Here is a 72,089-nt window from a genome sequence, read left to right as displayed (position 1 = left end):
TGGAAAGTGCTCACGTGAGACTGCACATAGAAATATTTCTACATTACATAACACCATTAATGCCATGAAGGACTAGTGAGCTTGTGTGATTTATTGTCTGATCGAGGACCTTTTGAGGGATGCCTGAGTGGCTCAGTTGGTTAAGCATCAGCTTTTGGCTCAGGTCATGATCCCAGGGTCCAGGGATCAAGCCCTGCATCAGGATTCCCGCTCAACAAGAAGCCTGCTTCTCCCTCTGCCTCTGCCTCTGCCTGCTGCTCCCCCTGCTTGTGCTCTCTCTCCATCTCTCTCTGTGTCAAATAAATAAAATTAATTTTTTTAAAAAGGACACTTCTGAGAGTAAAAGGAGGCATCTTTGATAATTTTATTGGGATAATAGACATAAACTGGGACTGTCCCAGACATGGATGGTTACCCTCATGACGACAATTTCTATGATTTCAAGTGATTTCTTCTGATATTATATATATAATATTATTGACATATGGAATAGCCAGCATAAAACTATCACTTCAGGGCAGAAATTAGAATGATTTTTAATGTTAAGGCTAAGCTATCAATATTTCTTTAAAAGACCGAATTATGGTATAAATGATTTGATTGCTGAGTTTTTTAATATTTTCCACTCCTAGATGATTGTCTTCACTCACTGGAGAAATAAACTGATCCTGCATAATGAACATATTTTTAAATTTTAAGAATGTGCTAAATAAAAAGAAGAAGAAGAAGAAATACTTTCTGAAGCTGAACTTACACAGATTGGATTTAATAATCCATCCATCACTATCTCCCAAGGTGAAACCCCCAACCTTGGATTTCTAGTTCATTGCTGATGGAGTGGAGAAAGTACTTAGTGAGAAGTCTCACCATAAATCTCCCACAAGCCCTTGCAAGCTACCCCAAACACTTGCTGACTATCTCCCAAACCTTTCATTGTAGGGTTGGAATGTTGTAATTCCATAGAACAAAGAGAAATATAAACTAGATGCAAAATCTGGTCAACGGCTCAAAGGATCTGCAGATCTCTTAGTGAAAGATAGTAAACATGTACCATCGTTCTTACTGATAGAAACTATTATTAGTAATAATAAGAGTAAGTTAACATTAGGCTTTAGTTTCATTTCTTTTATTATGATGCGTCTTATGAAAATGTTTATATTTGTGTGATTCGTCGACAAAGTAAATGGTCCACAAATGCTGAAAGTTTTAGAAACTTTTTAAAATAATAGTTTCTTGCCAAAGTGAAGGCTCGCAGCTTTAATCACCGTGCCTAAGACTGAACCAGGACTGCAAAGGGTTGAGAAAATGGGTATCATTAAGGCCTGCATTGCTCCAATTTACCACAAGAATCAACTCAGGTGTCATCCTTTACAAACATTTGAATCCTTTCTGTTGGCCAGAGTTACAACCGTGTGCAAAAGCAGCCCCCTTGTCTTCAAGGAACTTCAGAGAATCTGTGAAACCTCATTTAAGTGCCTCAGTAGGGGAAACTTAAGAGGCTTTAAAGATGTACAAGAGAGCACCCACTAAGACTCGGGGGCATTAAATCCGGCAGCTGAGACCAGAAGCCTAAAGGGGTGGTGAAGGAAAACCTTCCTGGCATAGGCAACAGGATTCACACAAAGCTGGGAGGTGAAAAAGAGCATACCACGCTCATAAACCGCAGATCACTCCATGTGGCACAGCACGTAATGTGAAGGGAAGAGAGAGACACCCTGATGCACACGGATTTTATGAGCTGTGTTACAGAGCTTCATCCTGGGCACTGTGGGTAGCCAGTGAAGGATATTAGCAAAAGAGGGACGTGACTAGATTAGTGCCTTAGAAGTATTCTGTCGTGTGGCAAATAAAGTCGAGGGAGCAAGAAGAGGCAGGGAAACTTGTCAGGAGGCTGTAACGGCAATGGGATGATTTTAGAGCAATGACAGCAATAACTAGGGAAATGCAAATGAAGGGGAAATTAAAGGAAGGGAGTGCATTTTGACATTTGATTTGGGTCTTGAAGGATGTGTAGGAGTTTACCAGTCAGGCAAGTAGGTTCGAGACACAGCAAAGACAAAGGAACTGAAAAGAAAAAGATGTTCTTGAGCACTCATGCATAAAATAAATGAGATCTGCGGAGAAAGATGGCTTGGAAACGGGCTGGAATGCCACTTGGTGGTTTGAGCTTTGACATGCTTAGGTCTATGTTTTAGAAAAACGAAAATAGGGTGAAGAATTGGAGATGCCACCCTACCAACGCCTGTAGGATAGCACGTCTGGTCATCCCACAGCACCTCTGGGTCTCCATAGGAGTTCCTTTAATCCCCGTTGAGTAAGGGACAGGCAGGGCTAGGTAGGGAGGGATGGATAGAGGGCTATGGGATCAGGCTCACAAAATCAAAAACTGCCGGAGATGAAAGGAAACCAGAGATAAGGGAACAAACCAGACCATGCTGTCCCAGGTGTTAGAGGTGGTGTCTTATAACAGCTGCTTGTGAGGAACCAAGAATTACTGACCCTAAGAAGGAAGTAAGCCATTAAAGGTGTTGTCACTAGTCCTTACTCAATGGTGCTATCAACAGAGATGTTAAAAGGATTTAAGTTCCTTGGTTAGCTTTCTACAGAAGACCAACCCTAAAGGCCCTCAGTGGCAGCCCTGTTGGGACCCCTCTCACTCCTGAGAGCCTTTTCTGTATCCTCACTTAATAAAACTCCCTTGCTTTACTCACTCTCCTTTGTTTGCGAGATTCATTCTTCGACTCTGTGATGCTCTCCAGCCTCACCAAGAGATTTGACCAGAAGAAGGACAGGCCAGAATTTCCATAATGAAGTACTTCAACAGAAACTTTCAGGACCCAGACCAGTTCCCTAAGTTTCAGGGGTCATGTTGGCTGCAGAGCACTGTAGCTGATGCGGGGGGTTGGTAACCAGTAGTTCCCCTTCTCGTGCCTCTCTGTTGTTCGAGTCACCCCCTCTCCTCAAGTGATTGCATACATCCTGACGGATCTAAGAAGTCTCCATTCCTCCTAGAGTGACTGCTTCACTGGTAACTCATGTGATCCACTTCCACAAATGAGATGAGGGAGGGTCCTCCAGAAGGGTGGGATTCTAGAACACATTTCTCAGCTCTTTGAAAGGGACACAGGAAAAGATGATTCCCTTTTCTGTTTCCATCACGATGTGATGCCTACTGATCCTGCAGCTTTCTAGGGAGAGAGGGGGAGAACTGAAATGCTGAAGACGGCTGAGGAGAAAGATGGAAGCAGTCCCTGTGCTTGGTGTCATCGGTGAGCCTTGGAATTAACCAAGTCCAGAACCACCCTACCTTGGAAATTCCTGTTATGCAAGTTGAGTTTCTCCTTCATCTTGGCTGTTTTGAATTGTACCTTCTGTTACTTGGACCGGATAAAATCCCCTAACCATTCAGAAGTCCTTTGGAAGCAGAGAAAATAAATGGAAGGTTTAGGAGTAGGGAGAGAATGTACTACAACGTTGAGTACATCTCCTCAAGTTCTCCCTCCCCCTCCTCCCCTTCTCCTGATGACTAATAGGAATCAATCCCCTGTTCTAGAGGCTGCTCGCTGGAGTTACACGGAGTGAAAGGGAGAAGCTAAGGAACATTCAGTGACTATGCCAACTCTGCTTCCCACCCCAGAGCGCTCGATTGATTGACACAATGGAAATATCTCTCCTGGCTTTTTAGAGGAGCCCTGTGAGCACCTGTTCTTTGTATGAGATGTGGAAAAGAGTCATCATCTTAACACACGGCCAATTTCTTCAGCAGGAGTGGGGCGAAAATGACACAAAGGGCCCCTGTGAGCAAAGTTTCCCTTAATTGGGTGACATCGCTAATTTCTAGCATCCTACCGGCAAGCAAACTGCACTCCCTCACAAAAAATAAGACAGGAGAGGCTGTGAGTTTCTGACACAGGCTGAGTTATGATTGGGAACAGAGAGAAAAGATGCCACAGAAAATAGTCCCCGGTCTCTGGTACAGCACAGCAGGGACGCCAACAAAGAAAAATGTTTGTCAACTTTTGATTTCTATGACTCATCTTCTTTCACATTTTAATTTTCTGAAATTGGGATGCATCTCACAACTGCGATCTAACACTTAGTGTGGTGTGATTTCTTCTCTCATAAGATGTTCTTAAATAGATGGGTGTCGCCTGATGTGCTAGGAAGGCATGGGCAGATCTGAGGTCCTGGGGGATGACAAAATGCGGGCCAGCCAGGGATCCCTGTAAGAAGAGGCTCATTACATCACAAGCACTTATGGAGCACTTCTCCGTGGGGAAGGGTGCTGCTGAGCTGGGCGGCCTGGGAGGTCTTGATGCCCTTTTTTTAAAATGTTTTTCATGAGGTTTGGTGGCGTCTGGAGCCAACGGCCAAGAAAGAATTCTTGAGATGTCTTGGGCGCAAAATGTGGTTTTATTAAAGCATGGGGACAGGTGGGGGGGGGCAGAAGGAGCTGCTGCCCCCGGATTGTGAGGAGCAACTGAATGTGTACTTTGGGGTTGGGGGAAGTAAAGATAAAGGAAATTCCAAAAGGATTTTCATATGCTAAAGAAGACCCTGAGGAGACCAGAGGTCTGGCTACTGTCAAACCAAGGTTGTTTTTTTCCCACTAGCAAGACATTAACATTAAGACCTTTGCGAGCTTCCTGAAGGAACGTAATTGTCTGCATGCCTCAAGTATTTGTCAGTGTGCTGCAGGTTGTAAGGACATTTAATTTTATCTACATTTCCTTCTGCCGTTGTTTCCCACTCCAGTCTGACATCTGGGTGGGCAGCAGAAGTGCCCCAGTGGCGTGATTGTAAGGTCCCTTACGTGGGAGGGGACCTCCCCTGCATCCTGTTCAACCTGAAATTCCTGCATTATAAAGTCATTATACAGTCTACACTTCTGATAGGACAGTGGGGGGCGGTTTCCAGGAGAGGGGAGGTCAGAGGTGCACATCCTGAGTCACTCTGCCGCGCGGTGTTGGTTCTGGGCCCTCAGAGGAAGCGCCTGCCCCTCGCAGCGTTGGAGCCACCCCAGCCGTCTCCTGGTTCTCCCGCCTCGCCTCTTCCCTGCCCCAGCCGCTGTCATCAGGAGCACGGCCATCTCCTACAGAAGCAACTTCATCTAAATAGAACAAGCAGTCTCCCATGAAGCAAGGTTGTGGGCAAGTTCTAGAAAAGGCAGAATGTTTCCCTGTTTTTCTCTCAGAAACTGTCCTGGGACTGTCTCCCCAGAAACACCTGGTGGGTTCGTTGGATCACGCATTCTTTCTTCCCAAGAACCTGCTCTAAGGTCTTGTGGAATCTGAAAGCCTGGTTGGAATCCATGCCTTTCTGACTCTGTGAGGGGAGCACATTACTTCGCGTGGCGCCAGTGGCCTTTGTTATAAAATGGGATGATACCAGTACTGGCTTACGGCTCTGGGGTGAGGACTCCACAGCTGGAGCACTGAGTGTGTAGTGAGAACTCAGTCGTACACGTACCTCTTGTTACAATACTAGTCACTATCTAGTTTGACCTGTTGAGTCGTTGTTTTTGTGTGTCTCTTAAGAACCTTAACCCTGTTTCTTAATAACCAAAAATATTTTTAAAGACTACGTCTTCCACATTAGATTGGAGAGTAGGGGGTAATCAGGTTGGACTCGACTGCAGACCACTTGTCACAGTAAGGAAGATTTAGCTAAGATCATTCCTTACAGATGTTTTGCTCTAATCCCTGCTGATAGAATCAGCCCAATTCCTGGACACTGTGATCAACCAACTCTCTTCTGTAAATGCACGCTTAGGCAAGGACTTGGTCAGCACAGAGGTCCTTCAGATAATAGAACTACGATAGAACTTCATCATTTTAAGGTTTCGGTCTTCTATTATTCTTGTGCCAGATGCTTCCATTCTTTTTGTTTTTCTCCTCTTACTCTGTTTGTCTTGTTTCCTACCTCCCGAATGTGATAGGACTTCCTTGCCATCTAGAGAAAAAAAGACCAAGACTGCCATATACTTCTCTGCCTTGTTCCAGAACGGTGAGGCTATTCCTGAAAGCTCCCTGCTAAGAGAAAAGCTATTAAATGAATAAAATATTTCTACTACTTCTAATGTGAAGAGGTATAATACATAGGTAACTGAGGTTACCTAAGTAAGTTTGAGAAAAAATATTTCAACTAGACAATGAAAACAGGTTTACAAAAATAATAAGCAACATTTTGAAACAAAGTCAGTTGAGCTTGTTGGTGAGATGTAATGCAATGGCAAGAGAAGACTTGATAGTGGGTGATGGGGGAAGGGGGTCTTTGGAAGGTGCTAGAAAGTCAGATGATTTACTTTCAAGCAAGCAGCCTGTAATATTGTGATGCATGATAAGAAATACATATTTGATCTTCCTTTCATTCCTAGCACAGAGCTCCTAAAACCTTGAATTTCCCAAGCGGTAAGAACAATAAAGCTGTTTTTCCTAATAAGGCCCTTTCAACCACACCTGAGTTTATGTTAATGAAGTGACTTTTGCAAAGCCCCTAAAGATAGGGCTGGTTGTCAGGGGAACAACCCCTGTGATTAGAGGGTTGGAACTTTCAGCCCCACCTCCTCACCTCCCCACCTCCAGGGAGGGGAGAAGGGCTGGAGATGGAGTTCAATCACAATGGCCAATGAGTTCATCAGTCATGCCTATGTAATGAAACCTCCATAGAAATCTCTTAAATTCTGAGAGCCTCAGGTTGGTGAACTTGAGGGGTTGCTGGGAATGTGGCTGAAGAGGGTATGGACCTCCTTGCCCCTTCCCCTATAGCTTGTCCTATGCATCTCTTCTATTTGGCCGTGCCTGAGTTATATCTTTTATAATAAACCAATAATCTAGTAAGTAAAACTTTCCTGAGTTCCATGAACTATTCTACTTATGATTTATAGCCCAAATGACCACTTGTACTTGGGATTGGTGTCTGAAGTTGGGGTGCAGTCTTGTGGGGATGAGCCCTTAAACCGTGGGATCTGCTGCTCTCAAGGTAAATAGTGTCAGAATCAAGTTAAATTTGTAGGACACCCAATTGCTTGGTGTGGGGAAATGTAGCCCCCACCCCCAACACACACACATTTGGTGGCCAGAAAAACCATGTGAGTAGAAGAGAAACAAAGAGTTTTTCCTTTACGCCGTGTCTTTGAGGCTCATGGCTATATTGCATTCAAACTGCACTTAAAGTTATAGACAGAAAAAAGCTAAACATGAGAGCACTCAGAAAACATGGTTTACAGTCACCTCGGTCATACATCTAATTTTCACATATTCATAAGTCTGTTCCTTGACTCCTTATTCTGTTCCTCTGGTCTGTTTACATAGTCATCAATACCACCCATCTGCATTACCGAAGATTTTTAATAAAGTATGTAGTAAAGTGAGCCCCTGAACTTTTATTTTGCCAAAATTTTCTTGGCTCTTCTTGGTCTTTTATGCTTCCAATTACATTTTAGAATTAACCTTTCGGTAAAAGACCGGGGGAATATATTCAATTTTTATTGGAGTCACATAGATTTATTCTACTAGTTTAGGGACGTTTGATAGCTTTAAGATACTGAGTATTCTCTTTCAAAAACATGATGTACGTTTCTACTTAGATTGGCTTTAATTTTTACATTTATAATTATCTCTAAAAGTCCTCTTGCACAATGTTTGAAAGACAGAATCTTAAGTACCGCAGTATTTTTGTTTCTATTTAAAATAGTGTCTTTCAGAGCACCTGGGTGGCTCAGTCAGTTAAGTGTCTGCCTTCAGCTCAGGTCATGATCCCAGGGTCCTGGGATGGAGCCCTCTGTTGGGCTCCTTACTCAGCAGGGGGCCTGCCTCTCCCTCTCCTCCCCACTCATGCCCTCTCTTGCTATCTCTGTCTTTCTCTCTCAAATAAATAAAATCTCTAAAAAAAAATAATAAAATAAAGTAGTATCTTTCTTGGGGTGCCTGGTCATCAGTCAGTTAAGCACCCTACTCTTGGTTTCGGCTCATGTCATGATCTCAGGGTCATGAGATCAATTCCCACATTGGGCTCTGCACTCACAGCAGAGTCCGCTTGAGATTCTCTTTCTCCCTCTGCCCCTCCCCTCCTGCTTGCATATGCACACTCTTTCTCTCTCAAATAAATAAATAAAATCTTTAAAACAGTATCTTCCTTAATTACATCTTTTATGTTTGTTGCTAGTGTGTAGAAACATAACTGATTTTGTATGCACTCATATCCAGTAACCTTGCCAAACTCATTCGTCAGTTCTAATAATCACACTGTAGGTCCCCCTAGACTTGGTGTGGGGTTCTAATAATCACACTGTAGGTCCCCCTAGACTTTCTATGTAGACTATCATATAATTTGAGAACAGTGGCAGTTTTGCTTCTTCCTTGGCAACCTATATATTTTTCACCTTTTTTTAACTTACTGTATTCATGGGATCTCTAATTTATTATAAATTAATATTACATATGTCATATTATATATATTTATATAATATGTATAAATTATATATAAAGTAATATAAAACTGTATTATAAAATAGATATAATGATAGTGGGTATTTTATTTTGTTCTTGATTTGTAATGAAATGCTTTTTATTTTTCATGATTATATATGATGTTATTGGTGAGTTTTGGTAGAAGCTCTTTATCAGGTTAAGCAAGTTTCTTATTTCTTCTTTTATTAGTTTTCTTTCTTTTTGTTAAAAGATTTTATTTATTTATTTGACAGACAGAGAGAGCACAACACAAGCAGAGGGAGAGGGAGAAGCAGGCTCCCCACTGAGCAAGGACCCCGATGTGGGGCTCGATTCCAGGACTCTGTGATCATGACCTGAGCTGAAGGCAGACGTTTAATTGACTAAGCCACCCAGGCGCCCCTTTTTATTAGTTTTCTTAATGATTTTTGTTAGGAAAATTTTTGTTCAATTTTATCTAATGCTTTTTAGATTAGATATTGAAATGATTGTGTGGTTTTTCTTTTATGATATGTTCATGTGGGGATTAAAGCAATAGATATTTATCAAAGTTATACACGAACAGGGTTTAAAGAGTGGAACAGCTCTCTGACAGGCCCCTGATATGCCCACCAGCAACATGTGAGTGTTCCAGTTGCTCCCCATCCTCATCCACACCTGGTATTATCATCAGTGTATTTCACTTGAGCCATTCCACTGGGGTGAAGTGGTATCTCGTCATTTACAAGATTACAAGCTCTGTAGTTCCTGTGGGGAGTAAAGCTAACAAAAATCAAGTGTAGGGTGAGCCACACCAATGTGTTTGTAGGTTGGTAGGTGAACAATTTGCATCACAATAGCTCAATCCCAAATCAACATCCTAACAAGAGATTCCAAAACTAAGTGAATGGCTGCTCCTAAGGCCTTGTGAATCCATTGTCTGGAAACTCTGTCCGTAATAACTTGTGACTTTGTTGTTTGTCAACTAAATTAATAAAATAACTTTATGTGGGTTTGTTTTTTTGGTTTTTTTTTACTTTATAACTGGTATGCTGTGATGGCTAAGAGCTCAGGCCACAGCCTGGGTTTGACTCCTGGCTCTGACCACTCTTGCGTGCGACCGTGGGTAAACCTGAACCTCGGTCTTCGCATTTGTAAGGTGAAAACAGCAGCAGGATCTACAGCATGGAATCAGATAATCCACAAGGAGAGTCCAGCCCAGCGTCGGGCCTGGCATATGTGCTCATTAAAAGACTCGTTCTCAGCAAGTTTGGGTACCAGCTGCTTCACTTGCTGAGAAGGAGTAAAGCTGTCAGGCAAATCCTTAGCAGACACCTGTGAAAACTGGTCGAAATTGAAAACAAAATTTAAAACATCTGAAAAGTATCCCAGAGTAGACAGAAAGCAAAGGAAAGTTTAGGCTCAAGAAGTTGAAGGGGCAGAAACTGTAGAGACCACACTTCTTGACCCCGGGAAGCCGTCCAACACCCATGGCTATGTCTGTGGAAAGTTTTTTTTTAAATTAAGGAAAGCTGTCCCATAACTGAGGGCCTTGGGACCTGTCTAATGACGTTACAATGGTGGTCTTTAGATATATAGAAAAGGGGAGACGGAAAGAAAAATTGCTTGACCAGAATTACCTAAGGACTTCACCCAGAAGACACTACTATAAAGGAATTAGCAAAAAGTATGTCATGCTTGGGCAGTGACCATTCATTCACTCATGTGTTCATTCACCTCCTTGTTTACTTATTCAAAAATTTGTATCAAGCATCTATGATTTTATTACTAAGTGTTAGTAATTTAAAGTGAATTTCTGGATTTCCACCCTTTATTCTCTAGAAACAGTGTTGACCAACTCCGGAAATGATCTTGACGTCTGGCCTCAAAATCCTGTGCCATCTTGGCTTCTACCTGCCTCATATCACCAGCTGCAACAGGAAGAGCATAGCAGCACTTGTCTTTATCTTGAATTTCTACCCACTTCCATACACCTGAGAGGGTCTCTATCCATGATGCTCAACCCTGGCTGCACACCAGAGTCTCCTGGGGAGCTCTAGAAACACTAATGTCCCAGCCGTTTCCCAGATCCATCACATCAGAATTTCTGAGGGAGGAGCCCAGCATCAGAATCCGTAAGTCTTCCTAGGGGGTTCTGGATGCAGCCAGAATAGAAAACTGTGTGTGTGTCTGCGTGAACATCAGCCTGGCTCTGTTGTATCAGAACTTGGGGGAGCTATGGGAAGATCTTCCAGGGACCAGCGGGGGGAACGAGTCCTGCTGCTCCTGATGACCAGACAGGGCAGGACAGGAGCAGGAGGAAGGTTTTATGGTGACTCCCACACCTGCTGCACACTAGTGGGGATTAATACCTACTGGTCTCCCCAAATTCATAGGTTGACATCCTAACCCCCAGCTCCTCAGAAGGTGACTGTGTTTGGTGATAAGGGTCTTTAAAGAGGTGATTAGGGTGAGCCCTTATCCAATATATTGTTGTGCTTGTAAGAAGAGATTAGAGCACAGACGCATAGAGAGGGAAGAACATGTGAAAACACATGGAGGAGACAGCCATCGCCAAGCCAAGGAGAGGGGCCTCAGGAAACCAGCCCTGCTGACTCTGATCTCAGACTCCCAGCTGCCAGAACTGTGAGAAAATACATTTCTGTGGTTTATAGCCACCCAGTATTTGTTATGGCAGCCCTAGCAAACTAATATAGGAAATACAGACACCGTGTTGATGACATGGTTGTCCGAATGTCTTATTATTACTGTTATTATTCATTAAAACATATTTATGGTAAAAAAAAATCATCCTGGGGCACCTGGGTGGCTCAATCAGTTAAGCATCCAACTCTTGATTTTGGCTCAGGTCATGATCTCAAGGTCGTGAGATCAAGCTCCATGTTGGGCTCTGCACTTTGTTTCTCTCTCTCTCTTCCTCCCCTCTCCCTCAGCCCCTCCTCCCAATTGCGTGCATGCGCGCTCTCTCTCTCAGATAAATAAATAGTTTTAAAAAATCATCCAAGGGCACCTGGGTGGCTCAGTCGGTTGGGCATCTGCCTTCGGCTCGGGTCGTGATCCTGGGGTCCTGGGATTGAGTCCTGTGTCAGGCTGCCTGCTCAGTGGGGAGTTTGCATCTCCCTTTGCCCATCCCCCTGCTTGTGCTCCCTCCCTCTCTCTCTCTTTCAAAAAATCAATCAATAAATCATCCGAATAGTAGAAAATTTTTCATTCTGTAGAATGAAATTAATTTCTCTCTTCTCCCCTGAACCCTCTATAATCACTCCCCTGAGGTAAGTACTATTAACAGAGTTTTGTGTTAACGGATATCATGTGAGAGTGTCAGGGTTTACTTATTCACTATTCAGTGAACAGTGACTCCCTCCTGTGTGGCAGACGTCCTGCCGAGGCCCGCATACAAAGAAAGTTATGGTGCTCTCCTATACCTCAGGGCTGACAGTGTGGTGGTGCCTGGCTTCTGTCTTTGGGCTCAGCCCCCCACCCCCAACAGAGGGGAAGCTGATACTGTGGCCAGATTGGAACGCACACAGTTGTTACCTGAAGAGCCAAAAACAATCACAACCAAAGGGCAAGTGCCAATGGGAACTCGAATGTGTGCTTAGTCCTGGAGGAAAGATGCCCAGCCACAGATTAAGGTGAAAGTACCAGGCCATGGAAGGAGGCCAAGGTGGGGAGTCAGGAGCCATGGAGGTCTCCAGCAGGACACTGAGTCAGCACGAACTGCAGAAGAGAAGATTCTTTAGGGCCTAGGCTGTGAACACAGCAGGGCACGGGGTTTGGCCAACTGGCTCCAGGTAAGCCAACAGGCTTTGAGTCTCAGAGCATCACGTGACAAACGCACACGTATGTGGGGAACCAGGCAGGTGCAGTAATGAATAATCATAGCTGTGGGAGAGTCACGCCCAGGGTGCCATGGAACACAGAGAAGGAATTAGGGAAAGGAAGTCAGGGAAGGTGTTGCAGAAGAAGAGAGATCTGAGCCGGGCCTTGAAGAAGAGGCATCTGCCAGATGACAGTGCAGAAGGACGTGACAGGGGATGGAAGCCTAACGCAAAGCCAGGACACCGTGAGGGAGCTGGGTGTGTCTGGGGAACAGAGAGCCGTCTGGTGTGGCAGATGCGTACTGTTTACAGGTGTAGAAGGGTCTGGAAAGGTTCCCAGAGTCAGGCTGGACAGCATGGATTAGAAGCAAGTTTGGGCCTTATCCTGAAGAATTCGGATCGGGGAAGAGATGTGCGGAGTCTGGTTGCAGACTACGTGGCGCTACTCAGGGCAGTGCGAAGAGGGAAGAACACACCAGCAGTGGGGAAACACGTTTCAGTGTCAGCCTTCCGCTCGTCTTCCCTGCAGCTGCAGCAATTTCCTTAGCTCTCTGCAGCTCTTCTTCTCCAAGCAGGTCGCTGCCTGTGACAAAGGCGGCCGTGCGAGCCACGCTCCAGGGCCCTGAGGAGGAATGCCCTGGCGCAGACTGCCCAGCACAAGTCACTCCCAGGCCCTGAAGGCAGGGACAGCTGCAGCCTGGCTCATGCCCGCGAGCACTGTGCCGCGACGGTGAGGCTAGTGTCCCCGGAGCCTCCAGCAGCTGCCCTCACACTCCGTGCACTTCAGACTCTTGTCCAGTGCGTGTGGGTGTGCCTGGAACCCCATGATGTCCTTGAGGTGGGAACCGAGACCCTCCTCTCTCAAGGATTCTGAGAATGGCCATGTGGCTCAGAATTCCCAGCATGTAGGCTAAGCCTCTCCAGGGTTATCTTGGGCCAAGGATCAAACAGCTGCTCCCCACTGTCTCAGCAGAATAAAATGCTTCTGAAGCAAAACTACCACAGTCACACAAAACAGATAAGCCTGCGATCTGGGCTGTGGGAGGCATGGTTATCTGGAATACTCTGCCTTACCCAAGAGAGAAGCCTTTATCTGAGGAGTACCATAACCATGTACTTTCAGAGAACAAAATTTCCCAGGGGATCCCCCATATCAGCAGCGACTCTCCATCCCCTGGACGTAAAAAGAAAAAAAAAATTCAATAGTATTCCTTTTCCTTATATGGCTAAGAGGAAGTGCGTGAGTGTCGGGGAGAGGAGGATTTGAAGGGAGCTTGTTTGCTGCGAGTGCTGGCAAGGGAAAAGCAGCAAAGAGACTGTGGATGAGAACTGCCTCACAGTGGGCAGGCAAACATGAGGTATGGCTTGAGGGCCTCAACAGGCCACTTCCCTGTCCCCTGCTCCCGAAAGGGATCCCTTCCCCAGCGATACTGCCTTCGGTTCCCACATCAGGGACTCTTTTGGGCTAAAGAGGTGGTTTTCAATCTTTCAATCTGGGCTGCACAGAGCTCTCGGGGACCGGGGCAAGCAAGACCAGGAGAGGGCGGTGTTCTACTCTTCCCTCACCCTTTAAATAGGGGTGCTCCCAATTCCTCTGTCGTTGTGTTTTTTAAAGATTTTATTTATTTGACAGAGAGTGAGAGAGAGGGAGAGAGAGAGTGCAAGCACAAGCAGGGGGAGTGAGAGAGGGAGAAGCAGGCTCCCTGCCAAGCAAGGAGCCCAATGTGGGACTCGATTCCAGGACCGCAAGATCATGACCCAAGCTGAAGGCAGAGGCTTAACCGACAGAGCCACTCAGGCGCACTCCAATTCCTCTGGTACATATCCAGCTGCCCTTTGAGACTTTTTTTGAAAAAGGTTTTCCTTTTCTTACAGTAAGTATGATGGTTAATTTTATGTGTCAACTTGCCTAGGCCACTGTACCCAGAGGTGTGGTCAACATCAGTCTAGATGTCACTGTGAAGGTGTTTTTTACATGAGATTAACATTTAAAATCAGTAGACTTGAGTACAGCAAATGAACTTCCCCTACTGTGGGTGGGCCTCACCCAATCAGCTGAAGGCCTTGAGAGAAAAAGACTGAAGTCCTCCAAAGAGGAAGGAATTCTGATTCAAGATGCAACATCAGCTCTTCCCCGAGTCTCTGGCCTGTTCACTTGCCCTGCATATAGTGAGTGTGCCAGTTTCCACAAGCTGTGTGCCAACTACTTTAAATAAGTCCCTCCCTCCTCCCCCCGCCACGTCTCCCCCACATCCTATTTGTTCTGTTTCTCTGGAGAATCCTGACTAATACAGTAGGTTCATTAAATTGAGTGGTATGGGTGAACCAATTTAGAAAATATTTTAGATGTAAAATAGGATTGAGCAAAAAAATAAATGTGCTGATTTTGGGGGGTCTCATGGTGTGAGAAGAGTCATACAAAAACAGAATGGCAAGGCAAAAAAGAACTCTGAGAGAATGGATGGGAATTGGAGGTACTGTGCACACTCTGGATTTCTAGAATGTTATGTGTGTACGTACATACACGTTTATATGCCACGTGTGCATTTTGTGTGTGTATGGGCATGAATAAGTTCACGTAAATACGTCAATGCTTCTGTGTCCTCGTTCTGCCTCCTAAAAGCACCAAGAAGCAAAGAAAGCCCAGCAGCAGCCATGAGGACAGTCAGCGGCCAGAGAATGTTCCCCACAAAGAGGGACCAGGACCACTCAGAAAAACGGCTGGTTCCAAGTCTAGGGCAGGGTGGGTGTAAGATGAGCCTGGAACACGGTAGTGAGCCAGAAAGTAAAGCAGTGCACGTGAAACACAACGGAGTGAGTGACAAGGACTGGGGAGACAGCCCCAAGGCACCCCACGGCCAACGGCGTGCAGCCAGAGCACCCAGTATCAAGTACAATAGTGAACTACTGAAAAATGGGACTATGTCAATCGTATCAATGATTTTTAAAGATATATAAGAGGAGGAAATAGAGGAGAAGCTTATTCTGCTTACAGTAGAAAACTAAGGACCAGCTGACGGGGGCTCAGGGCGTCCTGGGGAGGAAAACCCTCATTTTGCAGCCACAGAGTAAAAATTAGGTCAACAAGAAACACCAACAGACGCTGAATCCAGGGGGAGAGTTTGATGAGAAGACGGACACTCACGTGTCTTCAAGTGTCTCCCCGAAGGCTGCCGAGCAGTGCAGCGAGAAAACAAAAACCTAACAATTATTCAGCAGAGACCGGAATCACTTCTGCTAGTGAACACCGTGTGGCCCCCGACGTGGTGCCCGGCCGAGGACACAACTTCGCCTGTTCCGCGTTATGGCTGGAAAAGCATGAGCCCAATCTCGTCGTGAAGACATGTCAGACAAACACAAAATGAGGACTGTTCTATTTTTAAAAAGAAAGGTGCATGTGTGGGAGGGTGGGACTCTATTTTTCAAAACGTCAATGTCATACAAAAGGCTGTGGAAGGGTTTCAGATGAAAGGAAATTAAAGGAGCACGCAACTAAACGCAATACCCGACCCCAGACAGAATCCCGTGCGAACGAGGTGCCGAGGAGAACATTAGATCAGCTGACAAAGTTGGGAAATGGATGCCAGATTAGATAAAAATATTATATCAATGTAAAGTTATGAAGTTGATAACTGTACTGTGGTTATGTAAGAGAATATTCTATTCTTAGGAAATACACACTGAAGTGTTTAAAGGTAAAGTGCCATAATGTAATTTACCTTTGATTGGTTCAGAAAAAAGAATTCTGTATTCACACACACATATGTACGTGTCTGTACACACACAGATGATAGATAGATAGATGACAGAGAGAGAGAGACAAAGATGGAGATAGAGAGGGAAAGGCAGGTGGGGGGTGGAGGGCTGACAAAGTTCCTTGGGGGAAAAAAAGCACCCTGTGCAGAAGAGACATTTGTTCCCTCTGCCCGTAGAAGCATTCATTCTAGGGCCATGCCCACGTCAAGCTGGACAAACTAGTTCTCCGACCTGAAGAAATGACAAAAATGCATCGGTGAAGAATGAGGTCGTTAGGCCAAGTGAATCAGGTCACTGAGACCACGTGAATACACCTAATGCAGCAGCCCCCTTCGGCGTCCGTGTGTGTCTGTGCTGTGATGCACGTTACGCAATTCCAGCTTGTGCACTGTACCAGCTCGTTTTGCAGTAGGAAACAGATGGCACACCGAAACTCGAGACTGAGGCAGTGCAATAAAGGGCAAAGGCGAGGGACAGAGTTAGAGAAACCAACAAGGGGAGCCACTGTTGCCCATGGAAAGTAACAGTGGGAAGCCAGAACTGTCAGAAAAAATGAAGGGACGGGGCCGTTCCCAGAACCCGAAGCCCAGAGAAGAGCTGTAGGGATACCTGGTATGGCCATCTGATGGGATCTGCTGTCTTTGGTAAAGGGATGCACCCAGCTGTCCAGCCAAGCCCCAGCTACCCAGCACGGAGGGAGCCGGGCGGAGCACGCACCCTGACCGCACTTCCCGTGCACCCTCCGATCTCCTGCCACCATCTCCCAATGGCCAAGTCCACCCGGCAAGCAGGAGGCAAAGGGACCTGTCGGAAGCAGTCTACACAGGTCAGGCCCCCAGGGCACAGAGCAGGGCAGAGAAGAGCAGAAAGTGAATCTGGAAGGGAAAACAGGTTTAGCCACCAGTGAATGTTTAGTTTGTGGAAGCACAGAAGCAGACACTCAGCATCACCCAGCAGAGGAGTGCGGACTGGTGTGTAGATGATTCTTGGAACTGGCGTGGTCAAAGAGTTTGATAAGAAAATTAGAAAACAAAAGTGCTGCTTTCTTGATTATTGGCAATGGGATTTCTGAAAGTCCTTATTTTCTCTAAATAAGTTATTTTCCAAATTGTCCACGACAGCCAGTAGGAAGTAAGTATAGGAGAGTTTGTTAACAACACAGCAGACAGAGAAATTCTCCCATTAACTTTGCCTAGAAGTAGACTACCCGCCAGGTTTGACAAAAGCTGGTACGCTTCCGGAGTGCTCCACCAAACTGTGGTCCAGGATCTGAGGGGTGCTCAGCGGAGGCCTCTGCAGAGGGGCGGGGACAAGGCAGGACGGTGACAGGACAACTGGTTCACAAAGGAAAGTCAAGGGACAAGGTGAAGCTAGCAACTGGAAGATAAAGGACAAAATGAGAGGATGGGAGGTTTGGAGGAAGAGCAGAGGCTCGGTGTACGGCAGGGAGTGGCCGGTGATTCAGGGCCAAGGCTGCGAGAGGCCAGCACTGGCGTGCAGTTAGCTGTTTTGGAGGCAGGACTCACTATAGGGAAGGCGGGGAGGGGAGGGGAGGGGAGGGAAGAGACCTCACTGCAGACCTGTTAAGACCAAAGCTGACTGTACACCAACATTCCTCTGTTGTGAGAAACCACATCAGGCCACAATTTCCCAGAACATCACACCGCATTGATGTTCCAACCTTTCCATGTTTCTGCCTTTCCAACCTTCCCGGCCCCACCTACCACCACTCCCCAACTCATTTCTTGATGTTCCCGTTACAAGATTTCCCTGATCACATCCTGCCACTTCTTATCGCTGTATCTTTGAGCATTGTCTAAGACTCTGGGTGAGGTTGATGTAACAAAGAGAATAAAACAGAGGGCCTTAAGTTAGTTTTTCTCCTGAAGCAGTTCAGAGGTGAGTGGCACAGAGCTGGCAGGACAGCGCTGTCATTCTAGGACCCCGCATTCCCAACACCCTGTTACTTCACCATCCCCTGGGGTATTGCAGTCATCCGCAGGGCTGAAGTGGGCTTACCCTTGTGTCTGACAAAAAAAGAGCCCAGGGTAGTGGATTTGTCCGGAAGGAGATGGCTCAGCGGTTGCACACATAATTTTGCTCACATCCTATTGGCCGGGACCTAGTCACATGGCCGTGCCTGACTGCAAGGGAGCTGGGGAGCATAGTCTCTACCTGGTGGCCCTGTGCTCTACCCAAATATATGGTTTTCTTTCACAAAATGGGGCCCTAAATGGAGCATGTTACAAGAATTCGGGAGACAGCTCAAAAGAGTCCCACTGGCCAAATCAGGTATAATTAGAGTACCAAGATATTAAATATAATAATAAATTATTTAAAAATAATATATTGGGGCACCTGGGTGGCTCAGTGGGTTAAGTGTCTGACTCTTGATTTCAGCTCAGGTCATGATCTCAGGGTCATGAGATTAAGCCCTTCATGGGGCTCTGTGCTGGGCATGGAGTCTGCTTAAGATTCTCTCTCTCAGGGCGCCTGGTGGCTCAGTCGGTTAAGTGTCTGCCTTCAGCTCAGGCCATGATTCCAGAGTCCTGGTATTGAGCCCTGCATCAGGCTCCCTGCTGTGCGGAGAGCCTGCTTCTCCCTCTCCCCTGCTTATGCTCACTCGCTCTCTCTCTTGCTCTCTCACTCAAATAAATAAATAAAATCTTTAAAAAAAAAAGAAGATTCTCTCTCTCCCTCTCCCTCTGCCCCTCTACCCCCTGCTCATGCTCTCTCTCGCTCTTAAAAAAAATTAAAAAATAAAATAAAAAATATCAATCCATACTGATGATTTTCAAAAATAAATAAGTAAGTGGGGAAAGGGGGGGTTCTTGTTTACAGTACCTGTCTGCCACCCCTCTGCTACTTTCTGCACCTGGACCAGATTTGTTCACATTGATCACTTCCCTGAACTTCCCTTTCTGCCCTTTTGTGACTTAGTTAAAAACACACTTTCTCGGGGCACCTGGGTGGCACAGTCGTTAAGCGTCTGCCTTCAGCTCAGGGCATGATCCTGGCATTCTGGGATCGAGCCCCACATCAGGCTCCTCCGCTATGAGCCTGCTTCTTCCTCTCCCACTCCCCCTGTTTGTGTTCCCTCTCTCGCTGGCTGTCTCTATCTCTGTCAAATAAATAAATAAAATCTTAAAAAAAAAAAAAAACTTTCTCTGTTCCCCACTTCCAGAATTTTGCCAACTACTCTGTTATAATTATCTGCATATGACTTAAACTATGAACTGAAGAAGCCATTAGTAAGTTACCAGAATCACTCCTGAAATATAACAATTTTTATAGCATGTTATAAAACCTTCCAGTTAGGCGTGCCTGGGTGGCTCAGTTGGTAAAGCATCTGCCTTCTGCTCAGCTCCTGATCCTGGGGGCCTGGGATCAAGCCCCACATGGGTATCCTGCTCGGTGGGGAGCCTGCTTCTCCCTCTGACCTTCCTCTTCACTCATGCTCTCTCTCTCTCGAAATAAATAAATAAAAAAAATCTTTAAAAACCCCACAAACCTTCCAGTTATTGCAGTCTTCATTTGGTCCCCCTTCGGAACAGTAGGGCTGTGGAAGACAAACCATCTACAGCCCTGATCACACTCTTTTATACACTCCTGAAGTCAAAGATCTTCCCTGGCCTGGAAACGGTCTCTCTTAGGCACTGGCTTTACTATTGTTAGCTGTTGGCCCTTGCCGCAAGTTGAGCCTCACGCTACACTGTCCTACGGGCCCTGCTCAACTTTAGGGACCAGGCATCACCATAATCCTAAGACGCTCTCTCGTCTGTATCACAATAAAATGAAGGCATTGGCCAAAATCTGGCAGCTCATTTATAAACAGTTTGTGATGTAGAGAGCTGAGGTCCTTTGACTAAGGATCACTGACGTAGGCACTCACTGAGGGTTTATTGAATGAATGATTCATTTGTTGAACAAATGAACAAAGAAGTAAATGAAAGAATGAAGTTGGTCAATGTTTGATCAAAAGTTGATTACAAAGAACTTGCTTCTTTCAGTTGCCTTAGTCACCAAATGGCATCTGTGGGTTACGCATCTCCACACAAGCTCTCCATTGATCAAAGCAGATGGTCATATTACATAGACTCTAATCTTGATGAAAGGGTAGTACAGAGTTTTATGCTTCTAGAAATCTTGTAAATTAAAAGGAATAAATCTTGCTGGGCTGTGTGTGTGGAAGGAAATCTAGGTAGAATCTGCTTTGTCAAGCTTCCAGGACAGTCCTGCTCTGGCTCTCCCCCAACCCTTCTGATGGGGCCTCTATGGAAAATGGAGAGGTGACACAGGCCTCTTGTCACTTTGGCTCTCACGCAGGGTTCCTGCATGTGGTTGGAGCCATGAGAGCCATCACAGGTACAGGCTAGCTTCACCCAAAATAGGCTCGCTTGGGCCTGAATGTTTGGAGGACAAGGTAAGTAAGAAAAGTCACCTGATATCAAAGATTTTTATGTAAAAACAAAACAAGTCACTAGCTACACCCTGAGATCCATAAGCAATCAGCCCTGTCGGCATTAATATCCAAAAGATCCTAGAAAGATCACTGGTTCCACAAATGATGTCACTCAGGCTCTGTAAGACCCCAAATCATCCTACATCCCATCACGTTAAGATTCTTCTACTTCCCAAGCATTGGAATATGGGCTTATATTCGTATAAACAAAGGGTCTAATTGAAAAATTCACTTTTACTCTAACCCCTGAGTTTCCTGAGTTAATTCTATGATGAAAGTTGTTTCTTCCTAAACAAAATAGGGTTAAAACCCTACCAAGCTTCCAAACCCCTAATGTAGAGAAACTCCAAACTACTTGGCACCATCTCATTATCAAATCAGATATTTAGTGTTTGTTTTTATTTCCCTGAGAATAATAGGAAACATCCTAAAAAATGTTTTAAAATTTTAAGGCCATCCTAAAAACTGATCACAAAAAACTAAAACACTAATCACAATCGTTGAATACTCCAAAAGTTTCAATTAAATTATAATAATTTATGTCACACTTTGGAGCAGAAAACGTCTTTGCTGAATGTAGCTGGGGAGATTCACATAAATAGAAAGACACTAACATTTAGTCAAAAAGACACTAACATTTAGAGAAAAGTTGGTTGAGGGGAAGGCCTGATGCTCTTGTAATGAGATTTTCGAACAGGTAAAATATGAGGTACTATTACCAGGAACTACAACTCATGTCTGACTTAGGGCCCAAATAGGGTTCAAACACATCTGAATTTCACTGTGGGGTGGTAGGCAGGTCTTGGAGTTAACACAAGAAGGGCTGATTGTGGCTGAAGGCGTAAACAGGGTTTGGGGCACATGAGCCTAGGAGTACGGACCACGAATGGAGGGCCAGCATGATGTCAGTGCCCCGAACAGCTGGTGAGACATCTGTTATTTAGTGAAATGGACATGCTACAGGGAGAAAGCAAAGTTAATATGGAACATCGTGGCCTGGGAGCTGCAAGTCTGAGCTCTAGCCTATCTTCACCCCGACATCCCTTCTCTCGGCTTCTGTTTTCACACGCATTATATAATTGGTCTGGGCTAGATGATTTCTGTGGGCTTTCCAGTTATAACATTCTCTGATTCTAAGGAGAATCAAAGATGCTAAGGTGAGCAAAAAGGAAATTAACATGGTGTGGGATAATATCAAGATAGGTGAATGAATGGGGGAAGAAGGCCATCAAAAAGAAGTAGTGGGGTGTGTCCCCTTCATCGCATGGAAGCAGGACCTGAAGTCCATTTCTTTGGATACAGACAGAGGGCAGCAGAAACAGAAAAGTCATGGATTTCTGTCATGTCTGCATTTCCCAACAAATTTTTGTTTCCATGGGAATGAGGAAACAAGGCTGCTTCCTAACAGGTTCGTGGTTTTTAAATCTCATTCTTTTGAAACTTTCCTTCCATCTGCTTCTGTAGTGCTGAACTCCACTTTAGTAACATAAGATGGAAAGGCAAGTAGCAGCTGAAAGAAAAAGAAATGTCCCCTCCTATTCTGCTAGTCCATTTTATTCAAAAAGGCGAGCAATGGGGAAAAAGAAAACAAAATAAAATGTCGCTGAAAAATTTGAACCCCATTTTGCTTCATATGCCATATGAATTCATAAACCTGTTATAATTGGCTACCAAATCCTTCTTAACAATTTTATCTCTCTCTAATCTCTACTTAGTCCCTATATTTCAGTATACATTTCTTGTAATTCCCCTATCATGCTCTCATTCTCGAAATTCTCTCAATCCCCTACGGCCTGCCAAAAAAACTATGTAGCACGATGGTTATGGGAATGTTATAGATACACAATGAAGGAAAACATCCTCCAAAATATCCCAGTACTACTAAATTGTTATCTGCAGCTGTCTCTTGCTAATGAGAGTCAGGTTGAGAAGGGAGGTGGTGGAGAGAAAGCAAAACATGCTTGCTTCACCCTTCGCTAAGCTACTGTGTATCCCTTATTATGAGACCCAATTAAAAAAAAAAGTAGAGTGAGCAGTCTGTTCTCTGCCATTTCTAGATTGTTTTGCTCTAATGACTGACATGCCCTAAAAGTAAGTGGATGTGGAAGAAGGTTATTACTGTAACTTACTGGTAAGTTATTTGCAGAATTAAATGAAAATAATAGTGATAATCGAGGGTAATGTCATATATTGACTGCACTAATGGACCAATCTCTCAGCCTTCCTATATCCATGTTCCTTTGGTAGTCTCTTCCACACTGACTTTCTGCTTCATTATGTGACTTGCTTTGGTCAACGGGGTTGTAGCAACAAGGATGAAAGCAAGGGCTTCAAAAAGTCCTCACATGGGGGCACCTGGGTGGCTCAGTCGTTAAGCATCTGCCTTCGGCCCAGGGCGTGATCCCAGGGTCCTGGGATCGAGTCCCACATTGGGCTCCCAGCGGGGAGCCTAGACTGATTCTTCCTCTCCCACTCCCCCTGCATGTATTCCCTCTCTCACTGGCTGTGTCTCTCTCTGTCAAATAAATAAATCTTAAAAAAAAAAAATCCTCACATGTTTCCACCTCAACTCTTGCTCTATCATCATCATGAAAGCCAGTCTGCTAGTGGGTAAAATTCATATAGTAGACCCAACCACAGTCTACCATGAAAGCTGAGGCCATCATAATTACATCACAGCCAGGCGATCCTCGCACATGTGAGAGAGCCCAAATGAGCCCAGCTCTCATCAGAAACGCCGCCAGACAGCCCATAGCCTTGTGACACACAATTGTTGTTTTAAGCCACAATTAGTACTTGGGGTGGTTTGTTACAAAGCAATAGCTAACCTGATACAAGTAATAATTTATTCAGTATTCATGATATGCCAGGTGCTCTTTTATTTAGTCATTTGATCCTTGTAACAAATTTGATAAGTATTATTACAAACTCAATTTTTAAATTTAGCATATATAGTCTGAAATATAAATCTTCAAAATGATCTTTCACATACCTTTCAGCATCACAAACACCCTGTGTCATTGACGGGGAAGACATTATTTTCTCCATCTTACAAATGGAAACTAAGACGCAGAGACTAGCTCAAGCTCACAGCAACAGTAAGTGGCAAAACAGTGACGTGAACCAGGATCTTCTGATATAAAGCCTAGTTCTTCTACCCCACACGCTCTACTTCTCAGAGTAGAATGAGTTTGTAGAAGTTTATTTATGACAGAAGAAATATAAGAATTGCATGATTATGATTATGATTATTTACTTTTTGTGTGTGTGTGTGAAGGGTTTTTTTACATCACAGCTCACCTTGACAGAGATGACTGGGAAATTCCTGCTGCCTTCCTCCTCCACTTTGTTCAAAATATGGCAGAAAGAGGCTTCACACACCAAAGGAATCACCTATTCCTGTCACATAATTTCTTGCTCCTTCCAGAAAACTATGTATACCAGGTTTGTAAAGTTTTATTTATTTAAGTAATTTCTACACCCAACGTGGGGCTCAAACTCTTGACCCGAAGATCAAGAGTCACACACTCTTTTGACTGAGCCAGCCAGTGCCCCTGGATATTGATTTTAATAATAAACTTCAGTCCTACATAATCTGTTCATTCAATAATTAAAACAAGAGCATTTATTCTGCTTTTATTCTAGCATTGGATGACTTCTGTTTTTAGCCACGAGGGAATAACTGATATTAAACTTATCTTCCCCCTGTAAACAACCATAAAACTGGACAGAAGATATGAGGCAACTCTTCACAGGCAGGGGGAAGAGGCAGCGAAGAACTGAGATCCATGAGGTAAGGGAACACGTTAAAAGTTAGCATTATTTTCACCTCTATTTTTGTCTAGGGATACTTTCAAAGCAAAGTGTAAGATGATGGCAACCAAGAGAAGAGAAGTGGGCTTGCTGAGGTGAGGAGGCAGAGGTTAAGAGTGCAGAGCTGCCAGTGTGGCTGGAATTCATCAGGCAAGGTACCAGAGAGGGGGGTATGAAAGTCTACGTGGGCATTTGCCTTAGGTTCTTAATTGTGCATGGGCAGCATGAGACTTCTTGAGGCCTAGCAGGGAGTGGCTGCTGGCAATTAAGCTGAACAGGGTTACTATGGGCATAAAGTCCTAGAAGACATTGGAGTCCTGATCTAGCCTGAGAGGAGGGAAACGTACTAGCACCTTGGAAATTTCAGTGAGACCCCAGAAAGGCCACATATTGGGAATAATTACTGTGCGCTAGAGAAAGGGCTACACCTTAGAAATTAGGAAATATCAAAGTAGACACACCTTAACAAAGCCTGAAATCAAGTTTGAAAGGACTTAGAGGGTCTTCCAGTAATTCACCTACCTACCACAACAGAACTCAAATCTTTTCAAAAAGAAATAATTTAAACTTCCTACAAAGCAATATCCATAATGTTTAGCATAAAATATAAAAACTTTAGACATACAAAAAAAAGAAGAAAATATGACCTATAATAAAGAGAAAAGGTAGCCAATAAAAACAGATCTCAAGAAGACCCAATGTTGGACTTACCAGAGAAGTTAAAACAATCAAAATGTTTAAGAATTAAATGAAGAGATATACACAGTGAGTAAACAGATGGGAATCTCAGCAGAGCAATGAAAATACAAAAAAGAAAACAAATGGAAATCCTAGAACTTAGAAAATAAAGCACCTGATATGATAATTTCACTGGATGTGTTTATTTTTTTTTAAGATTTTATTTATTTATTTGAGAGAGAGAGTGAGACAGCCAGCGAGAAAGGGAACACAAGCAGGAGGAGTGGGAGAGGAAGAAGCAGGCTCCCAGCAGAAGAGCCTGACGTGGGGCTCAATCCCAGAACTCTGGGATCACACCCTGAGCCGAAGGCAGACGCTTAACGACTGAACCACCCAGGCGCCCCACTGATAGATGTTACAGAAAAAAGGGTCAGTGAAGTTGAAGACAAATCAATAGAAATGATCCCAACTGGATAACAGAGTGGAGAAAAACTTTTTTTTTTTTTTTAAGATTTTATGTATTTATTCGACAGAGATAGAGACAGCCAGCGAGAGAGGGAACACAAGCAGGGAGAGTGGGAGAGGAAGAAGCAGGCTCATAGCGGAGGAGCCTGATGTGGGGCTCGACCCCATAACGCCGGGATCACGCCCTGAGCCGAAGGCAGACGCTCAACCGCTGTGCCACCCAGGCGCCCCGAGAAAAACTTTTTTTTTTAAAGAATAAAGAGCATCTCAATGGTTTATAACACAATGTCAAGTGGTCTAACATACGTGTGGCTGAAGTCTCAAAGACGACAAAGAGCATACAGTAGAAAAAAAGAAGAAATAATGGCCAAATATTTCTTACATTTTATTTTTTAAAAAATCAACTTATGCAGCAAAGAAGGTCAGCAAATCAAAAGTAGAATAAATACAAAGAAAACCACTTGTTAGCCCACTATAATTAAACTGTCTGAAAATTAAACAAAAAATCTTTAAATCAACTAGAAAAATTAAAAATAAAGTTAAAGAGGAACAACTGTAAGAATGACATCTGACTTCTCATCGGAAACAATGGAGGCCAGGAGACAATAGAAAGACATCTTTAAAGTGCTGGGGGGGCTGGGGGATGTCAATCTTAAATTATATAGAGAGCTAAAATAAACCCCACAGGTGATTGGGTGGCTCAGTTGGTTAAGCATCCAACTCTTGATTTCAGCTCAGGTCATGATCTCAGGGTCATGAGATTGAGTCCCAAGTTGGGCTCCGCTCTAGGCATGGAGCATGCTTGGGATTCTCTCTCTCTGGTCCTCCCTGCCCTTGTACATGCACACACTCTTTCTCTCTCTCAAATGTATAAATAAAGACACATCCCCAAAATAAAGGTGAAATAGATATTGTGAAGTATATGAAAAGTGAATAAAGTTACCAAGAAAACCACTACATGATATGCTAGGGGGAATAGGCTAAATAGAAATGATATCAGATAGAAACTCAGATCTATAGGAAGTAATGAAGAGCACCAGAAACGTAAATAGGTTGATATATATAAAAGGCTATCCCTTTTCCATATTATTAATTACATTGAAAGATAAATGACTCCTTAAAATAAAAAGAATTTGTTTGGGGTTTATCTGTGTCTATGTAAAATATATAACAACAATAATACAAGTGTATAAGCATCTTAGAGGACTTAATTTCTGATTTCTAACATTTGTTTTCATAAAATGCCTATTTACCAAGCTTAAAGTTTGCCATGTGTTATGTCAGTAGCCAAACAGAGGAATAAAAGAAACAGAGGACATGGTCCTTGACCTCAACTTACAAGGATATGAGAAAGCAAAATGCACAACAGTGACACCCCTTAGCAATTATTGCAAAGTAACAAGTGGAAAGTCACAAGAACAGGCAAAATGCCTGTTTTCCTAGGGTTCATAGTACAAAGGAGTGACAGAACTCACTCTAGCTCAACTGTAGACATTTTGTGAAATAGGAAGGGGGGGAAACCAGGTTTCCCCTCATGGCTGATGCCTGCACATCTATGTGTGAGCTGAAATTTCAGCCCCACCAGCCCTCAATGTGCAACTCTGTGTGGTGAAACTGCGTAATTGAACCTCCACAGTGGCTCTATTTGAGTAGAGAGAGAGGTAGCTAGGAAAGACTTCTAGGATCCTGAGCTATGTGTTAAACAAGGAGTTTATGAACATGGATGTCCTCATATCCAAAGGGAAGAAAATAACTCTTGCCTTAATTTTCAGAAATAGCTTCAAAGGATCCCAAGCCTGGTATATTTTTGGAACTTTCCATCCAGCTTGATTAAACTTTGCTTTGCCTTTCTATTTCGAACAATCTTATGGGAATGGTTTATATTTCATCTTTACATTTCATCTTTTTAGGAGAAATTGTGGAGGCAGGTGTTCAAATAAGAGAGAAAATATAAAAGTTTGTACTTGTTAATTAGTATTCAATATTAAATAACCCAAAGAATATTTTTCTAAGCAATAACTCAAAGGAACGATCTTTAAAGGAGTCTTTCCTCCTTCTGCCATTGAACACACTCATGTATGCATGCACACATATTCCATCTGTGCTAGTACAAATATTAATTTAAAATTTGGCAATATGATTACCTTTTAATGAGATAAGTCATCAATTGCCAAATTAGAAGTTAACAGTTCCTGCCATTTAAAACTATCATTAGTTTTTTTGAAGGGTATAGAATTTTTAATTTTTTAAAGATTTTATTTATTTATTTGACAGAGAGAGACAGCCAGTGAGAGAGGGAACACAAGCAGAGGGAGTGGGAGAGGAAGAAGCAGGCTCATAGCGGAGGAGCCTGATGTGGGGCTCGATCCCATAACGCAGGGATCACGCCCTGAGCCGAAGGCAGAGACGCTTAACAACTGTGCCACCCAGGTGCCCCAGAATTTTTAATTTTTAAACCAAAGGGAAATATTGTTTGCATCCTAAAGAAAATAAACACAAATTTAAATTATTTTTTTTAAATATTTTATTTATTTATTTGACAGAGACAGCCAGTGAGAGAGGGAACACAAGCAGGGGGAGTGGGAGAGGAAGAAGCAGGCTCATAGCGGAAGAGCCTGATGTGGGGCTCGATCCCACAATGCCGGGATCACGCCCTGAGCCAAAGGCAGATGCTTAACCACTGTGCTACCCAGGTGCCCCTAAATTAATTTTTTAATTGTGACCTCAAATTTACTAAGTTTGTTAATTATAAAATTATTCACCTATAGTGTACTGTTGTATTTTGGAAATGAAAAGAATTTAAGAAAACTTTAAGATTCACGATCCTCTCACCTAGAAATAAGCAATGCTAACATTTTTGTTTTCCGTCTGGTCTATCTTTCTGCGTGAATGGACACACCTAGACAATAGCATAAAAAGTTATTTTTAACTTTTGGATAAACAGAATTAAGTAAAAGGTTTCAGTCTTTTCTTTCATCTATTATTAAAGACCTTTCAAACACATTATTCTAGGTATCTGCCATGATTATTTATTGTCATTATGGTAGCCAGCCTCCAAGATGGCCCCCAATGATTATTGCTTCCTAGTATTTATGACCTTGACCAGTTCCCTCTCACAATGAATAAAGCTGACCTTAGTTAACTAATGAGATACTCCAAAAATAGAGTGTGACTTCCAAAGATATGTGATAAAAGACATTATAACTTCTACCTTGCTTTTTTTTTTTTTATTATTCACTATAGGAAAAGCCAACTGACATGACATGAGGACTCCAGCATTCCTACAGGGAGGAATTGAGGCCCTCTACCAATAACCAGCACTAATTTGACAGGTATTTGAGTTTGCCACCATAGAAGTAGATCCTTCCACTCAGTCAAGTTCTCAGATGATTTCAACCCTGGCTGACATCTTGAGTGTAACCTCATGAGAGACTCTGAAACAGAACCACCAAACTAATCTGCTCCTGGGTTCCCGACCCACAAAATTGTGCGAGTTAGTAACTATTTACTGTTTGAAATTGGAGTAAGTTGTTGCACATGGATTCATAATGATAATGATGCTGGTGCCAGAAGCGGGGCACTACCATATCAAAAAATCTAAAACATGGGAGTGGCTTCACAACAGCAGGAAGGAAAGACTTTGAGAAGTGAAAGCATAAAATGCACTGAAGAGATTGTTAGCAGAAGCCTGGTGACCTTCGAGGATGTTGCTAGTGACGGCTTGGAGGAAAATCTGACTGGAAACTAGAAGATAAGAGATTCTTGTTAGATGTGACAGAAAATTTAGCAACACTGTCACATGCAAAAAATATCAAAAAAAAAAAAGAAAAGAAAAGAAAAAGAAAATACATCTAATGAACTAAGTGATCTAGCTAAGGAGATTTCCAGACAGAGTGTTGAAAGAGCACTTGATTTCTTCTTGCTGCTTGTAACAATACGCGAGAGAAGAGATAAGCCGAAGGAAAAACTATCAAACAAAAAGGAATTAAGACTTTCTGCTTCTGAAACTTTCCTGATGACAGAAAATGCTAACATTGTAAAATGGCTTCCAGGCAAAGATCAAATCCGGGGCTCTTCCAAGAAAACATGGTCTACAGATGAAGCTGAGGCTGTAACTTGTAACATCCTATTTTAATGCTTAAGAAAAATCGAAGGGAGTATTTCAGAGAACTCCAGGACTTCTAAGAGACTTAAGGGTACTGTCCCTCAGCAATTTCAACAAAAACCTGAGGTAGAAAACGGCTTACTTTGAAGAGATGTAACACTTTTGTCTAATGAAATGAATCCCACCTACCACTCTTTTGCAAATACCTACAAAGTCTTTTCTTTTTTAAGTAATATCAATAGAAATACTACCAGGTTGGACAGAGTGAATGGAAACCATTCAAAATGAAAAGACGACTTCAGACTCCCAAACTTTGATAGGCAGAAAGCAGGCTGAGACTATCTCTCAGCAGCCAAACATGGGTTACCTTTAACGGGACAGGAAGGACGCATCAGAGGGTAGAGCCAAGAGCCATGACAATCACTCCCAGGAGAGAGCAGGCCTGAGTCCGAACTGAGGAACTTCCCACATTTGCCTGACAGGATTTCAGAATTGCTAGGGAGCAGTGGCCCCTGTTGTCCCCGTTTTGAACAGGACTATGGACTGTATTGTCCTGTGCCTGTCCCACCAGTGTGTCAGGAGCGGGCAGGGGCAGGAACATTTTCTCTTTAGCTCACAGCCCGTCAGTTGGAGAGGAGCTACACCTGAACTGTACTTGCAACGATACACAGCAGGAACTGTGCCTAAGAGCTTCCTCCGTCCACCGACCTGGGTTAGGGGGTGAGATTCTAGCCTTGGAACAGAGGCTGTAAGAGGCTAAAACTTTGGCGATCTTGTGAAAGGGTGAGAGGATTTTGCCTCTGTGGGGGACATGAATCGTCGGGGGCCAGGCACGGACTGCGGTAACCTGCCTCCCTGACGACCCCCGATAGCTCTGGCCTCCTTCGTGTCCCTGCTTCGCCCCTACCACAATGAACAGAACCGATCTGTACCGCACAGGATCCTGTGAAGATAAGAGGGTGACTTCATAAAAGACAGTGCAGTTTCCACCTGGCTTTCTCTCGGATCTCTCACTGAGGGAGAAACCAGCTACCAGGCCACGAGGGGACACTCCAGTCCTTTGGGCAGGTCCACGTGCTGAGGACTTGACACCTCCTGCCAGCAATCGCCCTATCTTCTGGGGACTGTGCAGGGAGCCACCTCGGAAGCAGCCCCTGCAGCCCCAGGCAGGCCGCACACCACCACAGCCCAGGCCAAGCTCCTTTTTTTTTTATGTTATTTTTTTTAATGTTATTTATTTATGAGACAGAAAGAGAGCACGCGCCCCCACACACACACAAGGGGGGAGGGGCAGAGGGAGAAGCAGACTCCCCGCTGAGCAGGGAGCCTCATGCGGGGCTCCATCCTGGGACTCTGGGATCCTAACGTGAGCCGAAGGCAGACGCTCAACCCACTGAACCACCCAGGCCAACCTTGGGACTGAAACCTCATGACATATCCTAGGGTGGAACTATCCAGTTAAGCTTCTCCTGGGTTCCTGGCCCACAGAAATGGTGTAAGATAATAAGTATTGTTTGAAGCCACTAAGTTTTGGCGTGCTTTGTTGTGTATTATTAAGGAATGCAGCCTGATTTGATCCTATGGGCGGGTATACCATAATTTGTTCAGCCCTTCCTCAGTGTTGAACATTTAGAACTTCTAAGTTCTCATCATTACAAATACTACTACTATGAAGAAACGGATAACGAACTGTTATTTATTATTCTTAGTATGTTTCTAAATTCTTCCAAGTGGCGTTACTACGTGTGAACGATGTGTGTTTCCAGCTACATTATACAACAGTATGCATTTTTCTGCAGGCTCAGCCATGCTTTTATTTATTTTAAGAAACAACTTACATGCAGACAGAGAGTAAGTTTGCTGTACAGGGCCCGAGTATTACATGTCTAGTGTGTACACATGCACTCACGATCCCCAGCGATTGTGACGGGCGGCTGCTGCTGGTGTGCAAACTACAATTAGCAGGAGGGAAAGAAGGGAGCACATGGTGACCGGAGCAGTTTGTCAGCCTGAACGACCTCATTCCTTACCTCAGTGCCTGTAGCTTCTCGCACCCTTCAGAGAATGTTCTCTGAGACAACCAGCCAGGTCCTCACTGCTAGTATCTCACGTCCTGAGCCCCCGCTGAGTCACTCTCCCACTCTTGGCAAGCTCTTACTTGTGAGAGGTTCTGCTAAGGTGTCGGGTTCCGATCCCGAAGGCTATGGCCTAGAAGCCTAACTAGGTTTCTTCTTGAAGCCTAAATTCACAAGATTGCCTGTTGGCAACTTTCAACTACCCATAGTTTCGGGTCTCAGGAGCACGGGGATCTTGATGCCGAACCACAAACGAGAGTCCGCCTGTGAAATCGACCCTCCTTTACCAAATCAACCAGCAAGCGATAGATTTCATCAAGCCGTGTGGCCTTTGCTCCTTCTGTGCGCATTCCAGGAAGAAGACGTCAGTGATAAGGAAAAGGGATAAAAGTAGGGAAGGGACTAAGGAGAGGGGAAGGGTGGCAGGAGTGGACCGCCAACCTCTGGAGCAGGGGTGGGTCTGCAATCTCATCTGGCACTTCGGGGTCCCCCACCAGGCCAGAGCTCTTGCAGAAATGACCTTCCTGCCAAGCCTAACAAATATTCCTAAGGCTACCGTCTGTTAAAACGTAGGAAGATGTTGGGGTGTTCCTCCCTGCAGTCTTCTCAGACATCAGAGAGCCCAGGGCGCTGGCCCCTGAAAGAGCCTCCCGATGCCCCGCCGGGCCAGGGCGTGGGTGGAGGCCCTGGGTGAAGGAGGGCGAGTCTTGAAATGGCTTTTCCAGCACGCACACAAAGGAGGCAGTTCTCTGTAGGTAAAGACCACAAGTTGCCAGAAGCAAAAATGCAGACTGGCAGTAATCTGTGTGCTTTCTCTGAAGTCAACTACAGAGATCAGACCCTCCAACTTTCCGCCAACGAACGTGGGGCTTGTGAGAATGTCCCATTCTTAGCTTGGAGAAAAGCACATTGAGCACCAGCCATGTTTACTCCTAATAAACTGCACCCTCGGCCTATAGAGAGCAGAGCCACCGAGTTTTAAATGGTTAGAAAGCAAAGAAATACGAGAAAGTCATCCTCAGCATTCAGCCTTCTATGAGGCTATTAAAATATCACATCCTGGAATCTCCAGAGCATAAATTTTCCATCATGGCTTTACAACACCTTACCATCTTTCCATCTCTCCCATGAGATATTAAGTAATTCACGAAACAGATTTACAATTATTTTTATTTCATATGAATATATAGCATATCACATTTGGTGAGTCAGAGAGAGGAAATCTGAAATAAAAATAGGATCTTGTGAACTGAAAAAAAAAAAAGTTGAAAAGCACGGCTCTGTAGATAACTCTGGCATATTAAATGGATATAGAGCAGAAAAACGCATCAATGTCCTTTTTGAAAGTCAGAGATGTTTTAATTCTTTGGGGTTTTAACCGTGATCCATGTTGAATTTCAAAAGCACACATCTCAGACCATGATTCAGTCAGATTCGTCCTCTTCTACGTGCTTGGCACCGAGCTAGGCACCGGTGATCCAGAGAGTAATAACACGTGTGCCAGAGAAGGGACTAGAAGATGACATTCTTGCTATTTCGCTAGCAAGAAGAGACAGTGCAGCACGTTAGCTCAGCAAACATTCTGGAGAGCTCATTTTAAGGTCTTGGGCAAAGCCCCGCGAACCCCCCAAATAGTGCTGAGCAGCAAAGGGCGTTTTAAAGCCATTGTTACCTATTGCTTTGTCATTCATAATGTGTGTCCAGACACAGCAGATTTACTTCCTTAATGATGTTTTGCTTATGCAAATATTAAAATTAGCCTGGACTCCCTGACCACCTCCAGAGGAAGAAGTGGCTCTAGAAGCCTGCTGGGCAGCAAGACAGAAATGGATTCAAAATACCTAAGCCAAGAAAACGTGGCTTCTCCATCCCACCCTCTCTTCCTTCCTCTCCAGGCCTTTTTTTCTTTCATTCTTTCCTTTTCTTTCCCTTTTCTTTTTTCCTAGAAATTATATGTGGCTCCTTAGGAATATGGAAAAATGTTTGTTGCAATCTTTATAAAACCGCAGAAGGAGGAAAAAAAAAAACCACTTTTTAACTTACCGAGGCCCCTACGAAGGGCTAGATCTTGTACTGTTACGTAAAGTCTCTTTTACTCGTCCTGAAAGAGGACTCCCGCTACCTCCATTTTGACCTCAAACTTTCTAATTGATTAAAATCTTCTTTCCAGCTTATCAGGCAAACGACCATGCTGGCGAAGCATCCTGTGACCGGAACCGAAACTACCCCTCAAGCAATAAGGACCACCCTGAGCCAGCAAGACCCCCACCTCCCCCGATCCCGTCCCTGGCCTGCCACTGGCTGCAAGACAGTGACTGACTTGACCTGCACTGTCCACCTATATGTACCCACCAACCTTTGTTCCGCATTTCCTTATGTAAACTTGGAAGTATTTTTGGCACTTTGGAGACAGCCTTTGAAACTCGAGTCCACTGCCTTCGCGGTGTTGGCCTCACCGAGCTGCATTCCTTTCTTGTTTCGCCACCACTCCTCTCTCTGCCTTTGGATTTTGTCAGCAGCCAGTAGCCAAACCTGGTCTGTTTGGGACCCGGGGAGCCAGGGGCTCTTGTACCGCAGCGCCCCGGCTACGCTCCTGGAGCCCTGTGAAGGAGGCACCGGGATGCCCGGTTTAGAGATGAAGAAACCGAAGCCCAAAAGCATTTGCATAACCAGTGAAAGATGGAACCGGAATTTGAGTATTGATCCACCAACCTGAAGACCTATTTCTTTCCACTATCCAATACACTTCAATCTTTAATACCCCGATTTACCCACAGCCCAGGAGAGAAATGTGCAAAGGAGAGGAACCAACAGTGGGCAGAAAAGGCTGTTAAGCATATTTTTTAGGTGTTCATTTATACTCATAATGATGTAGGAAAGACATTAGAGTTCAGAGCCGATGGCCAAGAAAGAATTCTTGCGATGTCTTTGATGCAAAAAGGCGATTTTATTAAAGCACGGGGACAGGACCTGTGGCAGAAAGAGCGGCACTAGGGTCATGAGGAGCGGCAAGGGTCAAGTGTCTCTTGATTTCAGACTCAGACCATGCCCATTATATACTTTCAAGTTGGAAGGGGTTTAGGGTTAGCATAAGTCTCTGAGCAATTTTGGAAGCAAGGTTTCCAGGACCTTGAGGGGGCTAGCTATTGCTGGGAAAGGGTCATTTATTACCATCTAGTAAAACCTTAGTCACGAGACCCTTCAGATGTATATCGGTGGGCCATATGCTTGGGGGATGATGGCCCACATGTATCTTGGGGAGTTAAGAGATAAAGGAAGTTTCCAAAGGAATTTTCATATGCTAAAGTAGACTTACAGGATCCTGGTTGGGGGGGGGGGGCGGTGGTCAGGCTAGGACTGCGTTTTGCCCTTAGCAAAGTATTAACATCGAGGCAGTTGAGTCCCTAGAGGAATGTCACTGCCTGTTTCAAGGACTTGTCAGTCGGCTGTAGGGAGTAAGGAAATTCAATAATTTTTCTTCTGCCTTTGCTTCCCACATCAATAAGAGAAATACACGTTAAAACTTCACTTATCAATGTATCAGAGCAGAAGAACATTTGCTGTCCCCCTGTGGCAGTGACTGCGGGGACAACAGGCTTGCCCATGCACCGCGGACGACAGTGGGGACGGACGCCACTGCTGCAGGGGCCCTTTGAAAACTCCTACCAAATGACTCTTGTTTGACTTTACCCTTCAGGTATACTTGCATTTGTGAAAAATAATGTGTGCCCCAGATTATTCACTGCCACTGTGCTAGTGAAGGACTGAAACAAGCTGATGTTCATTAACAGGAGACTTATAAATTACGGCCCTTCACACAAAGCATTCTATACAACCATTAAAAAAGGATTATTGTTGACATAATTTGCTAAGTGAAAAAAGGAAGATGCAGAACAAGTCCTATGTGCTTCAATTTGTGTGAAAGAGAAAATATATACAAGTCTTTGATTTAACTAGACTATTAAGAAATTATTAACATTGAGGCGCCTGGGTGGCTCAGTTGGTTAAGTGTCTCTTGATTTCAGACTCAGACCATGCCCAACGTGGAGCCTGCTTAAGATTCTCTCTCTCCCTCTCCCTCTGCCCACCCCGCACCCTCTTTCAAAAAAAAAAAAAAGGAAAAGAAAAGAAATGATTAACCTTGGTTGCCTCCAAGAGGGAGCTGGTGGCAGGGAGAATGGCAGATTTATCACTGTACATCGTTTGTGCCATTTGAATTTTGAAATAAGTCAACGTATAACCTATTTTTTAATTTTATTTTTAAGATTTTTATTTATTTATTTGAGATAGAGAGCATGAGCAGGGGGAGGGGCAGAGGGAGAAGCAGACTCCCCACTGAGCAGGGAGCCCCAAAATGGGGCTTGATCCCAGGACCCTGAGATCATGACCTGAGCCGAAGGCAGACGCTTAACCAACTGAGCCACCCAGGCGTCCCATAACTATTTTTTTTAAGTAAAAATTAAAATGGATACAAATTAGTTGTTCTTCAGAACACCATATTTAACTTTGGATAATCGAGGGAAGGCACTGGTACTTAACCAGCTTAAACCTGAAAGTTGTGCAGATTGCTACCAGCTTGCCAGCAGCAGCCTGCTCTCTGGCGGTCTTGTCTTTTGGAGCTCCTCCCTTAAATCACTGTTAAGGCTCTGAGTTGAACACTTTACTTTTCTTTCTTCTCCTTAAAATAATAATGTTATAACAAGGATGAGAACAATTTATGGAAGGGCTGCTCTTTGTAAAACTCTGAGCTGAGAGCTGTGGTTACACCGTCTCATTCAACGTTCACGATATCCCTAGACAGTGGCCGTATCAGCCCCATTTTAAAGGTGACAAAATCCAGATTTGGACACATGAGTCTTCTCTATTTTAGTTGATTTCCAGATAGTATGAAGCAGCTCTTTTCCAATGTGCATGGCTTTAAGAGGAAAAAGGGCTTTAAAAAAAAAGGGCCTTTAAAAATCCACCACGCCACGCAGAAAATAAAGATGCTGCCACCCATTTGTTGCACAGAAATTATTCTAAAGGACTCTTCTCACATTCGAGTGCTACTCAGTAAAAATAGTCTGTGGATTATAGAAGAGATTCTAATGATTTAAAGCAGGAAAAACCCCATAAGCTCCAGCAGCCGGAGACTCTCTTGAGGTGCCCTGGAGTTCTCGGCTGCAATGTGCACAAAGCAAGTGCTCCTCTTTTAACACAAAAAGAATGAAATTCTTTCCTCACCGCACTGTGATAACAAGCACATCGCATTTCCCCTTCACCGTCCCACCATCCCCACTGGCCTCAAGCATCTTCTCACAAGCTCCGGGGTTCAGGATAAAAGCCTGACATACTAAAAGGCACATCAGAAACTTTCCACTAAAATACCCTTGATATTTTGTTATTGAAGTAAAGACAACAGAATCCATCATTCGGCCTTGGGCTTTTCCCCCGTCACTGCACAGGAGGCGTGAACTGAAGTTATGGTGCTTGCAAGCAATGCTTACAAAACCGTCCAGTTCCCTGTTGCCCCAGCTGACTCCTTAATCACCCCACGCTCTCCAACCTCCACACTCAGCCATGAATTGTGTCACACGTCGCCACACGGTCACAGGAGAAGGACTGTTCACACTCAAAGAGAAAGGAGAGTGGAAACAGCTTTCCCATCCAGTTGCTTTGGGGCTCTTGGTGGGTTTTCAGTGTGCTCTGAGGATTGCGTTGGAATCCTAAGGTCTTAATGATAAAAACTCCTAGTTACTGTTGGTGAAATGGAAGGACATGGTGTGTGGAGCACAGACTAAGGACGTCATAAAAACCCTTCTATTTTTCCTTTGGGTTTTGGTGGATATGGATCTTGTTTATTGCTTCCACATGATTCAGTCCGGGGGGACATATTATAAATCACCTATTTACAGCAGGGCATTGTCTTAGGCACGGAGGATGCAGGCAAGTGCAAAACCAAGTCTCTGCCGCCAACGAGGTCAATATTCTACCAGAAGATACAGAAATATACAAGGAATTACACAATAGTTTGTCAGGTAAATGATACATGACATGGACAAAAATTAAAGCAAATAAGGGAGTAGGAACTAACGAGGGGCACATTCTAGTTAGGTATCCAGGGAAGGTGTCTCAGAGGAGGGGCCACCTCCAAACAGATCCGAATGAAGCCTGTAGTTACCCCGGGAAGAGAGTCCAATGCAGAGCGAGCAGCAAGTTCAAGGTCCCAAGACAGGAGTGAGTTTGGCAGAAATAGTGGAGGTCTACATAGGAAGGATGAAGGAGGCAGAGAATGGAAGGAAAGAAAAGGGGTCAGAAAAATAGTTGAGATTCCTGAAGGAATCTATAGGTCATGATAAGGGCTTTGGACATTGGGAAGTCATTCAAAGGTTTTGAGCAGGTGATGTGATCTGATATATATATATATTTGTGTATATATATATATATATATATATATATATATATATATTTAAAGATTTATTTATTTTTATACAAGAGAGAGAAAGGGAGGAGGGGCAGAGGGAGAGAATCCCAAGCAGACTCCCCGCTGAGCACAGAGCCTGACACGGGGCTCAATCCCACAACCCTGAGATCATGACCTGAGCCAAAATCAAGAGTTGGACACTTAACCCACTGAGCCACCCAGGTGCCCCTGATCTATATTTTATTTATACTTTTTAAAGATTTACTTATCTGAGAGGGAGGGAGAGAGAGAGAGAAAGAGCATGAGTGACAGGGGCAGAGGAAGAAGGAGAGAATCTCAAGCAGACTCCGTGCTCAGTGGGGAGTCAGACATGGGACTCGATCTCACAACCCTGAGATCACGACCTGAGCTGAAACCAAGAGTCGCACACTTAACTGAATGCACCACCCAGGAGCCCCTGATTTATATTGTAAATCACACCCTCGGAATTTCTAATTATCTCAAAATAAAAAGTTTTTTTGCCTAGGGGGTACCTGGGTGGCACAGCTGGTTAAGCGTGCAGCTCTTGGTTTTGGCTCAGATTTGATCTCAGGGTCATGAGATCAAGCCTGGTGTCTGGCTCCATGCTGAGCATGGAGTCTGTTTGAGATTCTCTCCCTCTCCCTCTACCCCCCACCCTGCTGCACGTTCTTTCTCTCTCTAAAATAAATAAAACTTTTTAAAAATATATCTCTGTTTGTTGGGTGGAGAGTAGGTGACAGGGGATCTAATAGGCCAACCCCAGAATGGCCCCCACTAATTCCCACCCTTTAGTGGTCCTGCCCCTCTAGATCTTCTTGAATGTAGGCTGCACTTAGTCACTCACCGATAATGAATAAAATATGGTAGAAGTGACAGGTGTCACTTTTGAGATTAGGCTACAACAAGACTATGGTTTCCATCTCGAATATTCTCTCTTACATTTCCTCTCTCCCTGTCTCTCTCTCAGGTCACTTACTCTGGGGGAAGCTAGCTGCCACATTGTAAGCCACCTTATGGAGAGGTCCACAGAATGTGGCAAGGAACTAGGGCCTGCAGTCCAAAGCCCACGAGGAGCCGAAGCCTGTGATAGCCACATGATCTTGGAAGTAGGTCCTTCTGCCCCAGGCAGATCTTGAGATGACAAGTGGTCAGCAACTTTGCAAGAATCTTTGAGCCAGGGGCACCCAGTGAAGCTGCTCTTGGTTTCCTGAGTGTAATAATAACTGCTTATTGTTCTTCAGTCATTATGTTTTGGGATCATCTGTTAGTACAGCAATAGATAACTAAGACAGGGGAATAAGAATAGAAGCGGAAAGACCAGCTAACGGTCATTGCCGTAGTCAAGAACCATGCACAGAATAGGGTTGTAATGGTGGAAGTGGTGAGCAGTGGGCCTGGGAAAGGAAAGACAATGGAAATAAAGAAAGTAACATGCTCTTTGGTGACCGGGAGAAGGAAAGCAAAAGTCATAGCCCTGATTTGCTCTCAGTGGAGAATAACCATCAAGTCTCTCAGTGGAACAGCATGTGTGCAATGACAGATGGAGAGAATGGTTCTAGAAGGATTTTGACACTGGCTCCTACGGAAGGGTATGGGGACAAGAAATCTAAGGAAATGGGCTGAACCGAGCCTTGTCTAGGACTATGTGGCAAGGCTTACGAGCCAACTCAAGGAGCTGGGAAAGTGAAGGCAACAGGACCTGGCATCAGCCTGAATTTGCAGAGCAAACGACCATGGTGACAAATCAAGAACACCTTTGTTTGGTTAAAGTGATCAGAGAAACTCACCTGAATAAATATGTCAGTCCAAGTGGTTAGGATTAAAAATTATTACAAAGCCATAGTCTTAAGTGCTTCCCTATCTGGGACAGGTAAGAACTCACCCGAGCACTGTCCACCCAGCACACAGGGTCAAGCTGTCGCCAGAGGTGCAAACACTGGCCCTTGATGTGGTTTCACCAAGTACGTAAGACCATGGGTTTTGCTGTCCAAAAGTTGGGGTAGGAAGTCTAGCTCCTCTGTTGCTAACCATGTGACCTCAACAAACCTATTTAAATTCCTCATGCTTCCAGTTTTCTGACTACAAAGTAAGGATAATAAAGGTACCCGCTCTCAGGACCTTTAGCGCAACACTGGGTGAGCAGAAGGACTGATAAGATAGCATATGTGTTTTCCTTAGCACAGTGCCTGGAACAGAGCAAGTTCTCAGGAAATGAGCCTTGAGCTGCCACGATGGGAGCTGTCACCTGCCACTGCTATTCTGACACCCTGGAGAAACTTGCACAGCAATTGAAGGAGGAGGCAGCACCCTTTATCTCCAAGCAAAGCGGCACTTCCATGTCAGAGATTAAAAACAGCAAGGTACACACATCCCTGTGTAGTTATTCTTCTAGAAGAAGCTGTGACCAAAGCCCACTTTACCCCATCAGTGGACACACCTGCTGGTTCCCTCTACCTTCTTCTCATTCTTGACATGGGAGCTTTTAACATGCTTTAAAGAAAAGTCCTATGGCTGAGATGAAGGAGGCCCAAAGGGGACCATGGCAGATTCATTGGAAAAACAACAGTCTACTGAGTCACCCTTTCCAAGATTTTTCATGCACACTGGGTCACCATGTCTGCTTCCCTGGCATTCACGGTCTGCTTTATGACTCACTGATATACAATGAGAAAGGCCACAGAATAAGCAGGTCAAGATGTTGGTGGGTCACTGGAGGACAAAGTGCCTACTGAGGCACCCACAAGCTCACGGTCTGTCGTGCGGTAACTATGAGAAACACTCCTGCCTGGAAGGCACACGCCCACACCTCGGTATTTGAGGCCTTGTCAGCAAGAGCTAACGTATGACATTGAGAGGCATACTCAGCATCTGATAGGTTCAGCCCCGAAATATCAACACATAGAGCCACTAACATAACTGCCAAAAAGAGTGGTCACCTTCACGAATGACAATACCATCAGCCAACACCACCATGAATACATCGAACAATGTTACTGACGAGCCAAACCAATATATGCAAGTGTATACAAAAACACATTACATGTTATAATAAAAAATTCAACACAAATTTTTATAACAGGGAAGGACTAGAAAGAGCAAAATGTTTGTTTTATGTATACATCCAAATTCAAATATATCCACCTGACTCCAACAAGATGTTATCAGCTGGGCTTTCTGTGCTAAAACGAAAGACTTCAAAAATCCAAACCCACTTGTAAATCTAATTGCCTTTCTTTTAGGCCTATAATTAAGCCATAACCTCCTGCTAACACCCACAAACAATTTATATGTGGAAACAGAAGTATCAAAAGTTACACCATTTGCTAATTTTCTTAATATTCTTCCCCACTGTGGCTCTTTGCCAGCATTCTGTCATTTCGAATCTACAGCGTCAGTTTGACAGTGAAACCAAACACGAGCCAATGTTTGTGGCAGGAGAAAGTAATCAGCACATCCATTCATTAGTATCCTGCTCACACATTCATTGTCAATTATAAATATTTGCTTGCGCTAACCTCTGCCACCGTCAGCGGAGCCATTACCACCTGTAACTAAGTGATGTATTTGAAGAGTCAAGCTTCTGGCATTTTACAGCTGGGAACTCCAGAATAATCAAAATGTTCATAAACTAACACTTGAGTCCCAGCGGAGTGTCTGGCTCAAGATAACAAATGATTATCCTCGGCACTGCGACTACAAGTCAAACTGATTCACGAGTTTCACGATTATGTTTCTGGGCTCTATCCATTAGCTTTTGTTGAAAACTTCTTCACTTGCTATTTGGGAACATTTTGAGGGGACGTTCAAGTCCACCGTTGGAACTGTCCATTGGCAGATACTGCAGGATTCTTGGGGGAACTCCGGCTCCTACTAAACGCAAGGGAAGCTGTTGGTGCCCGCCCGGATCCCTCTTAGAGGCCGGCGCACCTGTCCCTCAGCTGCTCTAAGCGGTGGCAGCTAACAACCCCCAGCCGGTCCCTTGAGAGAACCACCAAACGGAAGCCTTCTTGACCTGGAAGCTGTGCTCTTCCCCGCCCACCCCCGGCGCGTCACTTACCGCACATGGAGCACGAACGGCGCGCTGCTCCTCTCTAGGAAGGCCGAGCATCTCTGTGACGTGGTTCACGCTCTGCGGCTTCCCCGTGGGGCCAGGCTGAAGCTCATCTCCCGAGGAGACCGCCTTCTTGCTTAGTTTTCCTCCTTTAACCTGTGCTGGTTCTCGGGCTTGTCTGCTCCTGCGAGACTCTGAAAAAAATCCCTTGAAAAGGAACTCCCACCTCAGAGTCTGCTTTTAGGGAGCCCAACCGAAGACACTAAGAACTTCTCTTTGCCCGAAATGGCACTATGCTCTGGCCCAAGCACACCATGAACCGTAAGCCCCACCGCTTAACTCGTCGTGGCCATTTCCCAAACACTTGAAACAGGTGAGTCTTTCCACGTGCGCTATCTAGGGAGAGACTCTCCATCCGGGGACTGCATCCCGCCCACCCCTAGCCCCTGGCACAGTTCTGGCGGAATTCCTCACCTCAACCCTGACCAACAAAATCCTTCTCAGCCTTTCCTAGAAATCATTAGCAAAAGACCCAAAACCCAATAGAAAAATAGGCATAGAGTATTAATAAAAACAGCCCAATAAAATGGAAATGGGGACACAAAACTTAAGAGATGCTCATCCCCACTCATAATAAGTGAAATAGGAAAACTACAAGGAGATACTATTTTCAACCAGTAGACTGGGGAAAATTCAAAATTTAATTTTCACTCTGTCCATATATCCAATTCAGTGATAGCGGGTTCTTCTCCCCTTGTTAAAAATGAATTGTTAGTCCAAGAGACAGCCCCGTGGAGTTCTGCTGTTGGGAAATGAATCTGGTAAAGCTCTGCAAAGCCCTGCACGGCTGTGGGTGAAAGGAGAGTGCAAACCATAATTATGAACCCAAACATCTGCCTCCTCAGAAACGCTCCATGTTGTATTATGTTCCTTCTCCAGGTCTTAAGGACCGTGCTGTTGTCCTTACTTCCCCTGTTTGTCTTACCCAGGCAAGAATCCTTATTGTCACTTTTACCTATTTCTCGCTTTCACTGAGATCCTTCTTTAAGACCACAAAATGGACCACACCCTTCGGTTGGTCATATTTTTCCTACCCGTCTTACTGCGAAGCAGGATTAAGTGGACTCCGCATCTTCCTCTCTCACACCGTGCCTGCTAGTCAGGTGTATACGGTCTGTTTTTTCACAGCTCTAGGCGGTTCAATGCATTATTTTCCCCAGTCAACTTCCTCTCTCTTAAAAGGATTGTGCCTCTTCACTCCAATCATGTCAAGTTTGGTCTCGCAACTCGCATCGGCCAGTGAAATATGAGCACACGTGACACGGCTACTTCCGCTCAGAAGCTGTGAGACCCAGGACGCCCCAGACGGGACGTCCACTCATTTGCATGTGGCTCACACACCGCCATCTTCTTCCTGCCTCTCATCCTTTCCCCTCCTGCAAGGTCATCCCCAGATCAGCACATCCTAAACATGGCTCGTTCCTTCAGCCTGGGTCCTGAAATAAAGATAACACACAACAGAGACACAAAGCACATGAAACGTGAGTGAGAAATCAGTCCCTGTGCTCCTCAGCCCCTGAGGTTTGGGAGTCACCTGTTATTGCTGTAAAACCTAGCCCCGGGGTCTGCTAAGTCTATAAACACCAAAGCATCTTGTTTTCTTCTATATCCCAAACAGCACGCAGCACAATCTTTTGCCTGTAGTACACATTCAACAAAAATTAGCTGACAGAGTTGTTCTCTTTCCCTTCCCTTTCCTTTCTGAACAATTTACTCCAGAAGCCATTATGAGGGTCCATGGAAGGGTGGGGTTTGGGGAAGGCGTGAAGAGACGTGGTGGCCCAGAGCAGGGTGTCAGAGGATAAGCAGGGCGGGAAGATCCAATACGCAAATAGGCTACGGATGACGGGAGTCAGGTTTCTCATTAGCAGAGGGAGGAGTTACAATACGTAAAGGGAGAAAATCAGAACGAGCCCTATATTGTTTTAGAATTAAAGGTATTAACGTGAACACATAGTTCTCAATATATGTCGATAAACAAATATAACTGTAAATGTGCATGTATATATAAATTTCCTAACTGTTCCCTGAAAGGGTGTGGGAGTGGCAACTCCCCAATGGAAATGACCACACCTAACACCCAGTTCTTCATTCTAAATATCATTCTCCACGAGGAGCACCTGGGTGGCTCGGTTAAGTGTCCAACTCTTGATTTCAGCTCAGGTCCTAATCTCAGGTCGTGAGATCAAGCCCTGCATCGGGCTCTGTGCTCAGCACAGAATCTGCTTGAGATTCTCTCTCTCCCTCTGCCTCTCTCCCGACTTGCACACACACAAGTGTGCTCTCTCTAAATAAATACATAAATAAAATCTTCTTTAAATAAATAAATTTCATTCTCCACTAAAGGAATCAGGGATCCTTGGGAAAAGAGCGGATTCCAGAGGTCAGACAGAAAAAGTAAACGATGGGCCTGGAACACCTTGTTCAGCCAAACTAAGGAAGTGCTCAAAAAAAAAAAAAAAAAAAAAAAAGAGGGGCGCATGTCGAAAGGAAAGAGAAGTCAGTTTGAAGAGGCTCCCACTGGCTACCTCTGAGTCAGAGCGTCAAAATAAATAAGGAGGGTGATGAATTAAAACAAAAGAGGAATCCATTATATAAACACATAAATATTTAGCTCGACATATGGAGAAATTGAAGGTTTGATGAGGAACGGAATATTTACATAATCTCTAAGTACTGCCCCCTCAAAACATTCACTAATTACTAAGGGGAACACAGTACGTTTACGCCGGGGAAGGTAGCACACACCTCCGTGACGGAGTGATCCAGGCCAGCAGGACGAGTAAGGAAGCACGGTAGACCGTGGGCGCTGACTGCCAGGAGCCACGGGCCACTTCCACGATCACCGCCCAAGAGACATCACCAAAACCTACGCGTCGGGCCGCATCAGACAGACCCAAATCGAAGGACATTCCATAAGATGACTGGCCTATGGTCTTCCCAATTCTCAAGGCTGTGATAGTCAAGGGAAGATTTAAACACTGTTCCAGATGAGAGGCAGATGAGAAGTGAAAATGCATGTGGCCAGGTAGGCCCGGAGGTGGTGGACTGCAGCCACAAGTTGAGGAAAGCGGGCAGCCACCAGGAGAAGCAGGGAATGGATTGTCGCCTACTGCTTCCTGAGGAAACATGGCCTGCTGACCCGCCTTTGTCTTGTCTTAGCGAAACTGGTTTTGGCCTGTTGGCCTCAAGAACAGTAAGAGGAAAGACTTCTGTTGTTTTAAACAGCTCATGGTGGGGGGCCTGGGTGGGGCAGTCTGTTAAGCGTCTGACTCTTGGTTTCGGCTCAGGTCATGATCACAGGGTCAGGAGATCAAGCCCCGAGGCGGACTCAGGACTCAGCACTCAGCACCGAGTCTGCTTAAGCCTTTCTCTCCCTCTCCCTCGGCTCCTCCCTCTCTCTCAAATAAATAAGTCTTTAAAAAATAAATAAGTAAAAATAAACAGCTCATGGTAATCTGTTAAAGCAACCCCTGGAAACGAATACGGAAGCAATCCCTAGTACTCAGTGTCTTGCCAGGAAATCGATGGTGCTTTATCTGCTTACTCTTCATTACCAATGAGTTGAAGAGAGACTGGGGATATTCAACATAGTCCGTACCATCATGCTTGAGGACCCAAGCAAAATCACAGCTCCGACCACTATTAATGTGGCTTCATCTTCAAAAAGAAGGTTAACAATAAAATACTTCATAATCCTGAAGAAGTAGATGTTCTTGTTAATAATGAAGGATTATGCTCTCTTTTCATGCACAGCTCTAAATGGTTTTATACAGATTTATTAGATTTATTTTCCAGGGGTAACATGCCCCAGGGGCATCGCTTGATCTAACAATTCAGCTACAGCAGGAGGTAGAAGCCAGGGTTCTCCAGAGAAACAAAAGCAACAGGTTGTAAAGATTGAGATTGAGAGGGAGAGGGAAAGGGTGAGAGAGAGAGATTGAGATTTATTTTAAGGAATTGACTCACATGATTTGGAGGCTTGGCAAGTCCAAAATGTGCAGGGTAAGCCAGCAGTCTGGAGACTCTGGAAGGAACTGCAATTTGAATCCAAAGGCTGTTGCTGGCAGAATTCTTTCTTACTTGGGTAAGTGAGTCTTTTTCTCTTAAGACCTAAACTCTACTGATTTAAATGTTAATCTCACTAAAAGATACCTTCACATAAGCATCTAGAAAAATGTTTGACCAAGTATCTGAGTCCCATGGTCCAGCCAAGTTGACACATTAACTATCACACAGGGAAAAAAGAACCACGGTCATTGTTCTGGGTATATGTGTTGAATAAGGGCTCATCTCTTTGGATTTAAGGTCATTCATTTTGGTCTCATGTCATTCAGTGATGCATATACCTTTTTATTCATGCTGTCTTTTATCTTTAATTAAGTATAAAGACTTCCAATCACATCACACAGAGACCATTTTACCCACTGCCCTGTTTGGCCACCAGTCTCTTGTCTCTCTTTCCAGCAATGGTGAGGCAGATACCCTTTCCACAGGGAAGAGAAAGCCATGGTTTGTTGCCTTTGCCAGGAACAAAAATGTCAGAGAGCTAGGTGGCAAAGCTGTTGCCTTTGGCATCTTTCACGTGAACTACATCACAGAGCCAGGATGTCTCTCTCTGTGGGTGATCACACCGATTCGTCCCAGGTTAGCACCCCAGTCACCACACAGATTCCCGGCGTCAAACTTGATGAAATCAGCCATCTTTCCAGTCTCCAAATCAATCTGACTGGTGTCATTCACTTTGAGAGGGGATCAGGATAGCAGACGGTGCGAGCATGATGGCTCACCAGATGAGGGATTTCTTTTGTCCCCACAAAGATCTTTCTCACTTTGCACAACTTATACTGGGCCTCTCAGGTGTAATCCGATGAACAGCAAAGCAAGCCTGGGTGTCATGGATCAGATGGACATTCTTCTCAGCCCTGTCAGTGCTGATGACATCCATCAAACCAGCAGGTAGGTTATACCAGTCCAGACCTTGCCATCGACCTTAATAAAACACTGCAAACAGGTCTTTTTCACTTCACCCCGTTAGGGCATACTACAGTCTGTTCCTTGGGAAATGATGAGAAGGAGACATTCTCTCTGCTTCTGGGGACCAGTGGACGGACGAGGGCAACACACTGGTCAGTTCATCCAGCACCCAATGCCTTGGAGCTGCTACGTGCTTCAGATGCTCTTGGGACCATGAGCCATCGCTACGCCAGGCACGAAAAGCCAGTGATGCATATACTTTTATTTCATGGCTGCTTTTTTTTTTTTTAATCTGGTTTTCATTTTTAGGAGGAAAAGCAGTCTTGAGAATCATCGAAGTTTGGGCTCTCTTTGCCACAGTGACTAATGTTTTTATAACTACCTCATTAGTATAAAGGTCTGTGGGAAAGTTTCTTCCTACACATTCAAGGAGGAAGAAAATTCAATGTCATCTGCTCATACAGACCTGAATCAAGAATCAAGACAGGCTACTCTCAGGACCAGATCTTATGGGAGCTAGAGAAGACACCTAAAATGTGAAGATGTTTTCACCTAAAAGTTCTCAACTGGTTTTACTTAGGACAGTCTAATCCATTTACTATAGAAAAGAAAGATCAGAGTTCAGCTGTGGCAGAAATAACCGCGAGCTACTCATTCTGTTTCAGAACACGACGCTGTTTCTTCTGCCAGGGACAGAAATGATACTCATATCTTGGATCCAACTCCTAATCATGTGGCCATGAGCAGGAAAAGTGAAGTCAGTCCTCGATGGGGCTGAGAAATCTCTTTGCCCTCATGGCTTTCTGGTTTCTCAGGAATATCAGCTGGGCAAGGATATGAATCTCCAGCAAGAGAATCAAGGGGATAGTGAGCTGAGCCAGCCAATAATCCTAGTCATGATTAATTAAATATCTATTTTGTACCAGATGCTGTTCTGAGTACCAGGGAGACAGGATGACAAAGCATGACTCCTGCTCCTCAGTGGGAGCAACGGGTGAGAGAGCTAGCTGGAAAGAGTTGACGAACACAAAGGAGTGCATGATTGTCGGAGGGTCAGGAAGTGTTTCCGAGAAGAGGTGACTTTTGACCTTCACCTTGGAAGGTGCTTTAGAGCTCAGCAGGAGGAGTAACAGGAAACAGAGGATTCCAGAAACTTGGAGTTTATTTATTAGTTACTCTTTTTAGTACTGATTATTGAAGTACTGAATATTCACTTAGAAAATATGCAAGGTGCCAGAAAATTATAAAGAAGTTAAAAAACAAACACTCCAAAAAATGACCCATAACTCTAATAGCTAGAGGCAATACTCTGGCAGTAATTACTTTGCCATAATTCCTTATTTTCTTTTTCTCTGCATTTTAATATAAAATTGTGTCTACACTGTATTTATGACTTTGTATATTGCTAATTCCCAAAATATATTCTATCACTAAAAACTTGTTAAACCAATATTTGACAGTTTCTTAAAATCTTACTAGATTTACCATAATATATATAAGCATTAATCTATTGTGGATTTTTGTGCTCCATATTTTCACTCATATAAAAGATGTCTTTGTGTGTAAATTTTGTTGTATTTTAGAAGTAGAAATCCTGGATTAAAGTATATGAATGTTATTAGTGCTCTTGATAACTAGCCATATTGTTTTCTAGAAAGTCTGCAATAATTTAAATTATCACTAGCAAAGTATAAAAGTGCCTTTCTTACCAAAGTCCTGTCAACATTGCATAGAATATTTTTAAGTGGATTTCAATAGATTTAGTAAAGTGCACTAATCTTAAATGTATAGCTCAATAGAATAGCATAATTTTTAAATATTTGATAATTAAATAGGAAAAAATATATTTCTTTTATTTCTAGTAAAATTAAATGTTTTATTATGCTTATTAGACTCTTGAATTTCCTCTTTTGTGAACTGCTGGCTCCTGCTATATATCTGTTGAAGTCTGAGTGATTTTGAAAAATCTGAATGTTCTATTTATATTTGCTGTAGATATTTTTCTCAGCTTGCTGTTTTTTTCCATTTTCTCTGTAAGGTTTTTTGACAGTCAAAGCTTTTATTGTTTCTATTGTTTGTGTGGGCAACTTTTTCAATCTTTTCCTTTGTGTTTTCTTTCAAGTAGAATTCAAAATATTTTTTAGATTTCTTTGAGACTTTTTTGTTTTGTTTAAAATCCAGATATTTGGGGGATTTTCCAGGTATCTTTATGTTAGTGATTTCTAGTTTAATTTCATTATTATCTGGGAATATTATTTGTATGATTTCTGTACTTCTAAATTTATTAAGGTGTGTTTTATAACCACAAATGTGGTCTATCTTGGTGAATAATCCATGTAAGTTTGAGAAGAATGTGCATTCTGCTGGTGTTGGATGAAGTATTCTATACATGTCAGTTAGATCCAGTTGACTGACAGCTCTGCTCAGGTTATCTGTAACCTTACTGATTTACTGCTTACTTGATATACTTACTAACAGAGGAACGATGACGTCTCCAACTGTAATGGTGGATTTGTCTATTGCTCTTTTCAGTTCTATCAGTTTTTTGTTGTTATTAAATTTTTATTTATTTGTCAGAGAAAGGGAAAGAGAGAGAGGCAGGCAGAGGGAGCTCCCCACTGAGATAGGAGCCCAATGCTCCTATCCCAGGACCTTGGGATCATGACCTGAGCTGAAGGCAGGTGCTTGACCCACCGAGCCACCCAGGTGTCCCTCAGTTCTATCAGTTTTTGACTCCTGTGTTTTAATGCTCATTGTTAGGTGTATATATGTTTAGGGTTGTTATGTCCTCTTGGAGAATTAAACCCTTTATCATTTATATAATGCCCCATTTTATTCCTGATAACTTTCCTTGCTCATATATTGACTTTGCCTGAAATGAATGTAGATATACTCCAGCTTTCTTTGATTAATGTTAGCATGGTATATCTTTCTCCATCCTTTACTTATAATCTAGCTGAGTGTTTACATATAAAATAGGTTTCCTACAATTGGGTCTAATTTTTTTAATCCACACTGACCATCTCTGTCTTGAAGTGGTGCATTTAGACCATTTGCATTCAGACTTTTAAAGTGAGAACCTGGTAGGGTTCCTGGAGAAAAAGACCACCAAAATGTAGGGGCTCCCCCCAGACTGTGGTCCCCAGGATTTTCCCACTCAGTTCACAATTAAGGCTCTGGAAATTCATTCAAAATTACCATTTAAATCTTTGGTTGCCTGGGTGGCTCAGTTGGTTAAGTGTCTGAACAGCTCAGGTCAAGATCTCAGGGCCCTGGGATTGAGCCCCACGTCAGGACTCCCTGCTTGGTGGGGAGTCTGCTTCACCCTCTCCCTCTGCCCCTACCCCGTTCCTGCACTCTCTCTCTCAAATAAATAAATAAAATCTTTAAAAAAATAAATATATAATTCCTAATTGACCAATGTCAATGGAAATTTAGGCAAGGAGATAGTGACTCAACACATCTAAAAGACCATTTGTTTTCCGGTACACAAACATGGCACAAGCATTCTGTCTAAAACGTATCTGTGAAGCTTCCCTGTAAAATGGGTTTGTTTCTATGGACACTAAGAACATGCTTCCGCTTTACACCTACAGAAGACCTCACAGAGCCAAGCCCTGGGAGCAGAAAGCCAAGCAGAAGTGACTTGAAAGGCAGAGTGGCTAAAGAGAGTGGTCTTTCCTGCAGCCCCTTGGGCTATGCATCTGGGGAGAGCAGCTGGCTCTAAGAGTCCCTCAGAAAACAGCAATCTAAGCATGAATTTTATATCTTATACCCAAAGCACCCTCCCTTTATCCTGCTTATGTCTTTGTCTGTATCTATTTCAAGCTACCGGGTTTACAGATCTGGCCAACGGCACACCGTGTCATGACGTCATAAAGGAATTTCACAGTTCCTGTGTATACCTCCTACCTTCTGACTGTGGCAAGTGACTAAAGGTTCCAGTCCAGTTTGGAGCACAGTAAAAATCGGGGCAGCTCTGAGTGGGGTCACTGAACAGCCTCTCGCAGCTCAACAATAGGGCTAATAAGTGCATTGTCCTGATTGTATTACCACAAGACTTGAGCCACAACAAAACAGCAGTAATCCAGACGGTAAGGTACCGGCTTAATGATGGACATATAGATTAATGGAATAGAACTGAGATCCAGAAATAAACTCTTACATTTTCCATAAGGATGTCACGGCAATTCAATGGGGAAAGAATAGTCTCTCAACAAATAGTGCTGAGACAATTGGATGTTCACATGCGAAAGAATGAAGTTGGACCATTATTTCACAAAATACAAAATATAAAAATTAACACAAAATGGATTAAAGACGTAAATGCAAAAGCTAAAGCTATAAAACTCTTAGAAGAAAACCTAGGCATAAGTCTTCATCACCTTGGGTTAGGCAGTGGTTTCCTACATATGACACCAAAAAGCACAAGTGACAAAAGGAAAACAGACTTTAGAAAAAACTAAAACTTGTGTGTTTCAAAGGATACTATCAAGAAAATGAAAACACAAGGAGTAGAAGAAAATATTTGTAAATCATATATTTATAATTAAGGAATTGCATTTTGAATATATAAAGAAGTCTTAAAACTCAGCAATGAAATAAAAATAATCCTTGAATCTTAGAACCCAAATCTTGGTTTCTAATACTGTTCTTCAAGGGCATCAATGAAAGGAACAGGACTCCCTGGAGAAATGGTTCGTTCTAGGACTGACGCAAGAAATATACAAAATGCGGGGGCACCTGGGTGGCTCAGTTGGTTAAGTGGCTGACTCTTGGTTTAAGCTTGGGACATGATCTCTCTGTCGTGGGATCCAGCCCCGCGTCAAGCTGTGTACTCAGGACAGTCTGCTTCAGGTTCTCGCTTTCTCCCTCCCACTCATTTTCTCTCTCCCAAATAAACAAACAAAAGAAAGAAAGAAAGAAAGAAAGAAAGAAAGAAAGAAAGAAAGAAAAAAAGAAAGAAAGAAGGAAGGAAAAAGAAATACACAAAAGGGGCCTGGAGCATCTTATAGTGCCAGAGAGTAAGGAAGTGCTCACACACACACACACACACACACACACACACACAGACACACACACACTAATGGGGATATGCTGAAGGGACTGAGGAACCAACTGAAAGACTTCCCAATGGCTGAAGTTGGAACATTTGAGCAATAAAACAGATAAAGTAGTATTGGGTTATAAACCAAAATATAAAATAAATATCCATGAGTCTATACGAATACAATAGGTAGATAAATAGATAAGAAGAGACAAATCTTATGCACAGAGAAATTCCAAATAATTTATGTAGATATTCTGTCCTCAGGAGGTGGCTCATAACTCCTACTCCTTAGCTATGGGCTATGCACGGCGACTTCCTTGGAAAGAGTATAGCATGGAAAAGGGAGAGGAAAGAAACTACAAATGCTGTCTCCGCCAGGCGATCTTGATTAGTTAATATTAACAATGAGAAGCCATGTCATAGCACATGATGAAAATGGCACTTCACCTCTGTGGCCTTACCCCTCAAAGCACATTACCCCAGTCTTATCGTGAGAAAAACCTTGGAAAATCCCAATAGAACATTCTCTGAAACACTTGACCAGTATTTCTCAAAACTGTTGAGGTCATCAAAAACAAGGAACATCTGAGAAACTACCACCGACAAGAGGAGCATGAGACATGACAAGTAAATGCAATGTGGTATCCAGGATGGGACCCTGGAATAGAAAAAGGACATTAGGTAAAAACTGAGGAAATCTGAATAAAATATAGATTTTAGTCAATAATAATGCATCAATACTGCTTCACTAATTATAACAAATGTATCATACTAATGTAAGATGTTAATAAAAGGGGAAACTAGGTACAGAGTGTAAGTGAACTCTCTGTACTATCTTCACAATTTTTCTGTAAATCTAAAGCTGTCCTTAAAAAGTTTGTTTTAGGGGCGCCTGGGTGGGTCAGTCATTAAACATCTGCCTTCGGCTCAGGGTGTGATCCCGGGGTCCTGGGATCGAGCCCTGCATCGGGCTCCCTGCTCTGCTGGGAGCCTGCTTCTTCCTCTCCCACTCCCCCTGCTTGTGTTCCCTCTCTCGCTGGCTGTCTCTCTCTGTCAAATAAATAAATAAAATCTTTAAAAAAAAAAGTTTGTTTTAAAAAGACACAATAGGGGCACTTGCGTGGCTCAGTCGGTTAAGCATCTGCCTTTGGCTCAGGTCATGACCTCAGAGTCTGGGATCAAGCCCATGTGGGGTTCCCTGCTCAGCTGGGAGCCTGCTTCTCCCTGTGCCTTTGCCCCTCTCCCCACTTGTGCACGCACTCTCTCTCTCTGTCAAATAAATAAAATCTTTTTTTTTAAATGACGCAATATACAAAGTTTAAAAAAACCACAATTTAAAAATGGGCAAAGATCATGGGACTCCAGGTGGCTCAGTCAGTTAAGCGTCTGCCTTCAACTCAGGTCACGATCCCAGCATCCTGAGATCAAGTCCCACATTGGGCTCCCTGCTCAGCGGGGAGCCTGCTCTCCCTGTGCCCTCCACTCCCCCTGCTTGTGCTCTCTCCTCTCTCTCTCTCTGACAAATAGATAAAATCTTTAAAAAAAAAATAAAAATGGGCAAATATCTGAAAAGACATTTAGCCAAAAGAGATCTCCAAATGACCAATAAGCACGTGAAAAGATGCTCGACACCATTTGCCTATCTATAGGGAAATGCAAATGAAAACCACACTGAGACACCACATCACACCCACTAGGATGACCACCAAAATGGCAGACAGTAACTACAGTTGGAAAGGATGCAAAGGAAACGGAACCCTCAGACGTTGCTGGTAGAAGTTAAAATCCTACAGCATGTTCGGAAAACAGTTGGGCAGCTCCTAAAAAAGTTAAACATAGAGCAACCATATGACCCAGCAATTCCACTCCTAGTTATATAGCCAAGAGAATTTAAACTGTATGTTCATATAAAAACTAATATGTGAATGTTTAGAGCAGTATTACTCATAGTAGCTGAAAAGTGGAAAAACCCAAATATCCATCAATTGATGAATGGGTAAACAAAATGTTGTATGTCAATATAGTGGAATATTAGTCAGCTATAAAAAGGAATGAGGAATTTTTTGTAAATTCCAGTGTGGTCAACCTACAGTGTTATATTAGTTTCAGGTGTACAATATACTGATTCAACAGTTCCATAGATTACTAGTGCTTATCATGATAAGTGCACTCTTAATCCCCTTCACCTGTTTCCCCTGTCCCCCCACCCACCTCCCCTCTGGTAACCATTGCTTTGTTCTCTATAGGTTTGAGTCTATATTTCAGCTTGCCTCTTTTTTCTTTTTTTTTTTTTCTTAAATTCCACATATGGGTGAAGTCATGTGGTATTTGTCTTTATCTGACTTATTCCACTTAGCATTATACCTTCTGGGTCCATCCATGTTGTTGCAAATGACAAAATTTCATTTTTTTCTATGGCTGAATAATATCCAATTTTATACATATACTACTTTTCTTTATCGATCTAAGGATGGACACTTGGGCTGCTTCCATAATTCGGCTATTATAAATAATGTTGCAATAAACATAGGAGTGCATACATCATTTTGAATCAGTGTTTTGTGTTCTTTGGAACACCCAGTAGTGGAATTAGTGGATTAGATGGTAATTCTATTTTTAATTTTTTGAGGAACCTCCACACTGTTTTCCACAGTGGCTGTACCAGTTTGCATTCCTACCAACAGAGCATGAGGGTTCCTTTTTTTCTGCATCCTCGCCAACACTTGTTTCCTGTGGTTTTGATTTTAGCCATTTTAATAGGTATGAGGTGAAATCTCATTGTGGTTTTGATTTGCATTTAAAAGGAATGAAATATTAATATAGGCTAATACATGAATGAACCTTGAAAACATTCTGCTAGGTGAAAGAAGCCAGACACAAAAGGCTATATACCATATGATTGTATTTCTATGAAATGTCCAGAATAGACAAATCCATAGAGACAGAAAGCAGATTAGTGGTTTCCAGAGGCTGGGGGAGTGGGAAATGGGGAATGACTACTAGTGAATTTCTGGAATTCAGTAGTGGCAAAATTTTGTGAATATACTGAAATATACAAAAATCTAAAGTTATATATTTAAAAATAATAAACTAAGAAAGGTAAGATTCCAGCTGTACTATGAACTATTCTCACTATTTTCCTCCAAAGAAAGGAGGAAGACACATGACACTATGATATGCTCTTTATAGAGAAACTAAGGCATCAAGTGGACAGCCGAGCTGCCATCATCTTGATCAGAAATTATCGGGCACCTACTTTCGGTAGGACATGTATGAACCATGTCCTTACAGAAGGTAATGCAGGAAAGAACATTCTCTCCCTTCATTGAGTGGGGGGTTCCAGGATTAACACAGAGGTCATTTCTATTAAAATAACTAATGGAAGCTCAGTTGACTTTGACCACTTATTTAGAAAACTGCAGGCTGGTTATGACTTCTTGTATCAGAATTGGCTCTTAATGCAGCTGAAAACATGAGATCTACTCAGCGCTCACCATTTGTACAGTTCCATAGAGTAGCCCCCATTTCCATGGGCAAATGGAATAAAATTCCAGAAGTCAGACTTGAGCAATGAACACCTACCACAAGTGATGCTTTTTTGTTTGTTTGTCCAGGTCAAAGAACCAATGCTTCAGCATGAGTTTTTTTTTTCACTGGGAAGAGAAGAGAGGCTACCTCGTTTCCCACTCCTGAGGAAAACAATGTTAGATAAGAAGACCAGAAGCATGGCTTGAATCTTCTATTTCTTATTTTATTGATTTTTGAGTGTACAACTTAATAGATGTTATGTATTCACAAAGTTGTGCCCCTATCGAATTCTGGAAATTTTTCATTGCCCCCAAAAGAAACCCTATACCCTGTAACGGTCATTAAAGCAATGAAGAAAATGCACATGGTGTCAGCATGAAGATTCCCTCACAGCACAGCGAGAGACTGTACTATGGCTGACCTGTGTTCGCAGGTGCTGGCAGGGAGAGAGCCGCACCTGAGCCCCACCTGAGGGAACAGCCATGTGTAAGTTGTATCAGTGACTCAAAATCAAATCAAGTGCTTGTCTAATTTGCTTTCCCTGTATGTCTTTTTTCTTCTCTCCTGCTCTCTCCCCATCTCTGCAATTTCTCCTCCTTTGCCACGACCATCTCTCCCACCATACACTCTCTCCTTTCCTCTCTTTTTCATGCTCAGAAATACTGAGACCTCACTGACTCTTCTCCCCATTTCCATCCCCTTCTCTAGGCTCTTCTTCCTCTGCTCATCTCTCAAAATGTTGATGTTTTATGTTCGTGTGTGCATGTAGAAAAAAAGACAGAAGTAAGTGTTAGTCTGCATGACTCCCTGGTTGGCCAAGAACAACAGAAACTACAAATGTCCCTTAAATATTAGTCCCCCCCTCTCCTTAAAATAAAACAGAAGTGCTTCGTGTGAATGAGGAAAGTCAGGTAAGGAGTTACTAACTATTCAGTATCAGAAAAGGAAAACCTCCTTTGTCTCTTTTATGGTTCAAGGCAGAGTTATTCCCTGTGACTCGAGATTAGTTATTCCATATTTCCCATAACTTAGCTGATTTTTAAGCAGGGGGGTGATTTTTTAAAAGATTCATAGATTGAATCTCTGATTAAAACATAATCTCTGATAAAATGTTAAAAAACATAAAAACCAACAAGTGAATGTACTATATATGCTCACTTTCCCAAAAAGAAAAGTCACCAACGGTTTTCAAAGGTGACAGCATGAACTTGGGCGCAGAACATTGTGTGTGACTGTGAACTTCTCCTGCTCCGTGTCCTCTCCGTGCCACCAACGAGCCAGGCCCTCAAAGGTACGAGTGCCCCGGGCTGCTGAGGACACCACACCGCTCCTGCCCTTTCACATGCGGTCAGCATCACAAGCTAAGTTCTTGTGAGTGTTTTAACTCAAAGGTATACTGTTGCGAAGAAAGAGACTAGATTCAGAGGGAAAATTAGAAATGACCAAAGCTGCAAAAGCAAGACAGGAGTGCCTTTGAGCTCGTGGACCAGTAGCCCTTCGTGAGCTCTCTGTGAGGGAAGGGCTCAGCTTCTAAAACGGTGTAACTGTTCAGCTTTAAAATGCCACAAAAATTTAAAACACCCTGTATCTCCAACTTATTCATGTATCTTGTAAGGTGAACAACAACAACGAAAAGTAACTTCAATCCCCCATATCTATCCAGTTTCTTCACCCAAGCTTCTTCTGGTAGAAAATCTGGAAACACTCATCACAAATGCCTTATAATACCACGTTGTCACAATTTTAAAAATAAAGATGAGTGGGGACAATAGACTCTGCCCCCCGGAGCAGACGCTCACAGCAAATCCCAGTAGCTCTGAGCCAGTTTCCCTAACTATGATTTATTTATTTATTTATTTATTTATTTATTTATTTATTTATTTATTTATTTTAGAAGATCTATTTATTTGAGGGGGGTAGGGGCATAGGGAGAGGGAGAGATAAAGTCAAGCAGACTCCTTGCTGAGCATGGAGCCCAAAGCAAGACTCAATCTCATGACTCTGAGATCATGACCTGAGCTAAAACCAAGAGTTGGATGCTCAACCGATTGGGCCACCCAGACTCCCCGCCCAACTATGATTTAGAAGAACTGGACTGGAGGGACACCTGGGTGGCTCAGCTGGTTAAGCGTCTGCCTTTGGCTCAGGTCATGATCCCAGGGTCCTGGAATCAAAGTTCCACATCGGGCTCCTTGCTCAGTGGGGAGCCTGCTTCTCCCTCTGCCTGCTGCTCCCCCTGCTTGTGCTTGTGCTCTCTCTCTCTCCCCCTCTCTCTGACGAATAAATAAATAAAGTCTTTAGAAGAACCGGACTGGAGCATTTCTTTTTCTTCTTTTCTTTTCTTTTTTTTTCCCCTTTGGTGATTTTATTTGAGACGAAGTGGGAGAGGGCACAATGAGATCTATGCATCCATAAAGATAAATGAGGATCTTCTGTAGGTACAATAACAAATGCTTTCCTACAATTTGCTCTCTATTTAGCATTCTACCACTAGTTTTTTTTTAAAGAAGCAGGGGAGAATTTACTTCGGTCTATATCTCTGGGAGAATATGTTGTGGCTGATGGGAAACAAAGAGTGGCAACTGGAATTCAAAATCCGATCTTTATTATCGAGAAAGCTCATATTGAGAAGACAGCTCAGGTATGTGTCAACAGTGGGCTTTCCAATATTGAACCCAGAAGAAAGCAGTTTTGCCCCCCTGAAATGGCCCCCTACAAGCCTCCCCATGTGGGAGCCAACCCTGTGCGTTTTCCAAGATGGAGTTGTAGAGTAAAAAATCTGTTGCTGGAGTCATCTTTGCTCCCAAAAGGAAGGAGAAGGAAAGGACTGAGCTCCGCACACCATTTTTTCTCCCAAACTCATCAGTCATGCAACTCACTCCATTCTGAGGGAAGGAGAAAGGAAGAGAGTTAGGGAAAAAACCTCTTCATGTAAACCCTGTGAGTGAGCAAGCAATGTTCTTCCCATCTGGGCCCTACTAGGGAAGACAAGAGATGGATAACTCTGCAGGCTTCTAGAAACAGGTGCTAGATGATGGCGGAACATGAACTGAAGGAGACCATGAACTGGGTTCCCTATTGCATTTAAAATCTTAAACTATGGGATTATATTCCCCATTCAAATATAAATAAAAATAAGGAAAAATATCTCCATGTGATTCTGTGCAGGTCATTGAGAGCTGCAAGAAACGATAGAAGAAACAAAACCAAATTTATGCATCATTTGCTTCACAACTGGTGAAGGGAATGAAATTTTACCTAATTTGGTATAGTCAGAAAATGTTTCCTCATAACAGTTAGGCTACACAGAAAGGATGACCTCTCTAGCCATGTTTTTGGACCTTGTGCATGAAATGAATTGTTGGCTCATCAAGGGACTGCATCAGGGTTCAAGAGGGCAGGTGCGGACTTGACGTGTGAGGAATCATGGGTCTAGAGAGGGACGCAATACGACCGGGAAACACCTTCCCCACCCCCGTGGCTCATACAGAGTGAACAAATAGCCTTGAGAATGCTCTGGGCGAAGAGCTCGTGTTGCTCAATATTACAACGTTAAGGAATGTTGTTCCCTGCCCTGAGGGGACCCTTCTCCTCACCTTACCAGCTGGGATTGGTCCCATGAAGCCGGGTCGGCCCATGCAAACACAAGTGGACTCGTGCTAGTCCTCATCATGTGCCCCTTGAGACTGACCTCTTCTTGGCTTCTTGGACACTGACCATATGGTGAAATGGAGAAACAGTTCAGGAGCTCTCGCCTTGACTCCGCTATTCGGGACCAGAAAGGTGAAGATTTTAAGACTACTCCTCTATGCTAAAAAATATACATTGAGTTTGTTTATTTTTCTGTTCGTTTTCATACCCTTTTCTACTTATGTTCCCACATTTCTGATAGACTCCGGAGTGCCAAACCAGGCATATTTTTAAAACGGTTGCTATAAATAGGTCATGAGAGGCAACCAAGGAAAATGTCACCAACTCTCAGTGGCACTGAAAGTAATGTTTCAACGAATAATTGACTCCAAATGCTTCCTTGCTGGGCAGGAAAATGCCGAGGCAACAGTGGAAGATGCTTAACGTTCCAAATTCAAAAAGGGCATTTAGGACCACCGTCAAACCCTGCCCTCCCTCCTGTCCTCCGACTTCCTCCCATGGAGAAATCAGGCGTCTGAATTGCTTTGCTGTATTTGAAGGAGTGTCATGTAATTTTGATTCTGAGTTTTCCAGTTAGGATAAAGGAAGCCGGGGAATAAACTGTCAGTGAAGGGGGAAAAAGGAGAAGGAAAGCAGTGGTAAGAGAAAGTGTAAAAGAAATAGAGGGATGTTAACACCAACACACAAAACCCACCTCCTCTCTCTAACACTGCAGGATGAAGTGGCTTTTGAACTAGTGGCTGCAAACCCCTGACTTGGGCACGTAGCTACTGACCAGGATCTCGGCCTCTCCAGCAGGAGCTGCTCCCTGGACCAAAGGAATGTTGTACGGAGGTTTTCCCTTCTCCATGTGATATTATATCCTTTCTAAATTTGTGGGGTTAAAATGTTCTTTCTCTCTCTTTTTTTTTTTTTTTAGTTACCTTTTGGAGATAGTAGATGCTGGTTGCTTTTTTTGTTTGTCTTTTGAGGGTTTTTGCTAGATCTTTTTCAATTTCCAATTTGGAAATACATTATTCGGGGTTTTCTGAACTTGCCTGACTATACAACTCTTTTATTGAAAAGCACTTAATAAAAACTTTTTTTCTATTAATAATTTTTTTTCCTATTTTTCTATTAACCATGTTTGCTAGTTGCTTTTATTTTGCTCCACTTGGCAAAATGAAAAAGTTGGGAAACTCCCCTGGCCAATTTTAGGAATGCATACCTTACTGACCTATGAAATCCAGTAACGTGGGGAACATTTGTTTAAAAATGTCTGCCAAAGGGGTATCACAGGAAGCCAAGTCCAATGTCAATAAAATGTGTTCAAAAGAGGTATGACTGTCAACTGTACTTCAATAATAATTTTTTTTGTAATGACTATAGTTTCCATGATACAAAAAGAAAAAAACCCAGATATCTCAAAACAACAGTGGAGCAGCTTAGAGGTGTAAAAATAATCCTTTTAAACTGCAAATAATGTGCGAACATGTCACTCCTTGAAAAACGAGACAGGAATAGTTAATGAAAAGTCTGTTTGAGGGGTACCCGGTGGCTCAGTCAGTTAAGCATACAACTCTTGCTTTCGGCTCAGGTCATGATCTCAGAGTCATGGGATGGAGCCCGCCTCAGGCTCCGTGCTGAGCGTGGAGCCTGCTTAATATTCTCTCTCCCTCTGCCTCTGCCCCTTCCCCCCATTCATGCTGTCTCTCAAAAAAATAAAAAATTAAATAAATAAATTCTAGTGAGTTAACATAGAATGTAATATTAGTTTCAGGTGTAGAATTTAGTGACCCCTCACTTACATACAAACCCAACACTCATCACAAGTGCCCTCGTCAATACCCACCACCCACTTAATCCATCCGCCCCGCCCACCTCTCCTCCAGTAACCCTCAGTTTGTTCTCTACACTTAAGAGTCTGTTTTCCGATTTGCCTCTTTTTTCCCCTCTATGTTCATCTGTTCTGTTTCTTAAATTCCACATATGAGTGAAATCATATGGTATTTGTCTTTCTCTGACTGACTTATTTCGCTTTGCGTAATACACTCTAGCTCCATCCGCATCATTGCAAATGGCAAGATTTCGTTCTTTCTTATGGTTGAGAAAAGTCTAGTTGTGATTAAAGACTGCTGGCTTCATAAATCATTTTCTTGCTTTAATAGTTGTAATAATCACCTATTAAAAAGCCAAAATAGCAATTTTCTTTTATTTCAACAATTTCAGTAAAAAGAGCAAAACATTAATACAGTTTAACACTTTTCTTTCCTGCAGTCAAAAAAACCTATTTTACCCACAAGTGTTAATAACGCAGTAATGGCATTAGTCTCTATACTTTCCTTCTAATATATTTTAGGATTCAAGTCTTCACTACTAACCGTAAACCCAATTACCTGCATGTCTTGCTCCCTGGACAAATTTCTAAGAGAACAGACCTAAAGTCTAATACCAAGATCTGAGTGTAGTCCCCTAAAGGGCTAGAACAATGGTCTGGATATCATTAAAGAACCAGGGTATTGGACAGTAATTCAGAAATTTCTTGGTTCACCATTGCTCAATGGTGTTTCTAGCACATGCTTTTCAATAAAAGAGTTGTATAGTCAGGCAAGTTTAGAGATCCTAAATAATGTAGTTCCCCCTTGGAAATTCACAATATATATCAGCACATTAAAGGTTCTGTGAAGTCCTGTACTAAAGAAACCTCTTTAACTTGGTTTGATCCAATTTTCCCAAATTTTCTTTAGCACTTAGCATTCATGAATGAAACACACTTTGGAAAACAGTGATCTAATACAACTTATTTTAGTGGTTGAAAAACTAGGACCAGAAAAAGGTTAAGAGACTTGCTCAAGGTTACCCAGGTGGGTAGTAGCAGTCAATCCCAGAACCCAGACCTCCTGGATCCAATACAGGGCACTTTCTGTTATGACATGCTCCCTTTCTTCCACCTCATAAAAACTTTGGAAATTATTATGGAAAGTCTGTTATGAAAATGAAACCAAGAAAACCCAAGTGGATACAAAGTATGTTCTTATTGATTTCATGCCTTTCCAGTTGATGTTATCATAACATTTTTTAAAAGCTTGGAGGTGTATAAATAAGGAAGGAGGGATGCTTGTAATTGATAGATGGTGTGGGGAAGTTGCCTTCCCCTCAGGCTGCTGTTATTCAGATTATGTTTATAGCTATGAAAAGTTGAAATAAAGATGTTTGCTTCTAAGTAACAAACTTACGCCCTCTGTACCTCAGGATCGAATTAGAAGGGGCTGGACTGTGTGAACCGGATACTATGTCTCAGAGATTATTTCCGGCATGTGTGTGACAACTGATCCTTAAAATGCAAAATAAACACTGAACAATGTAAGCTCACCACAAAACATGGTCATGCTTAGGTAGTGAACCCTAATACCATGAAATGGAATTTTAGCATTTAGAAACTTCTAAACCTTATATTATTGAACCTTAATTTTAAAAAATACTCTTAAAATGTTTTAGAAATAATGATCATGTAGCATTAGCGTCCCATATCAGGATAGAAATTAGTTACGCACTTCCTATGAGTTTGGAATACTGTGAAATGGTTCATAATAGAGTAGCCAGATGACTTCCATTGGTCCCTTGAAAAAGGCTTTAGTGACCCATTTTGTACCAATGGGTTAAGAAAAAGAAAAACAAACCTACTTCCAATTTGATGATTCTTTTTATCGTGTAGAAGCCACTTTTGAGAGATACCTAAGAAAGCTTTATAAAAGTTTTTAAGATATACATCTCCAAATTATCCCACATAAAAATCTCGTGATGGGGAGGGAATAGAATTTCAGGATGGTCTTCACGTAGTTCATATAATTATTGACAGATGTGGTTAGTGACACTTTGTTCAAAAAATGTGCGATTTTTTTATAAAGATTTATTTTATTAGATGTTTTCAATGCTACTGCTAATATTTTAAATTTCATTTTCTAACTGCTAGTTAATGATATAGGAAAATATAATATGACCTTTATAAACTGCTTATGAACCCAGGAACCTCACCAAACTCTAAGTTCATAATATTAATATCTGTGAATAATGACATTTTTTCCCTACTCCTATGCATTTCTATTTCCAGATTATTGCTCTTTCTAGGACCTCCAATGCAATGTTGAATTGAAGTGGACACCTTTCTCTTGCTCCCATTTGCAAAGGAAAATCTTTTCACTTTTTCTAAACATAAAACCTGTTGTAAATTTTGATAGATTTTGAAGCTTAAGACAACTCCCTGCTATTCCTAATTTACTAACAGTATTTTTTAAATCATGGATGTTGAATTTAATCAAATTCTTTTTCTGCATCATTTGTGACAATCTTACGATTTTTCTTCTTCAATCTACTAATTGGTGAGTTATGCTGATAAATTTTCTGATGTTAAACCAACCTTGAAATCTTCACATAAATCCAAGTTGATGAAGATATATTATCTTTTTTACATTTTGCTGAATTTGTTTTGAAATTATTTTGTTTAGGATATTTGCATTCTTACACTATATGTTGTTGTTTGGGGGGGTGGGGAGGGACAAAAGGAGAGGGAGAGAGAGAGAATCTCAAGCAGGCTCCACACCCAGCACAAAGCCCAACTCGGGGCTGGATCTCCTAATGCTTAGATCATGACCCTGAACCGAAATCAAGAGTCAGATGCTTAACCGACTAAGCCACCCAGGTGCCACCTTACACTATATATTAACTAATTTGAATTTAAATAAAAACTTAAAAAAGAAGGGGAGAAAAGGATATTTGCATCCATGTTAATAATTGAACTAATTTTCTTTTTTTTTTTTTTTAAGATTTTTTATTTATTTATTCGACAGAGATAGAGACAGCCAGCGAGAGAGGGAACACAAGCGGGGGGGGTGGGAGAGGAAGAAGCAGGCTCATAGCGGAGGAGCCTGATGTGGGGCTCGATCCCACAATGCCGGGATCACGCCCTGAGCCAAAGGCAGACGCCCAACCGCTGTGCCACCCAGGCGCCCCCTGAACTAATTTTCTTTTCTCATCTTGTCCTTGTTGGCTTTTTCTAAATTTTGAATTTTTTCAAGATTTTGCTAGACATAAAATAAGTTGGAAAGTTTTACCTCATTTTCTATTTTCTGGAAGAGTTTACAAGATTTGGGTTGTTTCTACCTAAATGTTTAGCAAAATTAATATTTTATAACATCTGGGCCTGGATATTTTTGTGTGATAGGGTTTTTTTTAAAGATTTTATTTATTTAAGAGAGAAAGAGAGCAATAGAAAGAGAGCACAAGCGGAGGGGGAGGGGCAGAGGGAGAGGGAGAAGCAAAATCCCTCCTGAGCAGGGAGCCCAACGCAGGGCTTGTTCCCAGGACCCCGGGATCATGACCTGAGCAGAAGGCAGACGCTTAACCGACTGAGTCACCCAGGTGCCCCTGTGATATGTTTTTAATGATAAATTCAGTCCTTTAGCAGCAATATGACTCTTCAGGTTTCCTTTTTCTTCCACAAGTTTATGAAGTTGCATTTTTATTGGAATTTGTCTATGTCAATCAAATTTTCAATTTTACTGATATAAAGTTGTCAAAAATATCCACTTATCTTTTTCAGTGTTTGTAAGATCGAAAATGATATCCTCCTTTACATTCTTGGTCTTGATTATTTCTGCTTTCTTTTTCAATGAGACTGAACAGATTAAGCTGGTCTGACTGCTTGCCCTGCCCACCAGTAAAAGTCTCTCAGGGGACAAAGAAGGGAGAGAACACTGCGGGTCCAACAGATGGACTGGGGGCAGGCTTCAGGTGTGACTCTGGGCCCCAACCAACTATAAGCCCATGGTGGCCCCAGACTAGCCCCTTACCAGCTCAGAGAACAAAGCCTGCCCGGTATGCCCACCACAGGCCCCAAGCAACTATAAGCCCATGGCGGCCCCAGACTAGCCCCTCACCAGCTCAGAGAACAAAGCCTGCCCGGTATGCCCACCACATGCACAGTGGGCCATTGCAGCCAGCTGGACTAAAGGCAAAAGCTGCTTAGCCGCACCAGTAGAGCACAGGCAACCCCTGGAAGACACCCCTGAAGTGCCTGGTTCTGGTGAACAGGGGACAGACAGCTACAAGACACGACAGGCCCTCTTCTTCATAAGGCCACTACTTTCAAGATCAGGAGATGTAAAGACTCTCCTAATACCTAGAAACACGGAGAGTTACACAAAATGAGGAGACAGAGGAATATGTCCAAAATGAATGAACAGGACAAAGTCACAGCAAAAGAGTTCAATGAGATGGAGATAAGCAGAATGCCTGATGGAGAATTCAGAGTAACTATCATAAGGACACTTACTGGAATTGAGAAAAGAGTGGGGGATCTCAGTAGGACCTTCAACAAAGAGATAGAAAATATTTAAAAAAGGACCATTCAGAGATGAACAACTCAATAACTAAAATTAAAAATATACTTAAGGGAATCAGTAACAGATTAGAGGAGACAGAAGAACAGATCAGTGACCTGGGAGACAGTAATGGAAAGCAACCAAGTTGAACAGAAAAAAAAAAAAAAGAGGAATAATAAAAAATGAGAATAGGTTAAGGAAACTCGGCAACATCATCAAGCATAATAACATTCACACTGTAGGGATCCCAAAAGAAGAGAGAAAAAAGAGGGTAGAAAATTAATTTGAAGAAATAGTAGCTGAAAACTTCCCAAATCTGGGGAGGGAAACAGATATCCAAATCCAAGAGGCACAGAAAGCCCAACAAAATCATCCCAAGGAGGCCCACGTCAAGACAAATAATAACTAAAATGGCAAGATGCAGTGATAAAGAGGGAATTTTAAATGCAGCAAGAGAAAAGATAATTTACATACAAAGGAAATCCCATAAGGATATTAGCTGATTTCTCAGGAAAAGGCCAGAAGGGAGTGGCACGATATATTCAAAGTGCTAAAAGGAAAAAACCTGCAACCAAGAATATTCTAATGGGCAAGGTTCTCATTCCAAATAGAAGGACAGATAGTTTCCCAGACAAACTAAAGGTAAAGGAGTTCATCACCAGTAAACCAGGCTTACCAGAAATGTTAAAGGAAATTCTTTGAGTGGAAAGAAAAGGCCATAATTAGGAGTAAGAAAATTATGAAAGAAAAAAAATGCCACAGGTGACATGCAAACATAATAAAAGCAGTAGATTCATCACTTATAAAACCAGATGGAGGCTGAAGCACAAAAGCAGTAAAATCAGTTATATTTACAAAAATCAGTTGGGGGTGCCTGGGTGGTTTAGTCGGTTAAGTGACGGATTCTTGATTTCAGCTTAAGTCATGATCTCAGGGTTGTGAGATTGAGCCCCACATCAGGCTCCACACTTGGCGGGGGGGGGGGAGTTTGCTTGAGATTCTCTCTCTCTCTGCCCCTCCTTCCACTCATATTCTCTCTCTCCAAAATAAATAAATCTTCTAAAAACTCAGTCAAGGGATTAAAAAATATGAGGATGTAAAGTATGACATCATATACATAAAACATGGGGAGTAAAAATTTAGTGCTTTTAGAATGGAATGGTTCAAGCTTGAGATACCATCAACTAAATATAGACTGCTATGTGCATAAGACAGTATATGTGAACCTAATGGTAATCACAAATCAAAAACCTATAATAGGGGTGCCTGGGTGGCACAGGGGTTAGGCGTCTGCCTTTGGCTCAGGGCGTGATCCTGGCGTTCTGGGATCGAGCCCCACATCAGGCTCCTCCGCTATGAGCCTGCTTCTTCCTCTCCCACTCCCCCTGCTTGTGTTCCCTCTCTCACTGGCTATCTCTATCTCTGTCAAATAAATAAATAAAACCTTAAAAAAAAACTTATAATAGATATGCAAAAAATAAAGAGAAAGGAATCTAAGCATATCACTAAAGAAAGCCATCAATCCAAGGGAAGAGAACAAGAGAAGAAAGAAACAGAGAAGAATTATAAAAACAACCATAAAACAAGTTACAAATTGGTAATAAGTACATACCTATCAATAATAATTTTGAATGTAAATGGACTAAATGCTCAAATCAAAAGACGTAGGGTGACTGAATGGATAAAAAAGCAAAACTCATTTTTATGCTGCCTACGAGAGACTCACTTCAGACCTAAAGACATGTGCAGATTGAAAGTGAGGGAATGGAAGAACATTTATCATGCAAATGGAAGCGAAAAGACGGCTGGGGTAGCAATACCTATAGCCGACAAAATAGACTTTAACACAAAGACTGTCAACTAAGAAATTGGAAGAAAACTGAGAGCTTTTATTCTAAGATCAGGAACAAGACAAGGATGTCCATGCTCACTACTTTTATTCAACCTAGTATCAGAAGTCCTAGCTGTAGCAATCAGACAAGAAAAATACATAAAAGGCATCCAAATTGGTAAGGAAGAAGTAAAACTTTCACAATTTGCAGATGACATGATACTATATATAGAAAATCCTAAAGACTCTACCAAAAATTTATTATGACTGATAAATGAATTCAGTGAAGTCACAGCATACAAAATTAAATACAGAAATCTATTACATTTCTATACACTAATAATGAAGTAGGAGAAAGAGAAATTAAGAAAACAATCCCATTTACAATTGCACCAAAAATAATAAAATACCTTGGAATAAACTTAACTAAGGAGGTGAAACACCTATACTCTAAAAACTATAAAACATTGATGAAAGAAATTGAAGATGACACAAAGAAATGGAAAGACATTCCATGTTCGTTAAATAAAACTTCATCATTCCAAACAGCAAATGCTGAGCTTAAAGACTGCAATAATTGAGAAAGTTCTATGTTAGTAGCCCTGCACTAAAGGAATTATAAAAGATACATAAAAAAGTATCAATCGAATTTTATAATATAACAAACTGGGGGTTGCCAGAGAGAAGCTTGGGGGAGGGAATAGGTGAAATACATAAAGAGCACACTTATCGTGATGAGGACTGAGAAATGTATAGAATTGTTGGAACACTATTGTACACCTGAAATTCATATAACACTGTGTGCTAATTATACTTGAATTATAAATAAATAAATAATCTGAATTTGCAAATATATGGAAATATTTTCAGTGTTTTTATTTCTAGCATACTTGTCATTAAAGAAGATATTCTGTAGGATTTCAGTTCTTCCAAATTCGATTGATACTTTTTTATGTATCTTTTAGAATTCCTTTAGTGCAGGGCTACTAACAGAGAACTTTCTCAAGTATTGCAGTCTTTAAGCTCAGCATTTGCTGTTTGGAATGATGAAGTTTTGTTACTAAGCGAGAAGGAAAGAATGACCTTGAATAGGCAGAGAAAACAGTATTTGAATAATGAATGGTTTTGGCCTCAGGTAGCAACAGAGCTACATGCCGTACGTGCACGATGTCATATGGTCGGGACACCGACACGGAGGGTCACAGCAGGGAAGTTTCTCTCTACACTCTGCCATAATGAGTAAGTAGGGAGGGGTACTCGGGAGGAAACAGCAGATAGCTCATGGCCTGGTTTTGGAGCCATTTATACAAAAACCTACCCACCTATTTTCAGTTTATAGACTTCCTTTCTTTGAAAGGTCATAGTGGATACTCTCTGTGTGTAGTTCACTCTATCTTATTTTTTTTTTATTTCAAGCATCAAGAAAAACAGTAGCCAGAATAGGAGTCCTGCTTAGTTTTAAAGAGTCAGTTATGCTCCTATTGGAATAATCTCTTAATTTTTCTAGATCCCATAAGGAACAACTTGGATAAAACTCTAAGTTGAAGAGAAGGCTAATTTCATTCCAGTCTCCTGTAGGAAAGCTTTGGGGCACAGGCAGGTTGCTAAGCTTATTTTTATCATCTTCCTGTGCTTTTCTACTCAGAATAAGTTATAATACTGACCTGATTACAGACAAGGAAGAGTAACCTATTTAACCAGCATGGAAGAGGCCATCATGACAATACCCATCTTGGCAGTGGATCTTCCGATCCCAGTGAAATTTTCAGCCAACATTTTGCCTACCACTTCGTGAGACGTCCTAAGCTAAACCATCCAGCTAAGCTACTCCTTTACTCCTGACCCACAGAAACTGCACAATGGTTGTTAAGTCACTAAGTTTGGGGTTTGTTTTTAACTTAGTAGATAGAGAATACACCAAGTTTTGTATACTTTTCTTCTAACAGAATTGCTGAGAGATACGTCTCCAAAACCTCTCTCCATAATGGATCTTGTCTCATTATTTTAACCATAACATTGTTGCCTCTCACTCCGACTCTGAAAGAGTCTGAATGAAGGTCTGCCCTCACTATCTGCCTGAAAACTTTTTTCCTAAATGATGCCCACATAGCAGGAAAAGCCTGACACCCCCCCCAAATCATCCAGAAATCTAAATCTTAGAATACCTAACCCATTAGCATTAGCATCAAAAAAATCTAATAAAATAGATCTAGGAGCGCCTGGGTGGCTCATTCGGTTGAGCAACCAACTCTTGATTTCAGCTCAGGTCATGATATCAGGGTCTTGGGATCGAGCCCCGGGTCAGGCTCCCTGCTGGGGAGTCTGCTTGTCTCTCTCTCCCTCTGCCCCTCCCCCAACTTGTGCACATGTTCTTTCTCTAAAATGAATAAATAAATCTTTAAAAAAATAGATCTAATTTTCAAAATGTGAAAGTGTTTGTTTGTTTTTGAGAAAGAGAGAGAGTGCATGGAGATGGGGGAGGGGCAGAGGGCAAGAGAGAATCTTAAATAGGCTCCACACCCAGCACAGAGCCCAAAACACTGAGATCATGACCTGAGCTGAAATCAAGAGTCAGACACTTAACCAACTGAGCCACCCAGGTGCCCCAAAGTGCAAAAAAAATTTTATGCAGAAGCCTAAAAACACTACTGGGAAATTTTAACAGATTAAATAAGTGGGGAGATATATTACATTCATGGAATGGAAGACCCAATACTGTAAACAGCTGTCAATGCACCCAAATTGCTCCCTAGGTCTGTATATTTGATGTGACCATAATCAAAATGGAAACAGAAAGTGGGTGTGCAAACTGACAACCTGGTTTAAATTGATAAGGATATAAAAGACTGAGAAGAGATTAGACACTTATGAAGAATATCCCAAATATGATAGCCAGCCTCTAAAATGACCCCCAATGATCCCTGCCTCCTGGTATTCAAGACCGTGGGTAGACCCCTCCCTTATTGAACAGCCATAGGATATTGCAAAACTAATAGAGTGATTTCTGAGTCTAATTCATAAAAGACGTTGCAACATCTACCGTGCTCTCTCGGACCACTTGTTCTGGGGGCTGCCAGCTGCCATGCTGTAAGGTCATGCAAGCAGCCCTAAGTAAAGGCTTATGCAGTGAGAAACTAATGCCTCCTGCGAAGAGCCACGTGGAGGATCCTGCATGAGGGTCTGCCCTCACAAAGAAATGAAGAGCTTTTGCAGTGTTTTGAATGGAGGCTTTGAATTTTTTGTATTTATTTGTCAGAGAGAGATAGAGCATGAACACAAGAAGGGGGAGCAGCAGGCAGAGGGAGAAGCAGGCTCCCCGACAAGCAAGGAGCCTGATGCAGGACTCGATCCCAGGAGCCTGGGATCATGACCTGAACTGAAGGCAGCCATTTAACCAACTGAGCCACCCAGGTGTCCCAAGGCATTGCATTTTTAAGGGATCTTTTTGCTGTTTGTAGAGCAAGGATGGAAAGAGGGAGACAAGTTAAGAGACAGGCTAAGCCTTACTGAAGTAACTTTAAGCAAAAATTGAAATAAAGAAATTGGATATGATGAATAAACAGAAGCATTTTGAGCTTTTCTGAAAAGGGAAACAAATTATTCAAGAAAAGCTTTTATTTTTTAAGATGGTAGACGTAACAGTGTACCTATATGCTGAAAGAAATGACTCAGGAGAGAGGAAACTTGGAACTTGGAATCTAAACTCCAAAAGAGACAAGAAACCAGTGAAAGAGAGGGAGGGAATGACCAGAAAAGATATAAGGAGTTATTGAAAAACAAGTTATGGAGAAGACTTTTATGTAGATACTAACATCATATTGTAGTCGCCAAAAAACCATTCCCCTGTGGAAAGTTTGAGAGTAGGGCGGCATATCTCCATCCTCTTCCACATGGTAAATGCTACAATTATGTGTCAGGAAAGAATGGTTTCCCACAGAAAAGAGAGATAGTTTGTCAGCCTTTTCTCTAATCTCCGTGGGGAAGGTGCTGTTGACCCCCTAACTCACATTACCACCATTTCCTCCTTCAGCTCTTGCTTTTATTCTCTGGTAAACTGGATGTGGTTTATGGAATCCCACCTCTCCACCCCCCATGCCATATTCACTCAGCAAGGTCATGCTGGCTGTTCTCTTTATTCTGCAAGGACCATAGCGGGATAAATGGGGGGGTTACTTGCCTGATGATCTGATCTTTCAGTGAGAGAAAAACGTAATCATCTAGATCAGGGTTCTTAATCTCTGCAGTAGGATGTGGGCTGGATAATCTCTGCAGTAGGACGTGGGCTGGATAATCTCTGCAGTAGGATGTCGGGGCTGGATAATCTCTGCAGTAGGACGTCGGGGCGGGATAATTTGTTGCTGTCGTTGAGTGTCGTCTGGTGCGTCCTAGCGTGTTGAGCAACATTTCTGGCCCTTACTCACTAGAAGTCAGTAGGACCTTCCTCTTCCTTCGTCCTCCTGCCCAAGTTGTGGACCCCCCCCAAAAAAAATCTCCAGACATTGTGTAAAAATGCCCCCAGTTGTGAACCACTGG

At 42.8% G+C, this 72,089-nt stretch overlaps 1 pseudogene; it reads right to left on the bottom strand.

Annotated features, from left to right (window-relative positions):
• Window positions 1-46,580: 46,580 nt before the first annotated feature.
• On the bottom strand, window positions 46,581-47,368 carry LOC123789652 (small ribosomal subunit protein eS4, X isoform-like; annotated as a pseudogene).
• Between the last annotated feature and the right edge of the window lie 24,721 nt (window positions 47,369-72,089).

Source organism: Ursus americanus, chromosome 8 (assembly GCF_024610735.1).
Source record: "Ursus americanus isolate L20-20 chromosome 8, mUrsAme1.1.p, whole genome shotgun sequence".
Taxonomy (NCBI): domain Eukaryota; kingdom Metazoa; phylum Chordata; class Mammalia; order Carnivora; family Ursidae; genus Ursus; species Ursus americanus.
Note: the sequence above shows the minus strand (reverse complement) of the source record. Positions and strands in the feature narration are given on the sequence as shown.